This window comes from Ambystoma mexicanum, chromosome 12, assembly GCF_040938575.1.
Source record: "Ambystoma mexicanum isolate Mex_15411 chromosome 12, UKY_AmexF1_1, whole genome shotgun sequence".
In the NCBI taxonomy this organism is placed as follows: domain Eukaryota; kingdom Metazoa; phylum Chordata; class Amphibia; order Caudata; family Ambystomatidae; genus Ambystoma; species Ambystoma mexicanum.
In genome coordinates this window covers 993,811,004-993,883,092 of record NC_090936.1, presented here as the reverse complement: position 1 = coordinate 993,883,092, position 72,089 = coordinate 993,811,004, and positions in this window count along the sequence as shown.

Genomic DNA, 72,089 nt, shown 5'->3' with positions numbered 1-72,089 from the left:
GCCGAAAACGCAAGCAACCCCCAGTCTGTTTGCAGAGGGGAATCTCAGCCATTCTGCCGACCGGCACAAGATATAGATATGGGCCTCGGGTGTCCAAGCCACCGAGGAAAACAGGGAACCCCATGCATTTCCGAAAAGAGGACACCCGTGGGAATCCGCAGAGGTATGATTTGCGCACATCGCCCCAGAATTTTTTACCCAGACAGCCCCGCAAAGTCCGAAATGTCAGGAAAAAAACACTTTTTCCGCACATTTCGCTTGACGCACCCATCGAAACACGCCCCCAACAACACATGGCCTACCGTCCCGCGTTCCCACAGGTGTCCCGATGAAAACTGTACCTCACATGTGTGGGTGCACCTACCTGCCTGGCAAGGGGCAAGCCGAAAACGCAAGCAACCCCCAGTCTGTTTGCAGAGGGGAATCTCAGCCATTCTGCCGACCAGCACAACGTACAGATATGGGCCTCGGGTGTCCAAGCCACCGAGGAAAACAGGGAACCACATGCATTTCCGAAAAGAGGACACCTGTGGGAATCCGCAGAGGTATGATTTGCGCACATCGCCCCAGAATTTTTTACCCAGACAGCCCCGCAAAGTCCGAAATGTCAGGAAAAAAACACTTTTTCCGCACAATTTGCTCAACGCACCCATCGAAACACGTCCCCAACAACACATAGCCTACCGTCGCGCGTTCCCACAGGTGTCCCGATGAAAATGGTACCTCACATGTGTGGGTGCACCTACCTGGCCGCCAAGGGGAAAGCCGAAAACGCAAGCAACCACCAGTCTGTTTGCGGAGGGAAATCTCAGCCATTCTGCCGACCGGCACAACGTACAGATATGGGCCTCGGGTGTCCAAGCCACCAAGGAAAACAGGGAACCCCATGCATTTCCGAAAAGAGGACACCCGTGGGAATCTGCAGAGGTATGATTTGCGCACATCGCCCCAGATTTTATTACCCAGACAGCCCCCCAAAGTCCGAAAAGCCGGGAAAAAAATGCTTTTTCCGCACATTTTGCTCGACGCACCCATTGAAACACGCCCCCAACAACACATGGCCTACCGTCACACAGTCCCACAGGTGTCCCGATGAAAACGGTACCTCACATGTGTGGGTGCACCTACTTGGCGCCAAGGGGCAAGCCGAAAACGCAAGCAACCCCCAGTCTGTTTACAGAGGGGAATCTCAGCCATTCTGCCGACCGGCACAACGTACAGATATGGGCCTCGGGTGTCCAAGCCACCGAGGAAAACAGGGAACCCCATGCATTTCCGAAAAGAGGACACCCGTGGGAATCCGCAGAGGTATGATTTGCGCACCTCGCCCCAGAATTTATTACCCAGACAGCCCTGCAAAGTCCGAAATGTGGGGAAAAAAACGCTTTTTCCGCACATTTCGCTCGACGCACCCATCGAAACAAGCCCCCAACAACACATGGCCTACCGTCATGCGTTCCCACAGGTGTCCCGATGAAAACGGTACCCCACATGTGTGGGTGCACCTACCTGGCCGCCAAGGGGAAAGCCTAAAACTCCAGTAACCCCAAGTCTGTTTTCAGAGCGAAATCTCAGACATTCTGCTGACCGGCACAACGTACAGTTATGGGCCTCGGGTGTCCAAGCCACCAAGGAAAACGGGGAACCCCATGCATTTCTGAAAAGAGGACACCCGTGGGAATCCGCAGAGGTATGATTTGCGCACATCGCCTCAGAATTTATTACCCAGACAGCCCCGCAAAGTCCGAAATGTCAGGAAAAAAACACTTTTTCCGCACATTTCGCTCGACGCACCCATCGAAACACGCCCCCAACAACACATGGCCTACCGTCCAACGTTCCCACAGGTGTCCCGATGAAAACGGTACCTCACATGCGTGGGTGCACCTACCTGGCTGGCAAGGGGCAAGCCGAAAACGCAAGCAACCCCCAGTCTGTTTGCAGAGGGGAATCTCAGCCATTCTGACGACCAGCACAACATACAGATATGGGCCTCGAGTGTCCAAGCCACCGAGGAAAACAGGGAACCCCATGCATTTCCAAAAAGAGGACACCCGTGCGAATCCGCAGAGGTATGATTTGCGCACATCGCCCCAGAATTTTTAACCCAGACAGCCCCGCAAAATCTGAAATGTTGGGAAAAAAAACACTTTTTCCGCACATTTCACTCGACGCACCCATCAAAACATGCCCCCAACAACACATGGCCAACCGTGACGCGTTCCCACAGGTGTCCCGATGAAAACGGTACCTCAAATGTGTGGGTGCACCTACCTGGCCGCCAAGGGGAAAGCCTAAAACACAAGTAACCCCAAGTCTGTTTTCAGAGCGAAATCTCAGACATTCTGCCGACCGGCACAACGTACAGATATGGGCCTCGGGTGTCCAAGCCACCGAGGAAAACAGGGAACCCCATGCATTTCCGAAAAGACGACACCCGTGGGAATCCGCAGAGGTATGATTTGTGCACATCGCCCCAGATTTTTTTACCCACACAGCCCCGCAAAATCTGAAAAGTCGGGAAAAAAACACTTTTTCCGCACATTTCGCTCGACGCACCCATCGAAACACGCCCCCAACAACACATGGCCTACCGTCCCGCGTTCCCACAGGCGTCCCGATGAAAACGGTACCTCACATGTGTGGGTGAACCTACCTGGCTGGCAAGGGGCAAGCCGAAAACGCAAGCAACCCCCAGTCTGTTTGCAGAGGGGAATCTCAGCCATTCTGCCGACCAGCACAACGTACAGATATGGGCCTCGGGTGTCCAAGCCACCAAGGAAAACAGGGAACCCCATGCATTTCCGAAAAGAGGACACCCGTGGGAATCCGCAGAGGTATGATTTGCGCACATCGCCCCAGAATTTTTTACCCAGACAGCCCCGCAAAGTCCAAAATGTCGGGAAAAAAACACTTTTTCCGCACATTTCGCTCGACGCACCATCGAAACACGCCCCAACAACACATGGCCTACCGTCCCGCGTTCCCACAGGTGTCCCGATGAAAACAGTACCTCACATGCGTGGGTGCACCTACCTGGCCGCCAAGGGGAAAGCCTAAAACACAAGTAACCCCAAGTCTGTTTTCAGAGCGAAATCTCAGACATTCTGCCGACCGGCACAACGTACAGATATGGGCCTCGGGTGTCCAAGCCACCGAGGAAAACAGGGAACCCCATGCATTTCCGAAAAGACGACACCCGTGGGAATCCGCAGAGGTATGATTTGTGCACATCGCCCCAGATTTTTTTACCCACACAGCCCCGCAAAATCTGAAAAGTCGGGAAAAAAACACTTTTTCCGCACATTTCGCTCGACGCACCATCGAAACACGCCCCAACAACACATGGCCTACCGTCCCGCGTTCCCACAGGTGTCCCGATGAAAACAGTACCTCACATGCGTGGGTGCACCTACCTGGCCGCCAAGGGGAAAGCCTAAAACACAAGTAACCCCAAGTCTGTTTTCAGAGCGAAATCTCAGACATTCTGCCGACCGGCACAACGTACAGATATGGGCCTCGGGTGTCCAAGCCACCAAGGAAAACAGGGAACCCCATGCATTTCCGAAAAGAGGACACCCGTGGGAATCCGCAGAGGTATGATTTGCGCACATCGCCCCAGAATTTTTTACCCAGACAGCCCCGCAAAGTCCGAAATGTCGGGAAAAAAACACTTTTTCTGCACAATTTGCTCGACGCACCCATCGAAACACGCCCCGAACAACACATGGCCTACCGTCCCGCGTTCCCACAGGTGTCCCGATGAAAACTGTACCTCACATGTGTGGGTGCACCTACCTGCCTGGCAAGGGGCAAGCCGAAAACGCAAGCAACCCCCAGTCTGTTTGCAGAGGGGAATCTCAGCCATTCTGCCGACCAGCACAACGTACAGATATGGGCCTCGGGTGTCCAAGCCACCGAGGAAAACAGGGAACCACATGCATTTCCGAAAAGAGGACACCCGTGGGAATCCGCAGAGGTATGATTTGCGCACATCGCCCCAGAATTTTTTACCCAGACAGCCCCGCAAAGTCCAAAATGTCGGGAAAAAAACACTTTTTCCGCACATTTCGCTCGACGCACCCATCGAAACACGCCCCCAACAACACATGGCCTACCGTCCCGCGTTCCCACAAGTGTCCCGATGAAAATGGTACCTCACATGCGTGGGTGCACCTACCTGGCTGGCAACGGGCAAGCCGAAAACGCAAGCAACCCCCAGTCTGTTTGCAGAGGGGAATCTCAGCCATTCTGCCGACCGGCACAAGATATAGATATGGGCCTCGGGTGTCCAAGCCACCGAGGAAAACAGGGAACCCCATGCATTTCCGAAAAGAGGACACCCGTGGGAATCCGCAGAGGTATGATTTGCGCACATCGCCCCAGAATTTTTTACCCAGACAGCCCCGCAAATTCCGAAATGTCAGGAAAAAAACACTTTTTCCGCACATTTCGCTTGACGCACCCATCGAAACACGCCCCCAACAACACATGGCCTACCGTCCCGCGTTCCCACAGGTGTCCCGATGAAAACTGTACCTCACATGTGTGGGTGCACCTACCTGCCTGGCAAGGGGCAAGCCGAAAACGCAACCAACCCCCAGTCTGTTTGCAGAGGGGAATCTCAGCCATTCTGCCGACCAGCACAACGTACAGATATGGGCCTCGGGTGTCCAAGCCACCGAGGAAAACAGGGAACCACATGCATTTCCGAAAAGAGGACACCCGTGGGAATCCGCAGAGGTATGATTTGCGCACATCGCCCCAGAATTTTTTACCCAGACAGCCCCGCAAAGTCCGAAATGTCAGGAAAAAAACACTTTTTCCGCACAATTTGCTCAACGCACCCATCGAAACACGTCCCCAACAACACATGGCCTACCGTCGCGCGTTCCCACAGGTGTCCCGATGAAAACGGTACCTCACATGTGTGGGTGCACCTACCTGGCCGCCAAGGGGAAAGCCGAAAACGCAAGCAACCACCAGTCTGTTTGCGGAGGGAAATCTCAGCCATTCTGCCGACCGGCACAACGTACAGATATGGGCCTCGGGTGTCCAAGCCACCAAGGAAAACAGGGAACCCCATGCATTTCCGAAAAGAGGACACCCGTGGGAATCTGCAGAGGTATGATTTGCGCACATCGCCCCAGATTTTATTACCCAGACAGCCCCCCAAAGTCCGAAAAGCCGGGAAAAAAATGCTTTTTCCGCACATTTTGCTCGACGCACCCATTGAAACACGCCCCCAACAACACATGGCCTACCGTCACACAGTCCCACAGGTGTCCCGATGAAAACGGTACCTCACATGTGTGGGTGCACCTACTTGGCGCCAAGGGGCAAGCCGAAAACGCAAGCAACCCCCAGTCTGTTTACAGAGGGGAATCTCAGCCATTCTGCCGACCGGCACAACGTACAGATATGGGCCTCGGGTGTCCAAGCCACCGAGGAAAACAGGGAACCCCATGCATTTCCGAAAAGAGGACACCCGTGGGAATCCGCAGAGGTATGATTTGCGCACCTCGCCCCAGAATTTATTACCCAGACAGCCCTGCAAAGTCCGAAATGTGGGGAAAAAAATGCTTTTTCCGCACATTTCGCTCGACGCACCCATCGAAACAAGCCCCCAACAACACATGGCCTACCGTCATGCGTTCCCACAGGTGTCCCGATGCAAACGGTACCTCACATGCGTGGGTGCACCTACCTGGCTGGCAAGGGGAAAGCCGAAAACGCAAGGAACCCCCAGTCTGTTTTCAGAGCGAAATCTCAGACATTATGCCGACCGGCACAACGTACAGATATGGCCCTCGGGTATCCAAGCCACCGAGCAAAACAGGGAACCCCATGCATTTCCGAAAAGAGGACACCCGTGGGAATACGCAGAGGTATGATTTGCGCACATCGCCTCAGAATTTATTACCCAGACAGCCCTGCAAAGTCCGAAATGTGGGGAAAAAAACGCTTTTTCCGCACATTTCGCTCGACGCACCCACTAAAACACGCCCCCAACAACACATGGCCTACCGCCACGCGTTCCCACAGGTGTCCCGATGAAAACGGTACCTCACATGTGTGGGTGCACCTACCTGGCTGTCAAGGGGAAAGCCTGAAACACAAGTAACCCCAAGTCTGTTTTCAGAGCGAAATCTCAGACATTCTGCCGACCGGCACAACGTACAGATATGGGCCTCGGGTGTCCAAGCCACTGAGGAAAACAGGGAACCCCATGCATTTCCGAAAAGAGGACACCCGTGGGAATCCGCAGAGGTATGATTTGCGCACATCGCCCCAGAATTTTTTACCCAGACAGCCCTGCAAAGTCCGAAATGTCAGGAAAAAAACAACTTTTCCGCACATTTCGCTCGACGCACCCATCGAAACACGCCCCCAACAACACATGGCCTACCGTCCCGCGTTCCCACAGGTGTCCCGATGAAAACGGTACCTCACATGCGTGGGTGCACCTACCTGGCTGGCAAGGGGCAAGCCGAAAACGCAAGCAACCCCCAGTCTATTTGCAGAGGGGAATCTCAGCCATTCTGACGACCGGCACAACATACAGATATGGGCCTCGGGTGTCCAAGCCACCGAGGAAAACAGGGAACCCCATGCATTTCCAAAAAGAGGACACCCGTGGGAATCCGCAGAGGTATGATTTGCGCACATCGCCCCAGAAATTTTAACCCAGACAGCCCCGCAAAATCTGAAATGTTGGGAAAAAAACACTTTTCCCGCACATTTCACTCGACGTACCCATCAAAACATGCCCCCAAAAACACATGGCCAACCGTGACGCGTTCCCACAGGTGTCCCGATGAAAATGGTACCTCACATGTGTGGGTGCACCTACCTGGCCGCCAAGGGGAAAGCCTAAAACACAAGTAACCCCAAGTCTGTTTTCAGAGCGAAATCTCAGACATTCTGCCGACCGGCACAACGTACAGATATGGGCCTCGGGTGTCCAAGCCACCGAGGAAAACAGGGAACCCCATGCATTTCCGAAAAGACGACACCCGTGGGAATCCGCAGAGGTATGATTTGCGCACATCGCCCCAGAATTTTTCACCCAGACAGCCCCGCAAAGTCCGAAATGTTGGGAAAAAAACACTTTTTCCACCAATTTGCTCGACGCACCCATCGAAACACGCCCCCAACAACACATGGCCTACCGTTCCGCGTTCCCACAGGTGTCCCGATGAAAACGGTACCTCACATGCGTGGGTGCACCTACCTGGCTGGCAAGGGGCAAGCCGAAAATGCAAGCAACCCCCAGTCTGTTTGCAGAGGGGAATCTCAGCCATTCTGCCGACTGGCACAACATACAGATATGGGCCTCGGGCGTCCAAGCCACCAAGGAAAACGGAGAACCCCATGCATTTCCAAAAAGAGGACACCCGTGGGAATCCGCAGAGGTATGATTTGCGCACATCGCCCCAGATTTTATTACCCAGACAGCCCCGCAAAATCCGAAAAGTCGGGAAAAAAACACTTTTTCAGCACATTTCGCTCGACGCACCCATCGAAACACGCCCCCAACAACACATGGCCTACCGTCCCGCGTTCCCACAGGCGTCCTGATGAAAACGGTACCTCACATGTGTGGGTGCACCTACCTGGCTGGCAAGGGGCAAGCCGAAAACGCAAGCAACCCCCAGTCTGTTTGCAGAGGGGAATCTCAGCCATTCTGCCGACCAGCACAACGTACAGATATGGGCCTCGGGTGTCCAAGCCACCAAGGAAAATAGGGAACCCCATGCATTTCCGAAAAGAGGACACCCGTGGGAATCCGCAGAGGTATGATTTGCGCACATCGCCCCAGAATTTTTTACCCAGACAGCCCCGCAAAGTTCGAAATGTCGGGAAAAAAACACTTTTTCCGCACATTTCGCTCGACGCACCATCGAAACACGCCCCCAACAACACATGGCCTACCGTCCCGCGTTCCCACAGGTGTCCCGATGAAAACAGTACCTCACATTCGTGGGTGCACCTACCTGGCCGCCAAGGGGAAAGCCTAAAACACAAGTAACCCCAAGTCTGTTTTCAGAGCGAAATCTCAGACATTCTGCCGACCGGCACAACGTACATATATGGGCCTCGGGTGTCCAAGCCACCAAGGAAAACGGGGAACCCCATGCATTTCTGAAAAGAGGACACCCGTGTGAATCCGCAGAGGTATGATTTGCGCACATCGCCCCAGAATTTTTTCACCCAGACAGCCCCGCAAAGTCCGAAATGTAAGGAAAAAAACACTTTTTCCGCACATTTCGCTCGACGCACCCATCGAAACACGCCCCCAACAACACATGGCCTACCGTCCCACGTTCCCACAGGTGTCCCGATGAAAACGGTACCTCACATGCGTGGGTGCACCTACCTGGCTGGCAAGGGGCAAGCCGAAAACGCACGCAACCCCCAGTCTGTTTGCAGAGGGGAATCTCAGCCATTCTGACGACCGGCACAACATACAGATATGGGCCTCGGGTGTCCAAGCCACCGAGGAAAACAGGGAAACCCATGCATTTCCGAAAAGAGGACACCCGTGGGAATCCGCAGAGGTATGATTTGCGCACATCGCCACAGAATTTATTACCCAGACAGCCCTGCAAAGTCCGAAATGTGGGGAAAAAAACGCTTTTTCCGCACATTTCGCTCGACGCACCCATCGAAACACGCCCCCAACAACACATGGCCTACCGTCACACAGTCCCACAGGTGTCCCGATGAAAACGGTACCTCACATGTGTGGGTGCACCTACTTGGCCGCCAAGGGGCAAGCCGAAAACGCAAGCAACCCCCAGTCTGTTTACAGAGGGGAATCTCAGCCATTCTGCCGACCGGCACAACGTACAGATATGGGCCTCGGGTGTCCAAGCCACCGAGGAAAAGAGTGAACCCCATGCATTTCCGAAAAGAGGACACCCGTGGGAATCCGCAGAGGTATGATTTGCGCACATCGCCCCAGAATTTATTACCCAGACAGCCCTGCAAAGTCCGAAATGTGGGGAAAAAAACGCTTTTTCCGCACATTTCGCTCGACGCACCCATCGAAACAAGCCCCCAACAACACATGGCCTACCGTCATGCGTTCCCACAGGTGTCCCGATGAAAATGGTACCTCACATGTGTGGGTGCACCTACCTGGCCGCCAAGGGGAAAGCCGAAAACGCAAGCAACCCCCAGTCTGTTTGCAGAGGGGAATCTCAGCCATTCTGCCGACCGGCACAACATACAGATATGGGCCTCGGGTGTCCAAGCCACCAAGGAAAACGGGGAACCCCATGCATTTCCGAAAAGAGGACACCCGTGGGAATATGCAGAGGTATGATTTGCGCACATCGCCCCAGATTTTATTACCCAGATAGCCCCGCAAAGTTCGAAATGTCAGGAAAAAAACACTTTTTCCGCACAATTTGCTCAACGCACCCATCGAAACACGCCCCCAACAACACATGGCCTACCGTCCCGCGTTCCCACAGGTGTCCCGATGAAAACGGTACCTCACATGTGTGGGTGCACCTACCTGGCCGCCAAGGGGAAAGCCGAAAACGCAAGCAACCCCCAGTCTGTTTGCAGAGGGGAATCTCAGCCATTCTGCCGACCGGCACAACATACAGATATGGGCCTCGGGTGTCCAAGCCACCAAGGAAAACGGGGAACCCCATGCATTTCCAAAAAGAGGACACCCGTGGGAATCCGCAGAGGTATGATTTGCGCACATCGCCCCAGATTTTATTACCCAGACAGCCCCGCAAAATCCGAAAAGTCGGGAAAAAAACACTTTTTCCGCACATTTTGCTAGACGCACCCATCGAAACACGCCCCCAACAACACATGGCCTACCGTCCCACGTTCCCACAGGTGTCCCGATGAAAACAGTACCTCACATGTGTGGGTGCACCTACCTGGCTGGCAAGGGGCAAGCCTAAAACACAAGTAACCCCAAGTCTGTTTTCATGGCGAAATCTCAGACATTCTGCCGACCGGCACAACGTACAGATATGGGCCTCGGGTGTCCAAGCCACCAAGGAAAACACGGAACCCCATGCATTTCCGAAAAGAGGACACCCGTGGGAATCTGCAGAGGTATGATTTGCGCACATCGCCCCAGATTTTATTACCCAGACAGCCCCGCAAAGTCCGAAAAGCCGGGAAAAAAACGCTTTTTCCGCACATTTTGCTCGACGCACCCATTGAAACACGCCCCCAACAACACATGGCCTACCGTCACACAGTCCCACAGGTGTCCAGATGAAAACGGTACCTCACATGTGTGGGTGCACCTACTTGGCCGCCAAGGGGCAAGCCGAAAACGCAAGCAACCCCCAGTCTGTTTACAGAGGGGAATCTCAGCCATTCTGCCGAACGGCACAACGTACAGATATGGGCCTCGGGTGTCCAAGCCACCGAGGAAAACAGGGAACCCCATGCATTTTCGAAAAGAGGACACCTGTGGGAATCCGCAGAGGTATGATTTGCGCACATCGCCCCAGAATTTATTACCCAGACAGCCCTGCAAAGTCCGAAATGTGGGGAAAAAAACGCTTTTTCCGCACATTTCGCTCGACGCACCCATCGAAACAAGCCCCCAACAACACATGGCCTACCGTCATGCGTTCCCACAGGTGTCCCGATGAAAACGGTACCCCACATGTGTGGGTGCACCTACCTGGCCGCCAAGGGGAAAGCCTAAAACTCAAGTAACCCCAAGTCTGTTTTCAGAGCGAAATCTCAGACATTCTGCTGACCGGCACAACTTACAGATATGGGCCTCGGGTGTCCAAGCCACCAAGGAAAACAGGGAACCCCATGCATTTCTGAAAAGAGGACACCCGTGGGAATCCGCAGAGGTATGATTTGCGCACATCGCCTCAGAATTTATTACCCAGACAGCCCTGCAAAGTCCGAAATGTGGGGAAAAAAACGCTTTTTCCGCACATTTCGCTCGACGCACCCATTAAAACACGCCCCCAACAACACATGGCCGACCGCCACGCGTTCCCAGAGGTGCCCCGATGAAAACGGTTTCTCACATGTGTGGGTGCACCTACCTGGCTGTCAAGGGGAAAGCCTGAAACACAAGTAACCCCAAGTCTGTTTTCAGAGCGAAATCTCAGACATTCTGCCGACCGGCACAACGTACAGATATGGGCCTCGGGTGTCCAAGCCACTGAGGAAAACAGGGAACCCCATGCATTTCTGAAAAGAGGACACCCGTGGGAATCCGCAGAGGTATGATTTGCGCACATCGCCCCAGAATTTTTTACCCAGACAGCCCCGCAAAGTCCGAAATGTCAGGAAAAAAACACTTTTTCCGCACATTTCACTCGACGCACCCATCGAAACACGCCCCCAACAACACATGGCCTACCGTCCCACGTTCCCACAGGTGTCCCGATGAAAACGGTACCTCACATGCGTGGGTGCACCTACCTGGCTGGCAAGGGGCAAGCCGAAAACGCAAGCAACCCCCAGTCTGTTTGCAGAGGGGAATCTCAGCCATTCTGACGACCGGCACAACATACAGATATGGGCCTCGAGTGTCCAAGCCACCGAGGAAAACAGGGAACCCCATGCATTTCCAAAAAGAGGACACCGGTGCGAATCCGCAGAGGTATGATTTGCGCACATCGCCCCAGAATTTTTAACCCAGACAGCCCCGCAAAATCTGAAATGTTGGGAAAAAAACACTTTTTCCGCACATTTCACTCGACGCACCCATCAAAACATGCCCCCAACAACACATGGCCAACCGTGACGCGTTCCCACAGGTGTCCCGATGAAAACGGTACCTCACATGTGTGGGTGCACCTACCTGGCCGCCAAGGGGAAAGCCTAAAACACAAGTAACCCCAAGTCTGTTTTCAGAGCGAAATCTCAGACATTCTGCCGACCGGCACAACGTACAGATATGGGCCTCGGGTGTCCAAGCCACCGAGGAAAACAGGGAACCTCATGCATTTCCGAAAAGCCGACACCCGTGGGAATCCGCAGAGGTATGATTTGCGCACATCGCCCCAGATTTTATTACCCAGACAGCCCCGCAAAATCCGAAAAGTCGGGAAAAAAACACTTTTTCCGCACATTTCGCTCGACGCACCCATCGAAACACGCCCCCAACAACACATGGCCTACCGTCCCGCGTTCCCACAGGCGTCCCGATGAAAACGGTACCTCACATGTGTGGGTGAACCTACCTGGCTGGCAAGGGGCAAGCCGAAAACGCAAGCGACCCCCAGTCTGTTTGCAGAGGGGAATCTCAGCCATTCTGCCGACCAGCACAACGTACAGATATGGGCCTCGGGTGTCCAAGCCACCAAGGAAAACAGGGAACCCCATGCATTTCCGAAAAGAGGACACCCGTGGGAATCCGAAGAGGTATGATTTGCGCACATCGCCCCAGAATTTTTTACCCAGACAGCCCCGCGAAGTCCGAAATGTCGGGAAAAAAACACTTTTTCCGCACATTTCGCTCGACGCACCATCGAAACACGCCCCAACAACACATGGCCTACCGTCCCGCGTTCCCACAGGTGTCCCGATGAAAACAGTACCTCACATGCGTGGGTGCACCTACCTGGCCGCCAAGGGGAAAGCCTAAAACACAAGTAACCCCAAGTCTGTTTTCAGAGCGAAATCTCAGACATTCTGCCGACCGGCACAACGTACAGATATGGGCTTCGGGTGTCCAAGCCACCGAGGAAAACAGGGAACCCCATGCATTTTCGAAAAGAGGACACCCGTGGGAATCCGCAGAGGTATGATTTGCGCACATCGCCCCAGAATTTTTTACCCAGACAGCACCGCAAAGTCCGAAATGTCGGGAAAAAAATACTTTTTCCGCACAATTTGCTCGACGCACCCATCGAAACACGCCCCCAACAACACATGGCCTACCGTCCCACGTTCCCACAGGTGTCCCGATGAAAACTGTACCTCACATGTGTGGGTGCACCTACCTGCCTGGCAAGGGGCAAGCCGAAAACGCAAGCAACCCCCAGTCTGTTTGCAGAGGAGAATCTCAGCCATTCTGCCGACCAGCACAACGTACAGATATGGGCCTCGGGTGTCCAAGCCACCGAGGAAAACAGGGAACCCCATGCATTTCCGAAAAGAGGACACCCGTGGGAATCCGCAGAGGTATGATTTGCGCACATCGCCCCAGAATTTTTTACCCAGACAGCACCGCAAAGTCCGAAATGTCAGGAAAAAAACACTTTTTCCGCACATTTCGCTTGACGCACCCATCGAAACACGCCCCCAACAACACATGGCCTACCGTCCCGCGTTCCCACAAGTGTCCCGATGAAAATGGTACCTCACATGCGTGGGTGCACCTACCTGGCTGGCAACGGGCAAGCCGAAAACGAAAGCAACCCCCAGTCTGTTTGCAGAGGGGAATCTCAGCCATTCTGCCGACCGGCACAAGATATAGATATGGGCCTCGGGTGTCCAAGCCACCGAGGAAAACAGGGAACCCCATGCATTTCCGAAAAGAGGACACCCGTGGGAATCCGCAGAGGTATGATTTGCGCACATCGCCCCAGAATTTTTTACCCAGACAGCCCCGCAAAGTCCGAAATGTCAGGAAAAAAACACTTTTTCCACACATTTCGCTTGACGCACCCATCGAAACACGCCCCCAACAACACATGGCCTACCGTCCCGCGTTCCCACAGGTGTCCCGATGAAAACTGTACCTCACATGTGTGGGTGCACCTACCTGCCTGGCAAGGGGCAAGCCGAAAACGCAAGCAACCCCCAGTCTGTTTGCAGAGGGGAATCTCAGCCATTCTGCCGACCAGCACAACGTACAGATATGGGCCTCGGGTGTCCAAGCCACCGAGGAAAACAGGGAACCACATGCATTTCCGAAAAGAGGACACCCGTGGGAATCCGCAGAGGTATGATTTGCGCACATCGCCCCAGAATTTTTTACCCAGACAGCCCCGCAAAGTCCGAAATGTCGGGAAAAAAACACTTTTTCCGCACATTTCGCTCGACGCACCCATCGAAACACGCCCCCAACAACACATGGCCTACCGTCCCGCGTTCCCACAAGTGTCCCGATGAAAACGGTACCTCACATGCGTGGGTGCACCTACCTGGCTGGCAACGGGCAAGCCGAAAACGCAAGCAACCCCCAGTCTGTTTGCAGAGGGGAATCTCAGCCATTCTGCCGACCGGCACAAGATACAGATATGGGCCTCGGGTGTCCAAGCCACCGAGGAAAACAGGGAACCCCATGCATTTCCGAAAAGAGGACACCCGTGGGAATCCGCAGAGGTATGATTTGCGCACATCGCCCCAGAATTTTTTACCCAGACAGCCCCGCAAAGTCCGAAATGTCAGGAAAAAAACACTGTTTCCGCACATTTCGCTCGACGCACCCATCGAAACACGGCCCCAACAACACATGGCCTACCGTCCCGCGTTCCCACAGGTGTCCCGATGAAAACGGTACCTCACATGCGTGGGTGCACCTACCTGGCTGGCAACGGGCAAGCCGAAAACGCAAGCAACCCCCAGTCTGTTTGCAGAGGGGAATCTCAGCCATTCTGCCGACCGGCACAAGATACAGATATGGGCCTCGGGTGTCCAAGCCACCGAGGAAAACAGGGAACCCCATGCATTTCCGAAAAGAGGACACCCGTGGGAATCCGCAGAGGTATGATTTGCGCACATCGCCCCAGAATTTTTTACCCAGACAGCCCCGCAAAGTCCGAAATGTCAGGAAAAAAACACTGTTTCCGCACATTTCGCTCGACGCACCCATCGAAACACGGCCCCAACAACACATGGCCTACCGTCCCGCGTTCCCACAGGTGTCCCGATGAAAACGGTACCTCACATGTGTGGGTGCACCTACCTGGCTGGCAACGGGCAAGCCGAAAACGCAAGCAACCCCCAGTCTGTTTGCAGAGGGGAATCTCAGCCATTCTGCCGACCGGCACAAGATACAGATATGGGCCTCGGGTGTCCAAGCCACCGAGGAAAACAGGGAACCCCATGCATTTCCGAAAAGAGGACACCCGTGGGAATCTGCAGAGGTATGATTTGCGCACATCGCCCCAGAATTTTTTACCCAGACAGCCCGGCAAAGTCCGAAATGTCAGGAAAAAAACACTTTTTCCGCACATTTCGCTCGACGCACCCATCGAAACAGGGCCCCAACAACACATGGCCTACTGTCCCGCGTTCCCACAGGTGTCCCGATGAAAACGGTACCTTACATGTGTGGGTGCACCTACCTGGCTGGCAAGGGGCAAGCCGAAAACGCAAGCAACCCCCAGTCTGTTTGCAGAGGGGAATCTCAGCCATTCTGCCGACCGGCACAACATACAGATATGGGCCTCGGGTGTCCAAGCCACCGAGGAAAACAGGGAACCCCATGCATTTCCGAAAAGAGGACACCCGTGGGAATCCGCAGAGGTAAGATTTGCGCACATCGCCCCAGATTTTATTACCCAGACAGCCACGCAAAGTCCGAAAAGCCGGGAAAAAAACGCTTTTTCTGCACATTTTGCTCGACGCACCCATCGAAACACGCCCCCAACAACACATGGCCTACCGTCACACAGTCCCACAGGTGTCCCGATGAAAACGGTACCTCACATGTGTGGGTGCACCTACTTGGCCGCCAAGGGGAAAGCCTAAAACACAAGTAACCCCAAGTCTGTTTTCAGAGGGAAATCTCAGACATTCTGCCGACCGGCACAACGTACAGATATGGGCCTCGGGTGTCCAAGCCACTGAGGAAAACAGGGAACCCCATTCATTTCTGAAAAGAGGACACCCGTGGGAATCCGCAGAGGTATGATTTGCGCACATCGCCCCAGAAATTATTACCCAGACAGCCCTGCAAAGTCCGAAATGTGGGGAAAAAAACGATTTTTCCGCACATTTCGCTCGACGCACCCATCGAAACACGCCCCCAACAACACATGGCCTACCGTCACACAGTCCCACAGGTGTCCCGATGAAAACGGTACCTCACATGTGTGGGTGCACCTACTTGGCCGCCAAGGGGAAAGCCTAAAACAAAAGTAACCCCAAGTCTGTTTTCAGAGGGAAATCTCAGACATTCTGCCGACCGGCACAACGTACAGATATGGCCCTCGGGTGTCCAAGCCACCGAGGAAAACAGGGAACCCCATGCATTTCCGAAAAGAGGACACCCGTGGGAATACGCAGAGGTATGATTTGTGCACATCGCCCCAGATTTTACTACCCAGATAGCCCAGCAAATTCCGAAATGTCGGGAAAAAAACGCCTTTTCCGCACATTTCGCTCGACGCACCCATCGAAACACGCCCCAAACAACACATGGCCTACCGTCACGCGTTCCCACAGGTGTCCCGATGAAAACGGTACCTCACATGTGTGGGTGCACTTACCTGGCCGCCAAGGGGAAAGCCTAAAACACAAGTAACCCCAAGTCTGTTTTCAGAGGGAAATCTCAGACATTCTGCCGACCGGCACAACGTACAGATCTGTGCCTCGGGTGTCCAAGCCACCGAGGAAAACAGGGAACCCCATGCATTTCCGAAAAGAGGACACCCGTGGGAATCCACAGAGGTATGATTTGTGCACATCGCCCCAGAATATATTACCCAGACAGACCTGCAAAGTCCGAAATGTGGGGAAAAAACGCTTTTTCTGCACATTTCCCTCGACGCACCCATCGAAACACGCCCCCAACAACACATGGCCTACCGTCCCGCGTTCCCACAGGTGTCCCGATGAAAACGGTACCCCATATGTGTGGACGCACCTACCTGGCCGCCAAGGGGAAAGCCTAAAACACAAGTAACCCCAAGTCTGTTTTCAGAGCGAAATCTCAGACATTCTGCCGACCGGCACAACGTACAGATATGGGCTTCGGGTGTCCAAGCCACCGAGGAAAACAGGGAACCCCATGCATTTTCGAAAAGAGGACACCCGTGGGAATCCGCAGAGGTATGATTTGCGCACATCGCCCCAGAATTTTTTACCCAGACAGCACCGCAAAGTCCGAAATGTCGGGAAAAAAACACTTTTTCCGCACAATTTGCTCGACGCACCCATCGAAACACGCCCCCAACAACACATGGCCTACCGTCCCACGTTCCCACAGGTGTCCCGATGAAAACTGTACCTCACATGTGTGGGTGCACCTACCTGCCTGGCAAGGGGCAAGCCGAAAACGCAAGCAACCCCGAGTCTGTTTGCAGAGGGGAATCTCAGCCATTCTGCCGACCAGCACAACGTACAGATATGGGCCTCGGGTGTCCAAGCCACCGAGGAAAACAGGGAACCACATGCATTTCCGAAAAGAGGACACCCGTGGGAATCCGCAGAGGTATGATTTGCGCACATCGCCCCAGAATTTTTTACCCAGACAGCCCCGCAAAGTCCGAAATGTCAGGAAAAAAACACTTTTTCCGCACATTTCGCTCGACGCACCCATCGAAACACGCTCCCAACAACACATGGCCTACCGTCCCGCGTTCCCACAAGTGTCCCGATGAAAATGGTACCTCACATGCGTGGGTGCACCTACCTGGCTGGCAACGGGCAAGCCGAAAACGCAAGCAACCCCCAGTCTGTTTGCAGAGGGGAATCTCAGCCATTCTGCCGACCGGCACAAGATATAGATATGGGCCTAGGGGGTCCAAGCCACCGAGGAAAACAGGGAACCCCATGCATTTCCGAAAAGAGGACACCCGTGGGAATCCGCAGAGGTATGATTTGCGCACATCGCCCCAGAATTTTTTACCCAGACAGCCCCGCAAAGTCCGAAATGTCAGGAAAAAAACACTTTTTCCACACATTTCGCTTGACGCACCCATCGAAACACGCCCCCAACAACACATGGCCTACCGTCCCGCATTCCCATAAGTGTCCCGATGAAAACGGTACCTCACATGCGTGGGTGCACCTACCTGGCTGGCAACGGGCAAGCCGAAAACGCAAGCAACCCCCAGTCTGTTTGCAGAGGGGAATCTCAGCCATTCTGCCGACCGGCACAAGATACAGATATGGGCCTCGGGTGTCCAAGCCACCGAGGAAAACAGGGAACCCCATGCATTTCCGAAAAGAGGACACCCGTGGGAATCCGCAGAGGTATGATTTGCGCACATCGCCCCAGAATTTTTTACCCAGACAGCCCCGCAAAGTCCGAAATGTCAGGAAAAAAACACTGTTTCCGCACATTTCGCTCGACGCACCCATCGAAACACGGCCCCAACAACACATGGCCTACCGTCCCGCGTTCCCACAGGTGTCCCGATGAAAACGGTACCTCACATGTGTGGGTGCACCTACCTGGCTGGCAAGGGGCAAGCCGAAAACGCAAGCAACCCCCAGTCTGTTTGCAGAGGGGAATCTCAGCCATTCTGCCGACCGGCACAACATACAGATATGGGCCTCGGGTGTCCAAGCCACCGAGGAAAACAGGGAACCCCATGCATTTCCGAAAAGAGGACACCCGTGGGAATCCGCAGAGGTATGATTTGCGCACATCGCCCCAGATTTTATTACCCAGACAGCCCCGCAAAGTCCGAAAAGCCGGGAAAAAAACGCTTTTTCTGCACATTTTGCTCGACGCACCCATCGAAACACGCCCCCAACAACACATGGCCTACCGTCACACAGTCCCACAGGTGTCCCGATGAAAACGGTACCTCACATGTGTGGGTGCACCTACTTGGCCGCCAAGGGGAAAGCCTAAAACATAAGTAACCCCAAGTCTGTTTTCAGAGGGAAATCTCAGACATTCTGCCGACCGGCACAACGTACAGATATGGGCCTCGGGTGTCCAAGCCACTAAGGAAAACAGGGAACCCCATTCATTTCTGAAAAGAGGACACCCGTGGGAATCCGCAGAGGTATGATTTGCGCACATCGCCCCAGAAATTATTACCCAGACAGCCCTGCAAAGTCCGAAATGTGGGGAAAAAAACGATTTTTCCGCACATTTCGCTCAACGCACCCATCGAAACACGCCCCCAACAACACATGGCCTACCGTCACACAGTCCCACAGGTGTCCCGATGAAAACGGTACCTCACATGTGTGGGTGCACCTACTTGGCCGCCAAGGGGAAAGCCTAAAACAAAAGTAACCCCAAGTCTGTTTTCAGAGGGAAATCTCAGACATTCTGCCGACCGGCACAACGTACAGATATGGCCCTCGGGTGTCCAAGCCACCGAGGAAAACAGGGAACCCCATGCATTTCCGAAAAGAGGACACCCGTCGGAATACGCAGAGGTATGATTTGTGCACATCGCCCCAGATTTTACTACCCAGATAGCCCAGCAAATTCCGAAATGTCGGGAAAAAAACGCCTTTTCCGCACATTTCGCTCGACGCACCCATCGAAACACGCCCCAAACAACACATGGCCTACCGTCACGCGTTCCCACAGATGTCCCAATGAAAACGGTACCCCATATGTGTGAACGCACCTACCTGGCCGCCAAGGGGAAATCCTAAAACACAAGTAACCCCAAGTCTGTTTTCAGTGCGAAATCTCAGACATTCTGCCGACCGGCACAACGTACAGATATGGGCCTCGGGTGTCCAAGCCACCAAGGAAAATGGGGAACCCCATGCATTTCCGAAAAGAGGACACCCGTGGGAATCCGCAGAGGTATGATTTGCGCACATCGCCCCAGAATATATTACCCAGACAGACCTGCAAAGTCCGAAATGTGGGGAAAAAACGCTTTTTCTGCACATTTCCCTCGACGCACCCATCGAAACACGCCCCCAACAACACATGGCCTACCGTCCCGCGTTCCCACAGGTGTCCCGATGAAAACGGTACCCCATATGTGCGGACGCACCTACCTGGCCGCCAAGGGGAAAGCCTAAAACACAAGTAACCCCAAGTCTGTTTTCAGAGCGAAATCTCAGACATTCTGCCGACCGGCACAACCTACAGATATGGGCCTCGGGTGTCCAAGCCACCAAGGAAAACGGGGAACCCCATGCATTTCCGAAAAGAGGACACCCGTGGGAATCCGCAGAGGTATGATTTGCGCACATCGCCTCAGAATTTATTACCCAGACAGCCCTGCAAAGTCCAAAATGTGGGGGAAAAAATGCTTTTTCCGCACATTTCGCTCGATGCACCCATTAAAACACGCCCCCAACAACACATGGCCTACCGTCACGCGTTCCCACAGGTGTCCCGATGAAAATGGTACCTCACATGTGTGGGTGCACCTACCTGGCCCTCAAAGGGAAAGCCTAAAACACAAGTAACCCCAAGTCTGTTTTCAAAGCGAAATCTCAGCCATTCTGCCGACCGGCACAACATACAGATATGGGCCTCGGGTGTCCAAGCCACCGAGTAAAACAGGGAACCCCATGCATTTCCGAAAAGAGGACACCCGTGGGAATCCGCAGAGGTAAGATTTGTGCACATCGCCCCAGATTTTATTACCCAGACAGCCACGCAAAGTCCGAAAAGCCGGGAGAAAAACGCTTTTTCTGCACATTTTGCTCGACGCACCCATCGAAACACGCCCCCAACAACACATGGCCTACCGTCACACAGTCCCACAGGTGTCCTGATGAAAACGGTACCTCACATGTGTGGGTGCACCTACTTGGCCGCCAAGGGGAAAGCCTAAAACACAAGTAACCCCAAGTCTGTTTTCAGAGGGAAATCTCAGACATTCTGCCGACCGGCACAACGTACAGATATGGGCCTCGGGTGTCCAAGCCACTGAGGAAAACAGGGAACCCCATTCATTTCTGAAAAGAGGACACCCGTGGGAATACGCAGAGGTATGATTTGTGCACATCGCCCCAGATTTTACTACCCAGATAGCCCAGCAAATTCCGAAATGTCGGGAAAAAAACGCCTTTTCCGCACATTTCGCTCGACGCACCCATCGAAACACGCCCCAAACAACACATGGCCTACCGTCACGCGTTCCCACAGGTGTCCCGATGAAAACGGTACCTCACATGTGTGGGTGCACTTACCTGGCCGCCAAGGGGAAAGCCTAAAACACAAGTAACCCCAAGTCTGTTTTCAGAGGGAAATCTCAGACATTCTGCCGACCGGCACAACGTACAGATCTGTGCCTCGGGTGTCCAAGCCACCGAGGAAAACAGGGAACCCCATGCATTTCCGAAAAGAGGACACCCGTGGGAATCCACAGAGGTATGATTTGCGCACATCGCCCCAGAATATATTACCCAGACAGACCTGCAAAGTCCGAAATGTGGGGAAAAAAACGCTTTTTCTGCACATTTCCCTCGACGCACCCATCGAAACACGCCCCCAACAACACATGGCCTACCGTCCCGCGTTCCCACAGGTGTCCCGATGAAAACGGTACCCCATATGTGCGGACGCACCTACCTGGCCGCCAAGGGGAAAGCCTAAAACACATGTAACCCCAAGTCTGTTTTCAGAGCGAAATCTCAGACATTCTGCCGACCGGCACAACGTACAGATATGGGCCTCGGGTGTCCAAGCCACTGAGGAAAACAGGGAACCCCATGCATTTCCGAAAAGAGGACACCCGTGGGAATCCGCAGAGGTATGATTTGCGCACATCGCCCCAGAAATTTTTACCCAGACAGCCCTGCAAAGTCCGAAATGTCAGGAAAAAAACACTTTTTCCGCACATTTCACTCGACGCACCCATCGAAACACGCCCCCCAACAACACATGGCCTACCGTCCCGCGTTCCCACAGGTGTCCCGATGAAAACGGTACCTCACATGCGTGGGTGCACCTACCTGGCTGGCAAGGAGCAAGCCGAAAACGCAAGCAATCCCCAGTCTGTTTGCAGAGGGGAATCTCAGCCATTCTGCCGACCGGCACAACATACAGATATGGGCCTCGGGTGTCCAAGCCACCGAGGAAAACAGGGAACCCCATGCATTTCCAAAAAGAGGACACCCGTGGGAATCCGCAGAGGTATGATTTGCGCACATCGCCCCAGAATTTTTTACCCAGACAGCCCCGCAAAGTCCGAAATATCAGGAAAAAAACACTTTTTCCGCACATTTCGCTCGACGCACCCATCAAAACACGGCCCCAACAACACATGGCCTACCGTCCCGCATTCCCACAGGTGTCCCGATGAAAACGGTACCTCACATGCGGGGGTGCACCTACCTGGCTGGCAAGGGGCAAGCCGAAAACGCAAGCAACCCCCAGTCTGTTTGCAGAGGGGAATCTCAGCCATTCTGCGGACCGGCACCACATACAGATATGGGCCTCGGGTGTCCAAGCCACCGAGGAAAACAGGGAACCCCATGCATTTCCGAAAAGAGGACACCCGTGGGAATCCGCAGAGGTATGTTTTGCGCACATCGCCCCAGAATTTTTTACCCAGACAGCCCCGCAAAGTCCGAAATGTCAGGAAAAAAACACTTTTTCCGCACATTTCACTCGACGCACCCATAAAAACACGGCCCCAACAACACATGGCCTACCGTCCCGCATTCCCACAGGTGTCCCGATGAAAACAGTACCTCACATGCGTGGGTGCACCTACCTGGCTGGCAAGGGGCAAGCCGAAAACGCAAGCAACCCCCAGTCTGTTTGCAGATTGGAATCTCAGCCATTCTGCGGACCGGCACAACTTACAGATATGGGCCTCGGGTGTCCAAGCCACCAAGGAAAACAGGGAACCCCATGGATTTCTAAAAAGAGGACACCCGTGGGAATCCGCAGAGGTATGATTTGCGCACATCGCCCCAGATTTTATTACCCAGACAGCCCCGCAAAGTGCGAAAAGTCGGGAAAAAAATGCTTTCTCCGCACATTTCGCTCGACGCACCCATCGAAACACGCCCCCAACAACACATGGCCTACCATCCCGCATTCCCACAGGTGTCCCGATGAAAACAGTACCTCACATGCGTGGGTGCACCTACCTGGCTGGCAAGGGGCAAGCCGAAAACGCAAGCAACCCCCAGTCTGTTTGCAGAGGGGAATCTCAGCCATTCTGCCGACCGGCACAACATACAGATATGGGCCTCGGGTGTCCAAGCCACCGAGGAAAACAGGGAACCCCATGCATTTCCGAAAAGAGGACACCCGTGGGAATCCGCCGAGGTATGATTTGCGCACATCGCCCCAGAATTTTTTACCCAGACAGCCCCGCAAAGTCTGAAATGTCGGGAAAAAGACACTTTTTCCGCACATTTCACTCGACGCACCCATCAAAACACGCCCCCAACAACACATGGCCTACCGTCACTTGTTCCCACAGGTGTCCCGATGAAAACGGTACCTCACATGTGTGGGTGCACCTACCTGGCCGCCAAGGGGAAAGCCTAAAACACAAGTAACCCCAAGTCTGTTTTCAGAGCGAAATCTCAGACATTCTGCCGACCGGCACAACGTACAGATATGGGCCTCGGCTGTCCAAGCCACCGAGGAAAACAGGGAACCCCATGCATTTCTGAAATGAGGACACCCGTGGGAATCCGCAAAGGTATGATTTGCGCACATTGCCCCAGAATTTTTTACCCAGACAGCCCCGCAAAGTCCGAAATGTCGGGAAAAAAACACTTTTTCCGCACAATTTGCTCAGCGCACCCATCGAAACACGCCCCCAACAACACATGGCCTACCGTTCCGCGTTCCCACAGGTGTCCCGATGAAAACGGTACCTCATATGCGTGGGTGCACCTACCTGGCTGGCAAGGGGCAAGACGAAAACGCAAGCAACCCCCAGTCTGTTTTCAGAGCGAAATCTCAGCCATTCTGCCGACCGGCACAACATACAGATATGGGCCTCGGGTGTCTAAGCCACCAAGGAAAATGGGGAACCCCATGCATTTCCAAAAAGAGGACACCCGTGGGAATCCGCAGAGGTATGATTTGCGCACATCGCCCCAGATTTTATTACCCAGACAGCCCCGCAAAATCCAAAAAGTCGGGAAAAAAACACTTTTTCCGCACATTTCGCTCGACGCACCCATTGAAACACGCCCCCAACAACACATGGCCTACCGTTCCGCGTTCCCACAGGTGTCCCGATGAAAACAGTACCTCACATGTGTGGGTGCACCTACCTGGCTGGCAAGGGGCAAGCCGAAAACGCAGGCAACCCCCAGTCTGTTTGCAGAGGGGAATCTCAGCCATTCTGCCGACCGGCACAACATACAGATATGGGCCTCGGGTGTCCAAGCCACCGAGGAAAACAAGGAACCCCATGCATTTCCGAAAAGAGGACACCCGTGGGAATCCGCAGAGGTATGATTTGCGCACATCGCCCCAGAATTTTTTACCCAGACAGCCCTGCAAAGTCCGAAATGTGGGGAAAAAAACACTTTTTCCGCACATTTCGCTCGACGCACCCATTAAAACACGACCCCAACAACACATGGCCTACCGTCACGCGTTCCCACAGGTGTCCCGATGAAAACGGTACCTCACATGTGTGGGTGCACCTACCTGGCCGCCAAGGGGAAAGCCTAAAACACAAGTATCCCCAAGTCTGTTTTCAGAGCGAAATCTCAGACATTCTGCCGACCGGCACAACGTACAGATATGGGCCTCGGGTGTCCAAGCCACCGAGGAAAACAGGGAACCCCATGCATTTCTGAAAAGAGGACACCCGTGGGAATCCGCAGAGGTATGATTTGCGCACATCGCCCCAGAATTTTTTACCCAGACAGCCCCGCAAAGTCCCAAATTTCGGGAAAAAAACACTTTTTCCGCACAATTTGCTCAACGCACCCATCGAAACACGCCCCCAACAACACATGGCCTACCGTTCCGCGTTCCCACAGGTGTCCCGATGAAAACGGTACCTCATATGCGTGGGTGCACCTACCTGGCTGGCAAGGGGCAAGCCAAAAACGCAAGCAACCCCCAGTCTGTTTTCAGAGCGAAATCTCAGCCATTCTGCCGACCGGCACAACATACAGATATGGGCCTCGGGTGTCTAAGCCACCAAGGAAAACGGGGAACCCCATGCATTTCCAAAAAGAGGACACCCGTGGGAATCCGCAGAGGTATGATTTGCGCACATCGCCCCAGATTTTATTACCCAGACAGCCCCGCAAAATCCGAAAAGTCGGGAAAAAAACACTTTTTCCGCACATTTCGCTCGACGCACCCATTGAAACACGCCCCCAACAACACATGGCCTACCGTCCCGCGTTCCCACAGGTGTCCCGATGAAAACGGTACCTCACATGTGTGGGTGCACCTACCTGGCTGGCAAGGGGCAAGCCGAAAACGCAAGCAACCCCCAGTCTGTTTGCAGAGGGGAATCTCAGCCATTCTGCCGCCCGGCACAACATACAGATATGGGCCTCGGTGTCCAAGCCACCGAGGAAAACAAGGAACCCCATTCATTTCCGAAAAGAGGACACCCGTGGGAATCCGCAGAGGTATGATTTGCGCACATCGCCCCAGAATTTTTTACCCAGACAGCCCCGCAAAGTCTGAAATGTCGGGAAAAAAACACTTTTTCCGCACATTTCGCTCGACGCACCCATTAAAACACGACCCCAACAACACATGGCCTACCGTCACGCGTTCCCGCAGGTGTCCCGATGAAAACGGTACCTCACATGTGTGGGTGCACCTACCTGGCCGCCAAGGGGAAAGCCTAAAACACAAGTAACCCCAAGTCTGTTTTCAGAGCGAAATCTCAGACATTCTGCCGACCGGCACGACGTACAGATATGGGCCTCGGGTGTCCAAGCCACTGAGGAAAACAGGGAACCCCATGCATTTCCGAAAAGAGGACACCCGTGGGAATCCGCAGAGGTATGATTTGCGCACATCGCCCCAGAATTTTTTACCCAGACAGCCCCGCAACGTCCGAAATGTCAGGAAAAAAACACTTTTTCCGCACATTTCGCTCGACGCACCCATCAAAACACAGCCCCAACAACACATGGCCTACCTTCCCGCGTTCCCACAGGTGTCCCGATGAAAACGGTACCTCACATGCGTGGGTGCACTGTTAGGGAGAATTCTCTGTTTAGGCTGAATTTCCCTACCTAGTGAGTCCCCCAGCAGCTTTGCTGGATTTCTGGGGTTTCTTTTTTTCTCCTGCCAAGAGTGAGACTCTTTTACCCTCACTCTTGGACATGTTGAAGTGTGTTTTCTGTGTCCCGATGAAAACGGTACCTCACATGCGTGGGTGCACCTACCTGGCTGGCAAGGGGCAAGCCGAAAACGCAAGCAACCCCCAGTCTGTTTGCAGAGGGGAATCTCAGCCATTCTGCGGACCGGCACAACATACAGATATGGGCCTCGGGTGTCCAAGCCATCGAGGAAAACAGGGAACCCCATTCATTTCTGAAAAGAGGACACCCGTGGGAATCCGCAGAGGTATGATTTGCGCACATCGCCCCAGAATTTATTACCCAGACAGCCCCGCAAAATCCGAAAAGTCGGGAAAAAAACGCTTTTTCCGCACATTTCGCTCGACGCACCAATTAAAACACGCCCCCAACAACACATGGCCTACCGTCACGCGTTCCCACAGGTGTCCCGATGAAAATTGTACCTCACATGTGTGGGTGCACCTACCTGGCCCTCAAGGGGAAAGCCTAAAACACAAGTAACCCCAAGTCTGTTTTCAAAGCGAAATCTCAGCCATTCTGCCGACCGGCACAACATACAGATATGGGCCTCGGGTGTCCAAGCCACCGAGGAAAACAGGGAACCCCATGCATTTCCGAAAAGAGGACACCCGTGGGAATCCGCAGAGGTAAGATTTGCGCACATCGCCCCAGATTTTATTACCCAGACAGCCACGCAAAGTCCGAAAAGCCGGGAGAAAAACGCTTTTTCTGCACATTTTGCTCGACGCACCCATCGAAACACGCCCCCAACAACACATGGCCTACCGTCACACAGTCCCACAGGTGTCCTGATGAAAACGGTACCTCACATGTGTGGGTGCACCTACTTGGCCGCCAAGGGGAAAGCCTAAAACACAAGTAACCCCAAGTCTGTTTTCAGAGGGAAATCTCAGACATTCTGCCGACCGGCACAACGTACAGATATGGGCCTCGGGTGTCCAAGCCACTGAGGAAAACAGGGAACCCCATTCATTTCTGAAAAGAGGACACCCGTGGGAATCCGCAGAGGTATGATTTGCGCACATCGCCCCAGAAATTATTACTCAGACAGCCCTGCAAAGTCCGAAATGTTGGGAAAAAAACGATTTTTCCGCACATTTCGCTCAACGCACCCATCGAAACACGACCCCAACAACACATGGCCTACCGTCACACAGTCCCACAGGTGTCCCGATGAAAACGGTACCTCACATGTGTGGGTGCACCTACTTGGCCGCCAAGGGGAAAGCCTAAAACAAAAGTAACCCCAAGTCTGTTTTCAGAGGGAAATCTCAGACATTCTGCCGACCGGCACAACGTACAGATATGGCCCTCGGGTGTCCAAGCCACCGAGGAAAACAGGGAACCCCATGCATTTCCGAAAAGAGGACACCCGTGGGAATACGCAGAGGTATGATTTGTGCACATCGCCCCAGATTTTACTACCCAGATAGCCCAGCAAATTCCGAAATGTCGGGAAAAAAACGCCTTTTCCGCACATTTCGCTCGACGCACCCATCGAAACACGCCCCAAACAACACATGGCCTACCGTCACGCGTTCCCACAGGTGTCCCGATGAAAACAGTACCTCACATGTGTGGGTGCACTTACCTGGCCGCCAAGGGGAAAGCCTAAAACACAAGTAACCCCAAGTCTGTTTTCAGAGGGAAATCTCAGACATTCTGCCGACCGGCACAACGTACAGATCTGTGCCTCGGGTGTCCAAGCCACCGAGGAAAACAGGGAACCCCATGCATTTCCGAAAAGAGGACACCCGTGGGAATCCACAGAGGTATGATTTGCGCACATCGCCCCAGAATATATTACCCAGACAGACCTGCAAAGTCCGAAATGTGGGGAAAAAAACGCTTTTTCTGCACATTTCCCTCGACGCACCCATCGAAACACGCCCCCAACAACACATGGCCTACCGTCCCGCGTTCCCACAGGTGTCCCGATGAAAACGGTACCCCATATGTGCGGACGCACCTACCTGGCCGCCAAGGGGAAAGCCTAAAACACAAGTAACCCCAAGTCTGTTTTCAGAGCGAAATCTCAGACATTCTGCCGACCGGCACAACGTACAGATATCGGCCTCGGGTGTCCAAGCCACTGAGGAAAACAGGGAACCCCATGCATTTCCGAAAAGAGGACACCCGTGGGAATCCGCAGAGGTATGATTTGCGCACATCGCCCCAGAAATTTTTACCCAGACAGCCCTGCAAAGTCCGAAATGTCAGGAAAAAAACACTTTTTCCGCACATTTCACTCGACGCACCCATCGAAACACGACCCCAACAACACATGGCCTACCGTCCCGCGTTCCCACAGGTGTCCCGATGAAAACGGTACCTCACATGCGTGGGTGCACCTACCTGGCTGGCAAGGGGCAAGCCGAAAACGCAAGCAATCCCCAGTCTGTTTGCAGAGGGGAATCTCAGCCATTCTGCCGACCGGCACAACATACAGATATGGGCCTCGGGTGTCCAAGCCACCGAGGAAAACAGGGAACCCCATGCATTTCCGAAAAGAGGACACCCGTGGGAATCCGCAGAGGTATGATTTGCGCACATCGCCCCAGAATTTTTTACCCAGACAGCCCCGCAAAGTCCGAAATGTCAGGAAAAAAACACTTTTTCCGCACATTTCGCTCGACGCACCCATCAAAACACGGCCCCAACAACACATGGCCTACCGTCCCGCATTCCCACAGGTGTCCCGATGAAAACGGTACCTCACATGCGGGGGTGCACCTACCTGGCTGGCAAGGGGCAAGCCGAAAACGCAAGCAACCCCCAGTCTGTTTGCAGAGGGGAATCTCAGCCATTCTGCGGACCGGCACAACATACAGATATGGGCCTCGGGTGTCCAAGCCACCGAGGAAAACAGGGAACCCCATGCATTTCCGAAAAGAGGACACCCGTGGGAATCCGCAGAGGTATGTTTTGCGCACATCGCCCCAGAATTTTTTACCCAGACAGCCCCGCAAAGTCCGAAATGTCAGGAAAAAAACACTTTTTCCGCACATTTCGCTCGACGCACCCATAAAAACACGGCCCCAACAACACATGGCCTACCGTCCCGCATTCCCACAGGTGTCCCGATGAAAACAGTACCTCACATGCGTGGGTGCACCTACCTGGCTGGCAAGGGGCAAGCCGAAAACGCAAGCAACCCCCAGTCTGTTTGCAGAGGGGAATCTCAGCCATTCTGCGGACCGGCACAACATACAGATATGGGCCTCGGGTGTCCAAGCCACCAAGGAAAACAGGGAACCCCATGGATTTCTAAAAAGAGGACACCCGTGGGAATCCGCAGAGGTATGATTTGCGCACATCGCCCCAGATTTTATTACCCAGACAGCCCCGCGAAGTGCGAAAAGTCGGGAAAAAAATGCTTTCTCCGCACATTTCGCTCGACGCACCCATCGAAACACGCCCCCAACAACACATGGCCTACCATCCCGCGTTCCCACAGGTGTCCCGATGAAAACGGTACCTCACATGCGTGGGTGCACCTACCTGGCTGGCAAGGGGCAAGCCGAAAACGCAAGCAACCCCCAGTCTGTTTGCAGAGGGGAATCTCAGCCATTCTGCCGACCGGCACAACATACAGATATGGGCCTCGGGTGTCCAAGCCACCGAGGAAAACAGGGAACCCCATGCATTTCCGAAAAGAGGACACCCGTGGGAATCCGCCGAGGTATGATTTGCGCACATCGCCCCAGAATTTTTTACCCAGACAGCCCCGCAAAGTCTGAAATGTCGGGAAAAAGACACTTTTTCCGCACATTTCACTCGACGCACCCATCAAAACACGCCCCCAACAACACATGGCCTACCGTCACTTGTTCCCACAGGTGTCCCGATGAAAACGGTACCTCACATGTGTGGGTGCACCTACCTGGCCGCCAAGGGGAAAGCCTAAAACACAAGTAACCCCAAGTCTGTTTTCAGAGCGAAATCTCAGACATTCTGCCGACCGGCACAACGTACAGATATGGGCCTCGGCTGTCCAAGCCACCGAGGAAAACAGGGAACCCCATGCATTTCTGAAATGAGGACACCCGTGGGAATCCGCAAAGGTATGATTTGCGCACATCGCCCCAGAATTTTTTACCCAGACAGCCCCGCAAAGTCCGAAATGTCGGGAAAAAAACACTTTTTCCGCACAATTTGCTCAGCGCACCCATCGAAACACGCCCCCAACAACACATGGCCTACCGTTCCGCGTTCCCACAGGTGTCCCGATGAAAACGGTACCTCATATGCGTGGGTGCACCTACCTGGCTGGCAAGGGGCAAGCCGAAAACGCAAGCAACCCCCAGTCTGTTTTCAGAGCGAAATCTCAGCCATTCTGCCGACCGGCACAACATACAGATATGGGCCTCGGGTGTCCAAGCCACCGAGGAAAACAAGGAACCCCATGCATTTCCGAAAAGAGGACACCCGTGGGAATCCGCAGAGGTATGATTTGCGCACATCGCCCCAGAATTTTTTACCCAGACAGCCCTGCAAAGTCCGTAATGTGGGGAAAAAAACACTTTTTCCGCACATTTCGCTCGACGCACCCATTAAAACACGACCCCAACAACACATGGCCTACCGTCACGCGTTCCCACAGGTGTCCCGATGAAAACGGTACCTCACATGTGTGGGTGCACCTACCTGGCCGCCAAGGGGAAAGCCTAAAACACAAGTATCCCCAAGTCTGTTTTCAGAGCGAAATCTCAGACATTCTGCCGAACGGCACAACGTACAGATATGGGCCTCGGGTGTCCAAGCCACTGAGGAAAACAGGGAACCCCATGCATTTCTGAAAAGAGGACACCCGTGGGAATCCGCAGAGGTATGATTTGCGCACATCGCCCCAGAATTTTTTACCCAGACAGCCCCGCAAAGTCCGAAATGTCGGGAAAAAAACACTTTTTCCGCACAATTTGCTCAACGCACCCATCGAAACACGCCCCCAACAACACATGGCCTACCGTTCCGCGTTCCCACAGGTGTCCCAATGAAAACGGTACCTCATATGCGTGGGTGCACCTACCTGGCTGGCAAGGGGCAAGCCAAAAACGCAAGCAACCCCCAGTCTGTTTTCAGAGCGAAATCTCAGCCATTCTGCCGACCGGCAAAACATACAGATATGGGCCTCGGGTGTCTAAGCCACCAAGGAAAACGGGGAACCCCATGCATTTCCAAAAAGAGGACACCCGTGGGAATCCGCAGAGGTATGATTTGCGCACATCGCCCCAGATTTTATTACCCAGACAGCCCCGCAAAATCCGAAAAGTCGGGAAAAAAACACTTTTTCCGCACATTTCGCTCGACGCACCCATTGAAACACGCCCCCAACAACACATGGCCTACCGTCCCGCGTTCCCACAGGTGTCCCGATGAAAACGGTACCTCACATGTATGGGTGCACCTACCTGGCTGGCAAGGGGCAAGCCGAAAACGCAAGCAACCCCCAGTCTGTTTGCAGAGGGGAATCTCAGCCATTCTGCCGACCGGCACAACATACAGATATGGGCCTCGGTGTCCAAGCCACCGAGGAAAACAAGGAACCCCATGCATTTCCGAAAAGAGGACACCCGTGGGAATCCGCAGAGGTATGATTTGCGCACATCGCCCCAGAATTTTTTACCCAGACAGCCCCGCAAAGCCTGAAATGTCGGGAAAAAAACACTTTTTCCGCACATTTTGCTCGACGCACCCATTAAAACACGACCCCAACAACACATGGCCTACCGTCACGCGTTCCCACAGGTGTCCCGATGAAAACGGTACCTCACATGTGTGGGTGCACCTACCTGGCCGCCAAGGGGAAAGCCTAAAACACAAGTAACCCCAAGTCTGTTTTCAGAGCGAAATCTCAGACATTCTGCCGACCGGCACGACGTACAGATATGGGCCTCGGGTGTCCAAGCCACTGAGGAAAACAGGGAACCCCATGCATTTCCAAAAAGAGGACACCCGTGGGAATCCGCAGAGGTATGATTTGCGCACATCGCCCCAGAATTTTTTACCCAGACAGCCCCGCAACGTCCGAAATGTCAGGAAAAAAACACTTTTTCCGCACATTTCGCTCGACGCACCCATCAAAACACAGCCCCAACAACACATGGCCTACCTTCCCGCATTCCCACAGGTGTCCCGATGAAAATGATACCTCACATGCGTGGGTGCACCTACCTGGCTGGCAAGGGGCAAGCCGAAAACGCAAGTAACCCCCAGTCTGTTTGCAGAGGGGAATCTCAGCCATTCTGCGGACCGGCACAACATACAGATATGGGCCTCGGGTGTCCAAGCCACCGAGGAAAACAGGGAACCCCATTCATTTCTGAAAAGAGGACACCCGTGGGAATCCGCAGAGGTATGATTTGCGCACATCGCCCCAGAATTTATTACCCAGACAGCCCCGCAAAATCCGAAAAGTCGGGAAAAAAACACTTTTTCCGCACATTTCGCTCGACGCACCCATTGAAACACGGCCCCAACAACACATGGCCTACCGTCCCGCGTTCCCACAGGTGTCCCGATGAAAACGGTACCTCACATGTGTGGGTGCACCTACCTGGCTGGCAAGGGGCAAGCCGAAAACGCAAGCAACCCCCAGTCTGTTTGCAGAGGGGAATCTCAGCCATTCTGCCGACCGGCACAACATACAGATATGGGCCTCGGGTGTCCAAGCCACCGAGGAAAACAGGGAACCCCATGCATTTTCGAAAAGAGGACACCCGTGGGAATCCGCAGAGGTATGATTTGCGCACATCGCCCCAGAATTTTTTACCCAGACAGCCCCGCAAAGTCCGAAATGTCGGGAAAAAAACACTTTTTCCCGCACAATTTGCTTGACGCACCCATCGAAACACGCCCCCAACAACACATGGCCTACTGTTCCCCGTTCCCACAGGTGTCCCGATGAAAATGGTACCTCACATGCGTGGTTGCACCTACCTGGCTGGCAAGGGGCAAGCCGAAAACGCAAGCAACCCCCAGTCTGTTTGCAGAGGGGAATCTCAGCCATTCTGCCGACCGGCACAACATACAGATATGGGCCTCGGGTGTCTTACCCACCAAGGAAAACGGGGAACCCCATGCATTTCCAAAAAGAGGACACCTGTGGGAATCCGCAGAGGTATGATTTGCGCACATCGCCCCAGATTTTATTACCCAGACAGCCCCGCAAAATCCGAAAAGTCGGGAAAAAAACACTTTTTCCGCACATTTCGCTCGACGCACCCATTGAAACACGCCCCCAACAACACATGGCCTACCGTCCCGCATTCCCACAGGTGTCCCGATGAAAACGGTACCTCACATGTGTGGGTGCACCTACCTGGCTGGCAAGGGGCAAGCCGAAAACGCAAGCAACCCCCAGTCTGTTTGCAGAGGGGAATCTCAGCCATTCTGCCGACCGGCACAACGTACAGATATGGGCCTCGGGTGTCCAAGCCACTGAGGAAAATAGGGAACCCCATGCATTTCCGAAAAGAGGACACCCGTGGGAATTCGCAGAGGTATTATTTGCGCACATCCCCCCAGAATTTTTTACCCAGACAGCCTCGCAAAGTCCGAAATGTCGGGAAAAAAACACTTTTTCCGCACATTTCGCTCGACGCACCCATCAAAACACGCTCCCAACAACACATGGCCTATCATCACGCGTTCCCACAGGTGTCCCGATGAAAACGGTACCTCACATGTGTGGGTGCACCTACCTGGCTGGCAAGGGGCAAGCCTAAAACACAAGTAACCCCAAGTCTGTTTTCATGGCGAAATCTCAGACATTCTGCCGACCGGCACAACGTACAGATATGGGCCTCGGGTGTCCAAGCCACCAAGGAAAACAGGGAACCCCATGCATTTCCGAAAAGAGGACACCCGTGGGAATCCGCAGAGTTATGATTTGCGCACATCGCCCAGATTTTATTACCCAGACAGCCTCGCAAAGTCCGAAATGTCGGGAAAAAGACACTTTTTCCGCACATTTCGCTCGACGCACCCATCAAAACACGCCCCCAACAACACATGGCCTACCGTCACACAGTCCCACAGGTGTCCCGATGAAAACGGTACCTCACATGTGTGGGTGCACCTACTTGGCCGCCAAGGGGAAAGCCTAAAACACAAGTAACCCCAAGTCTGTTTTCAGAGGGAAATCTCAGACATTCTGCCGACCGGCACAACGTACAGATATGGGCCTCGGGTGTCCAAGCCACCAAGGAAAACGGGGAACCCCATGCATTTCCGAAAAGAGGACACCCGTGGGAATCCGCAGAGGTATGATTTTTCGCCTCAGAATTTATTACCCAGACAGCCCTGCAAAGTCCGAAATGTGGGGAAAAAAACGCTTTTTCCGCACATTTCGCTCGACGCACCCATTAAAACACGCCCCCAACAACACATGGCCTACCGTCACGCGTTCCCACAGGTGTCCCGATGAAAACGGTACCTCACATGTGTGGGTGCACCTACCTGGCTGGCAAGGGGCAAGCCGAAAACGCAAGCAACCCCCAGTCTGTTTGCAGAGGGGAATCTCAGCCATTCTGACGACCGGCACAACATACAGATATGGGCCTCGTGTGTCCAAGCCACCAAGGAAAACGGGGAACCCCATGGATTTCCAAAAAGAGGACACCCGTGGGAATCCGCAGAGGTATGATTTGCGCACATCGCCCCAGATTTTATTACCCAGACAGCCCCGCAAAGTCCGAAAAGTCGGGAAAAAAACGCTTTTTCCGCACATTTCGCTCGACGCACCCATCGAAACACGCCCCCAACAACACATGGCCTACCGTCCCACGTTCCCACAGGTATCCCGACGAAAACGCTACCTCACATGCGTGGGTGCACCTACTTGTGTGGCAAGGGGCAAGCCGAAAACGCAAGCAATCCCCAGTCTGTTTGCAGAGGGGAATCTCAGACATTCTGCCGACCGGCACAACATACAGATATGGGCCTCGGGTGTCCAAGCCACCGAGGAAAACAGGGAACCCCATGCATTTCCGAAAAGAGGACACCCGTGGGAATCCGCAGAGGTATGATTTGCGCACATCGCCCCAGTATTTTTTACCCAGACAGCCCCGCAAAGTCCGAAATGTCAGGAAAAAAACACTTTTTCCGCACATTTCGCTCGACGCACCCATAAAAACACGGCCCCAACAACACATGGTCTACCGTCCCGCATTCCCACAGGTGTCCCGATGAAAACAGTACCTCACATGCGTGGGTGCACCTACCTGGCTGGCAAGGGGCAAGCAGAAAACGCAAGCAACCCCCAGTCTGTTTGCAGAGGGGAATCTCAGCCATTCTGCGGACCGGCACAACATACAGATATGGGCCTCGGGTGTCCAAGCCACCAAGGAAAACAGGGAACCCCATGGATTTCCAAAAAGAGGACACCCGTGGGAATCCGCAGAGGTATGATTTGCGCACATCGCCCCAGATTTTATTACTGTCAGGACGAGGTGGGGGGGTCTGTACTTCCGCTCTCTATATGGCAGAGGAAAGGCACAGAGGACCCCAGCCGAGATTCTCTGATATGGTAACGCTGGTCGAGCAATCAAGGCCTAGCTTCTCAGGAGGTGATGCGGGCTGGTTCTTAAGTACAGTGTATCCCCAAGCCCCCACAAAGGAATGTCCACACACTGTATTACTGAAAACACAGTCTTTATATAATTAATATTCAAAGGTTATGTACACTTATCACAATAACGCACTTTGTGCTCCGGAAAATCAACAATGGTAAATATCTACAATTCTAAAGTGGTACCACTAATATTCGATTAGAGTGCATTCAACAAGGCTGTGAAAATGCCACACGGATCAATAGCAATGAAACCAGCAGTAGAGAGAAGAGAGGAAGCAGACGGATGAAACAATAGGCAGACGACTGGTCCTTGCTACGGGACACAGCTCTGAGTGGAGATCCCCCCACCTGGGCAACCTGTAAAATAACGATATATAAAACAAGCCCAGTCCATATATTGTTCAAGAGTCTCGTTCTCTCCTACAATGTTTTACCCCCCCAATGTACCTGGTGGAGTAGAGTTCGTCGGCGAGGCGTCGACCGATCCTTCTGGAGTGACTCCCTTTAAGGCAGGAGCCACGGATCGTCGAGAGGCGTCGCGGACTCGGGGTTCGGTGTCGGGGAATCGGCGGCCCTTCTTGAATGTCGCCCCTTTCAAGCGGGAGACACGGGGCGCCGAACGTCCGACCGTGAACCGGGTAGAACGACGTCGATGAGGCAGCAGGCTTTGATCCGAGCGGTGCTCGTCGACGACAGAGCGTTGGCGTCCTGCAAGGAAGAGGCGTGCGGGGCACCTCGGTGACGATAGTTCTGGACCGCAAAGAGATGAGGAAGAACTGTGGCCCAGCAAGGGCGTCGAGTCGTCGGCGTCTCTGCGGTCTTTGGGTGGCGGGAAACCCACCGGTGGATACTCCTCGGCGCGTCGACGGTCAGGCCTTCTCCCACAGGAGACGGCACGGCGATGCAGACGAGAGCGTCCGTTGATCAAGTTAAAGTTCTTAGGCAAACGGGAGCACGGCGGCTCCGGTCGGTGACGGCGGTCGTCGACAGTGGCGGACAACAGTCCGGGTGCTTCGCTTTGGGATTCCTCAGCAGTCCCCGTATCGGGTCGGCAGCCTGTCGTAGGTCTGTCTACCAGGGAGCGTTGGCAAAGGTCAGCTGTGCACGATGGTCCCTCGTAGCTCGGGAAGAGGGCGCCTTACCAGGTCCTCTCTGGGTCAGTCCTTGGAGACACAGCAGCCTTTAGATCGTGAAGGAGAGCCACGGCAATCCTTCTCCTCCAGCAGGGCCTCAAGGTCAAGCGTCAGTTACTCCAGTTACTCGTCGTAGTGGACTTCAGCTTCTGAACAATTTCCAGTGGTGAGAGGTCCCCAGATATACTATTTGGTCTCTCATCCACACTGCTGGCACACACTCAGCAGCCAATCGTACAGAAGGGCATTCATGCAGTCGGTCAGCCAATCAGGCACGCAGGGCATTCAGGCCACTCTTCTCCCGCTCAGACACTCACAACAAGGAATGTGGATTGAGACAAGTACTCAGCCATTCAACTCTACATACTGCATTCAGTCCAGTTTCGGGCAGGGCTGTCTCAGTCTTTGTCTCTCATGGCAGAAACCAGACAGCCACAACACGGAGTGCATATTGGTCACACTCCCCATTCACCCAGGTCCCACCCACAGGCGGTACCCACAACATACAGTCAGCGGGAAGGCTCCAGTAAGTCTAGCTGGGCCTTCACAACAACACCATATACGGAACTTCCACCCAACAGCCAGTCAGGGGGAAGGGACAGAGTCAGGGCTTCCCAGGACTTTGGGAAAACAAGGTATCAGGCGATAGAAAGCAAGAGGCCACCGGGGCCATCTTGTTTCCTATCAGGAATCAACTGATTCCAATGGCAGGGCCGGGGTACCCTAAAATGGCGGATACCCAGCGCACCTGTCAAATTCAGCATGTAGCTGCCACCAGCCCATACCCGGCTCTGTGGGCCACCCACGGGTGCCCAAAAACATACACTAGGGGCACAGGGTTGCACCCCTACCCATGGGTGCCATAAGGGTATCCCATGGGTCTGTTCACCAAACCAAAAGAGAGAGCTGCACCGCCAGGAGTCCCGCATGGACTTCTGCGCGGAAAACACGACAGAACACACGATAAGCACAGAAAAAGGACAAGGATACGGAGGCCCTGTCCCTCCGATGCATTTCCAGCATCACAGTCGCCCCCCCCAGACGGAGGTTAGGGTGCCTAATCTCCCACGGGATAGACACCCTCATCCAGACGGTCAACATACCTTCTGGAAAGGCCATCTGCATTATCGTGACTCTTCCCTGGTCTGTGCTCTATGGTGAAGTCTAGCCCTTGCAGGCTAATGGACCACCTGAGCAGTTTCGGATTTTCACCCTTCATCTGCATAAGCCATTTCAGGGGCTTATGATCTGTTTGGACCTTGAAGGTGGACCCCGTAAGGTAGGGCCTAAAACGCCTAAGGCTCCAAACTATACTAAAACATTCCTTTTCAACAGTAGCCCACCTAAGTTCTCTACCCTTGAGTTGTCTACTGATGAATATGATAGGATGTTCTCTCCCTTTGTCATCTAACTGGGACAAGACAGCTCCAATTCCGGTGTCGCAGGCATCCGTCTGGACGATAAAGGGTCGGCTGTAATCAGGTGCACACAACACGGGTGCCCTGCACAGACTTTCTTTCAAGCCATCAAAGGCCCTCTGACAGTCTTCAGTCCAATTAACCTTCCTAGGCTGTTTGGGTGAAGTCAGAGCTGTCAGTGGTGCGGCTATGGTCCCATAGTCCGCCATGAAATTGCGATAATACCCAGTGAGGCCCAAAAAGGCTCTCACCTGGGTTTGAGTAGTGGGAGTCTCCCAGCTCTGTACGTCCTGTACCTTACTGGAAAGAGGCTGGATTTGACCCCCTCCTACCTCATGACCAAGATAGGTAACTTTCCCCTGAGCTATCTGGCACTTGGTAGCCTTGATAGTGAGGTTAGCCCTTTTCAAGGCCTGCAACACTTTATCCAGGTGTGTCAAATGCGCTTCCCAGGTGGAACTGTAGACGGCAATGTCGTCTAGATAGGCCACACAAAAGGCCTCCAGCCCACTGAGCGCATGATTGACCAACCTCTGGAAAGTGGCAGGGGCATTCTTCAATCCAAAAGGCATGACCCTAAACTGGTAGAGTCCCTCTGGTGTGGAGAATGCCGTCTTTTCCTTGGCATGGTCCGTCAGAGCTATTTGCCAATAGCCTGAGGTGAGGTCAAAGGTGCTCACAAATTTGGCAGCACCTATGGTGTCCACGAGCTCATCAGCCCTGGGCAATGGGTGCGCGTCAGTTTTGGTGACGGCATTGACTCCTCGGTAGTCCACACAGAACCTCCAATCTTTGGTACCCGCCTGGGAACTTGCCTTGGGGACAAGGACCACTGGACTGGACCAGGGACTGGTTGAGGGTTCAATTACACCCAGATCCAACTTCTTGGCGACCTCAGCCTGGATGTGGTTCTTAACGGTATCTGACATACGGTAGCACCTGCTCTTGACAGGCACGCTGTCACCAGTGTCAATTTCATGCCTACACCAAGGTGTAAGGCCCGGTGTCAGCGAAAACAGAGAGGCATACTGCTGGAGCAAAGCCCGGCAGGCCCTCTGCTGCTCTGTTGTCAAATCGGGAGAGAGCTGTACTCCCTCCACTGAGCCGTCCTGAGGGTTGCTATGCAGCAAATCAGGAAGGGGCTCACTCTCATCCTCTTCTTGCCCTGAAGCTAGCAAGAGACATGAGACTTCTGCTCGCCGGTGGAAAGGCTTGAGCCTGTTGACATGGAATACCTGAGGGGCTACCCCGGAGGCACCCAGGTCAACCAGATAATTGACTTCGCCCATCTTGGAGATTATCCTGAAGGGTCCAGTCCACTTGTCTGCCAAAGCCCTAGGCTTGGTAGGCTCCATCACGAGGACTTCCTGTCCCGGAGTCCAATCGACCTGCGAAGCTTTAAGGTCATGCCAATACTTATTCAGTTCTTGGCTGGCCTTGAGATTTGCTGTTGCCTGACCCATCATCTGTGTCATCCTCCGTCTGAGGCCTAACACATAGTCCCCCACTTGCTTGGCGGGACCTGGAGGGGTGGCCTCCAAGCCTTCTCGGATCAAGGCGAGGGGCCCCCTCACGGGATGTCCAAAGAGTAACTCAAAGGGGCTGAAACCAACACCCTCTTGAGGTACCTCTCTGTAAGCAAACAGCAGGCATGGCAGGAGGAGATCCCATTTCCTCCGTAGGGGCTCTTCCAAAGCACCTAGCATGCCCTTGAGAGTTTTGTTAAATCTCTCAACCAGACCATTGGTCTGGGGGTGGTAAGAGGTGGAGAACTTGTAGGTTACCCCGCACTCTTTCCACATGGTCTTCATGTAACTCGACATGAAGTTGGATCCTCGGTCGGAGACAACTTCCTTGGGGAATCCAACACGGGTAAAAATGCCCAGGAGAGCCCGGGCAACCACCTTGGCCGTAATAGTCCGAAGGGGTATAGCCTCAGGGTACCTGGTGGCATGATCAACCAAGACCAGGATGAACCGATGTCCACCTGAAGTGGGAGGGTCAAGGGGACCGACGATGTCGATGCCCACCCTCTCAAATGGTGTGCCAACCACTGGCAATGGCTGCAGTGGGGCAATGACCCTGCCTCCAGTCTTGCCAGACAACTGACAAATGGGGCAGGTCCTGCAGTGGGACTCCACCTCTACTCCCATCCGAGGCCAGTAGAAATGGGCAGAGAGCCTCTGCTTAGTCTTCTTGGTACCAAGATGACCAGCCAAGGGCACCTCATGCGCCAACTGCAGTAGGAAGGGCCTGTAAACCTGGGGTACCACCAACCTCTTGAGGGCACCAGGTTCAGGCTTAGTGGGCTCACTAACAAGGAGCTCACCCTCCCAATAAATCTTGAATGTCCTAGGCACTTCACCCTGTGCCTGGGACAGGGCCTGCGTCCGCAGACCCTCGAGAGAGGGACACTCTCTCTGCCCTTTACAGAAGTCCGCCCGGGAGGGTCCCCCTTCAGCTAACAAGCATTGAAGGTCGGGATGATCCTCCGGGTTGAGAACCTCTCCCACAGGAGAGTCTTCTGTCTCTTCTCCCACAGGAGTTGAGTCCGGGTTTTCCACTGGACCCAGCCCGTCCGGAGCCTGGATCCCAATGGGTGCTGTCGGAACAGCAGGAAGAGAAGGTGTTCCTCCCACAGAGGTGGCCTTCTTGGTCTTCCTTCTTCGTGCCTTAGGCCTCGCCTTTGGCTCGGGTACCTGACTCACAGCCAGACCCGGTGTCACCTGTGACCTAGTGACCGCAGCAGCAGTCATGGGAAGACCATCCGAGATCAACCCCAACTCTACTAGATCATTACCTAACAGAATGTTAGCAGGGACATTGTCCTGAACCAGGACAGGAAGCTTTGCTGTCTTGTCTCCAATCATGAGTGTGACTAAGGCTACAGGCGATAATTTGGGAGGCCCACCAGCTAACCTGGTGGTTCTCAGAGGAGCACTTACATAGTCCTCTGGCTTGAGCAGGGTCCTGTCCACCACTGTCATGCTTGCCCCAGTGTCTCTCAAACCAGTAGAAGGCTGGCCATTCACGAGGACACTTCTCAAAAACCTACGGGTGTTCCGCGGGATAGTCGCCAGTACTTCTGCGTACTGGTCCCAGGCCCCAAGGGACACTAAGGAAATCTCTACTGGAGCACCAAATGTGATTCCGGTAGAGGAGGGGAGGACGGTGGCCTCCACCTCAGACACGGGGTAAGGGTAGGTCAGGCTGACAGCCTGTACTCCAAGTGCCTTACCTTTACACTTGGAGTCACCCCTTCGGTGATCCAGAGCCCCACAATCCCAACAAGTGCTAGGAGTGCGAGGTACGGTACTGGAACCACTGGGTGCCTGCTTTGCAGCAGGTGGACCACTACTCTTATTCCCACCCACAGAGGACTTATCCCCACTAGATTTTTGGTTCTTAGGAGAGGAAGGTTTTGTTTTATTCGACTGTGACTGCTTGGGGGACTCCTCAGCTTTCTGAGAGGCCCCCTTCTCTTTATCCTTGTCCTTCCCACTGGAGTCCTTAGGGGACACCCGGTGGGAGACCCACTTGTCAGCCAACCTAGCCAGCTTAAAGGGGTCCAAAATGTTCTGGTCAGCAACATACTGACGCAGCTCTGGCGAACAGGCTTCAGAAAAATGCTCAAAAAACAACAGGTGGGATAGTTCAGCAAAAGTTTTCACCTTGTACCCATCAATCCACCCCATCATGTTCATGTGCGCAGCACTCACCCAGTCAACCCAAGACACATTCTCTCGTTTCTTAAAATCCCTGAACCTTTTAAGATATTGGGTAGGTGTCTTGCCAAACTTGGCAATTAAAGCAGACTTCATACACTCATACTGACCCCTTTCTTCCACACTCAGTTTCAGAATACAGTCATATCCAGTTTGAGGCACTCTGCTTAACAAACACTTAGCCCAATCTCTTTTATCAACATCATGAATCGCACAAGCCATTTCAAACGCTTCAATCCATTGGAGGATATCTGAACCCTCCAAAAACACACCAACCAAATCTTTCATAAACTTGGTGGCTGGGGACCTGCCACTCTCAATTGGTTTAGCTGAAGTCTCCACTCGAGCTTTCTCTAACTGGATTCTCTGACATTCAGTGTCCTTATCTTTGAGCGCAAGATCCTTATTTTTGAGTTCAAGATCTCTATTCTTGAGCTCCACTTGTTGTGCCAACTCCTCTTTCTTAAGTTCAGCATCTATTTCCAACTTGCGATATCCAAAGGCCAACTTCATCCTTAATAACTCAAGTTCCATGGAATTGCTGGGGTTCGGAACAGAGGCAGCAGGAATGGCGGCATTCCCAGAAACAGATTCAGCGACAACCCCAGGGGCAGAGTCCTCACTGGTTGCATCCCCCCCTTCATCAAGAGTTTCACCATCAGTCTGGTAGTCCACCAGGGCAGCTATCAGCTCAGCCCTAGACTTATCCACAAAGTCTAACTCCCTGGCTTCACAAGCACTCTGGAGAGCCTCTAAGCTCATCCGAGTCAATTTACCATTCGCAATGGCCTCCATTGCTTGTAATGCAGTTATTTGGAACACACCTAAACCTTAATTCAATAAAGTGCAGATATTTTGTAAGTGGCACGGTTATACACTGGTTCTTAAAACCATAAGCATCCCACCGCTGCCACCAAGCTTGTCAGGACGAGGTGGGGGGGTCTGTACTTCCGCTCTCTATATGGCAGAGGAAAGGCACAGAGGACCCCAGCCGAGATTCTCTGATATGGTAACGCTGGTCGAGCAATCAAGGCCTAGCTTCTCAGGAGGTGATGCGGGCTGGTTCTTAAGTACAGTGTATCCCCAAGCCCCCACAAAGGAATGTCCACACACTGTATTACTGAAAACACAGTCTTTATATAATTAATGTTCAAAGGTCAGGTACACTTATCACAATAACGCACTTTGTGCTCCGGAAAATCAACAATGGTAAATATCTACAATTCTAAAGTGGTACCACTAATATTCGATTAGAGTGCATTCAACAAGGCTGTGAAAATGCCACACGGATCAATAGCAATGAAACCAGCAGTAGAGAGAAGAGAGGAAGCAGACGGATGAAACAATAGGCAGACGACTGGTCCTTGCTACGGGACACAGCTCTGAGTGGAGATCCCCCCACCTGGGCAACCTGTAAAATAACGATATATAAAACAAGCCCAGTCCATATATTGTTCAAGAGTCTCGTTCTCTCCTACAATGTTTTACCCCCCCAATGTACCTGGTGGAGTAGAGTTCGTCGGCGAGGCGTCGACCGATCCTTCTGGAGTGACTCCCTTTAAGGCAAGAGCCACGGATCGTCGAGAGGCGTCGCGAACTCGGGGTTCGGTGTCGGGGAATCGGCGGCCCTTCTTGAATGTCGCCCCTTTCAAGCGGGAGACACGGGGCGCCGAACGTCCGACCGTGAACCGGGTAGAACGACGTCGATGAGGCAGCAGGCTTTGATCCGAGCGGTGCTCGTCGACGACAGAGCGTTGGCGTCCTGCAAGGAAGAGGCGTGCGGGGCACCTCGGTGACGATAGTTCTGGACCGCAAAGAGATGAGGAAGAACTGTGGCCCAGCAAGGGCGTCGAGTCGTCGGCGTCTCTGCGGTCTTTGGGTGGCGGGAAACCCACCGGTGGATACTCCTCGGCGCGTCGACGGTCAGGCCTTCTCCCACAGGAGACGGCACGGCGATGCAGACGAGAGCGTCCGTTGATCAAGTTAAAGTTCTTAGGCAAACGGGAGCACGGCGGCTCCGGTCGGCGACGGCGGTCGTCGACAGTGGCGGACAACAGTCCGGGTGCTTCGCTTTGGGATTCCTCAGCAGTCCCCGTATCGGGTCGGCAGCCTGTCGTAGGTCTGTCTACCAGGGAGCGTTGGCAAAGGTCAGCTGTGCACGATGGTCCCTCGTAGCTCGGGAAGAGGGCGCCTTACCAGGTCCTCTCTGGGTCAGTCCTTGGAGACACAGCAGCCTTTAGATCGTGAAGGAGAGCCACGGCAATCCTTCTCCTCCAGCAGGGCCTCAAGGTCAAGCATCAGTTACTCCAGTTACTCGTCGTAGTGGACTTCAGCTTCTGAACAATTTCCAGTGGTGAGAGGTCCCCAGATATACTATTTGGTCTCTCATCCACACTGCTGGCACACACTCAGCAGCCAATCGTACAGAAGGGCATTCATGCAGTCGGTCAGCCAATCAGGCACGCAGGGCATTCAGGCCACTCTTCTCCCGCTCAGACACTCACAACAAGGAATGTGGATTGAGACAAGTACTCAGCCATTCAACTCTACATACTGCATTCAGTCCAGTTTCGGGCAGGGCTGTCTCAGTCTTTGTCTCTCATGGCAGAAACCAGACAGCCACAACACGGAGTGCATATTGGTCACACTCCCCATTCACCCAGGTCCCACCAACAGGCGGTACCCACAACATACATTCAGCGGGAAGGCTCCAGTAAGTCTAGCTGGGCCTTCACAACAACACCATATACGGAACTTCCACCCAACAGCCAGTCAGGGGGAAGGGACAGAGTCAGGGCTTCCCAGGACTTTGGGAAAACAAGGTATCAGGCGATAGAAAGCAAGAGGCCACCGGGGCCATCTTGTTTCCTATCAGGAATCAACTGATTCCAATGGCAGGGCCGGGGTACCCTAAAATGGCGGATACCCAGCGCACCTGTCAAATTCAGCATGTAGCTGCCACCAGCCCATACCCGGCTCTGTGGGCCACCCACGGGTGCCCAAAAACATACACTAGGGGCACAGGGTTGCACCCCTACCCATGGGTGCCATAAGGGTATCCCATGGGTCTGTTCACCAAACCAAAAGAGAGAGCTGCACCGCCAGGAGTCCCGCATGGACTTCTGCGCGGAAAACACGACAGAACACACGATAAGCACAGAAAAAGGACAAGGATACAGAGGCCCTGTCCCTCCGATGCATTTCCAGCATCACAATTACCCAGACAGCCCCGCAAAGTCCGAAAAGTCGGGAAAAAAACGCTTTTTCCGCACATTTCGCTCGACGCACCCATCAAAACACGCCCCCAACAACACATGGCCTACCGTCCCGCGTTCCCACAGGTGTCCCGATGAAAACGGTACCTCACATGCGTGGGTGCACCTACCTGGCTGGCAAGGGGCAAGCCGAAAACGCAAGCAACCCCCAGTCTGTTTGCAGAGGGGAATCTCAGCCATTCTGCGGACCGGCACAACATACAGATATGGGCCTCGGGTGTCCAAGTCACCGAGGAAAACAGGGAACCCCATGCATTTCTGAAAAGAGGACACCCGTGGGAATCTGCAGAGGTATGATTTGAGCACATCGCCCCAGATTTTATTACCCAGACAGCCCCGCAAAGTCCGAAATGTCGGGAAAAAAACACTTTTTCTGCACAATTTGCTCAACGCACCCATCGAAACACGCCCCCAACAACACATGGCCTACCGTCACACAGTCCCACAGGTGTTCCGATGAAAACGGTACCTCACATGTGTGGGTGCACCTACTTGGCCGCCAAGGGGAAAGCCTAAAACACAAGTAACCCCAAGTCTGTTTTCAGAGGGAAATCTCAGACATTCTGCCGACCGGCACAACGTACAGATATGGGCCTCGGGTGTCCAAGCCACTGAGGAAAACAGGGAACCCCATTCATTTCTGAAAAGAGGACACCCGTGGGAATCCGCAGAGGTATGATTTGCGCACATCGCCCCAGAATTTATTACCCAGACAGCCCCGCAAAATCCGAAAAGTCGGGAAAAAAACACTTTTTCCGCACATTTCGCTCGACGCACCCATTGAAACACGGCCCCAACAACACATGGCCTACCGTCCCGCGTTCCCACAGGTGTCCCGATGAAAACGGTACCTCACATGTGTGGGTGCACCTACCTGGCTGGCAAGGGGCAAGCCGAAAACGCAAGCAACCCCCAGTCTGTTTGCAGAGGGGAATCTCAGCCATTCTGCCGACCGGCACAACATACAGATATGGGCCTCGGGTGTCCAAGCCACCGAGGAAAACAGGGAACCCCATGCATTTCCGAAAAGAGGACACCCGTGGGAATCCGCAGAGGTATGATTTGCGCACATCGCCCCAGATTTTATTACCCAGACAGCCCAGCAAAGTCTGAAAAGCCGGGAAAAAAACGCTTTTTCTGCACATTTTGCTCGACGCACCCATCGAAACACGCCCCCAACAACACATGGCCTACCGTCACACAGTCCCACAGGTGTCCCGATGAAAATGGTACCTCACATGTGTGGGTGCACCTACTTGGCCGCCAAGGGGAAACCCTAAAACACAAGTAACCCCAAGTCTGTTTTCAGAGGGAAATCTCAGACATTCTGCCGACCGGCACAACGTACAGATATGGGCCTCGGGTGTCCAAGCCACTGAGGAAAACAGGCAACCCCATTCATTTCTGAAAAGAGGACACCCGTGGGAATCCGCAGAGGTATGATTTGCGCACATCGCCCCAGAATTTATTACCCAGACAGCCCTGCAAAGTCCGAAATGTGGGGAAAAAAACGATTTTTCCCCACATTTCGCTCGACGCACCCATCGAAACACGCCCCCAACAACACATGGCCTACCGTCACACAGTCCCACAGGTGTCCCGATGAAAACGGTACCTCACATGTGTGGGTGCACCTACTTGGCCGCCAAGGGGAAAGCCTAAAACAAAAGTAACCCCAAGTCTGTTTTCAGAGGGAAATCTCAGACATTCTGCCGACCGGCACAACGTACAGATATGGCCCTCGGGTGTCCAAGCCACCGAGGAAAACAGGGAACCCCATGCATTTCCGAAAAGAGGACACCCGTGGGAATACGCAGAGGTATGATTTGTGCACATCGCCCCAGATTTTACTACCCAGATAGCCCAGCAAATTCCGAAATGTCGGGAAAAAAACACCTTTTCCGCACTTTTCGCTCGACGCACCCATCGAAACACGCCCCAAACAACACATGGCCTACTGTCACGCGTTCCCACAGGTGTCCCGATGAAAACGGTACCTCACATGTGTGGGTGCACTTACCTGGCCGCCAAGGGGAAAACCTAAAACACAAGTAACCCCAAGTCTGTTTTCAGAGGGAAATCTCAGACATTCTGCCGACCGGCACAACGTACAGATCTGTGCCTCGGGTGTCCAAGCCACCGAGGAAAACAGGGAACCCCATGCATTTCCGAAAAGAGGACACCCGTGGGAATCCGCAGAGGTATGATTTGCGCACATCGCCCCAGAATATATTACCCAGACAGACCTGCAAAGTCCGAAATGTGGGGAAAAAAACGCTTTTTCTGCACATTTCCCTCGACGCACCCATCGAAACACGCCCCCAACAACACATGGCCTACCGTCCCGTGTTCCCACAGATGTCCCGATGAAAACGGTACCCCATATGTGTGAACGCACCTACCTGGCCGCCAAGGGGAAAGCCTAAAACACAAGTAACCCCAAGTCTGTTTTCAGTGCGAAATCTCAGACATTCTGCCGACCGGCACAACGTACAGATATGGGCCTCGGGTGTCCAAGCCACCAAGGAAAACGGGGAACCCCATGCATTTCCGAAAAGAGGACACCCGTGGCAATCCGCAGAGGTATGATTTGCGCACATCGCCCCAGAATATATTACCCAGACAGACCTGCAAAGTCCGAAATGTGGGGAAAAAAACGCTTTTTCTGCACATTTCCCTCGACGCAACCATCGAAACACGCCCCCAACAACACATGGCCTACCGTCCCGCGTTCCCATAGGTGTCCCGATGAAAACGGTACCCCATATGTGCGGACGCACCTACCTGACCGTCAAGGGGAAAGCCTAAAACACAAGTAACCCCAAGTCTGTTTTCAGAGCGAAATCTCAGACATTCTGCCGACCGGCACAACGTACAGATATGGGCCTCGGGTGTCCAAGCCACCAAGGAAAACGGGGAACCCCATGCATTTCCGAAAAGAGGACACCCGTTGGAATCCGCAGAGGTATGATTTGCGCACATCGCCTCAGAATTTATTACCCAGACAGCCCTGCAAAGTCCGAAATGTGGGGGGAAAAACGCTTTTTCCGCACATTTCGCTCGACGCACCCATTAAAACACACCCCCAACAACACATGGCCTACCGTCACGCGTTCCCACAGGTGTCCCGATGAAAACGGTACCTCACATGTGTGGGTGCACCTACCTGGCCGCCAAGGGGAAAGCCTAAAACACAAGTAACCCCAAGTCTGTTTTCAGAGCGAAATCTCAGACATTCTGCCGACCGGCACAACGTACAGATATGGACCTCGGGTGTCCAAGCCACTGAGGAAAACAGGGAACCCCATGCATTTCCGAAAAGAGGACACCCGTGGGAATCTGCAGAGGTATGATTTGCGCACATCGCCCCAGAATTTTTTACCCAGACAGCCCCGCAAAGTCCGAAATGTCAGGAAAAAAACACTTTTTCCGCACATTTCACTCGACGCACCCATCGAAACACGCCCCCAACAACACATGGCCTACCGTCCCGCGTTCCCACAGGTGTCCCGATGAAAACGGTACCTCACATGCGTGGGTGCACCTACCTGGCTGGCAAGGGGCAAGCTGAAAACGCAAGCAACCCCCAGTCTGTTTGCAGAGGGGAATCTCAGCCATTCTGCGGACCGGCACAACATACAGATATGGGCCTCGGGTGTCCAAGCCACCGAGGAAAACAGGGAACCCCATGCATTTCCGAAAAGAGGACACCCGTGGGAATCCGCAGAGGTATGATTTGCGCACATCGCCCCAGAATTTTTTACCCAGACAGCCCCGCAAAGTCCGAAATGTCAGGAAAAAAACACTTTTTCTGCACATTTCGCTCGACGCACCCATAAAAACACGGCCCCAACAACACATGGCCTACCGTCTCGCATTCCCACAGGTGTCCCGATGAAAACAGTACCTCATATGCGTGGGTGCACCTACCTGGCTGGCAAGGGGCAAGCCGAAAACGCAAGCAACCCCCAGTCTGTTTGCAGAGGGGAATCTCAGCCATTCTGCGGACCGGCACAACATACAGATATGGGCCTCGGGTGTCCAAGCCACCAAGGAAAACAGGGAACCCCATGGATTTCCAAAAAGAGGACACCCGTGGGAATCCGCAGAGGTATGATTTGCGCACATCGCCCCAGATTTTATTACCCAGACAGCCCCGCAAAGTCCGAAAAGTCGGGAAAAAAATGCTTTTTCCGCACATTTCGCTCGACGCACCCATCGAAACACGCCCCCAACAACACATGGCCTACCGTCCCGCATTCCCACAGGTGTCCCGATGAAAACAGTACCTCACATGCGTGGGTGCACCTACCTGGCTGGCAAGGGACAAGCCGAAAACGCAAGCAATCCCCAGTCTGTTTGCAGAGGTGAATCTCAGCCATTCTGCGGACCGGCACAACATACAGATATGGGCCTCGGGTGTCCAAGACACCGAGGAAAACAGGGAACCCCATGCGTTTCTGAAAAGAGGACACCCGTGGGAATCCGCAGAGGTATGATTTGCGCACATTCATCTCAGACATTCTGCCGACCGGCACAACGTACAGATATGGGCCTCGGGTGTCCAAGCCACCGAGGAAAACAGGGAACCCCATGCATTTCTGAAAAGAGGACACCCGTGGGAATCCGCAGAGGTATGATTTGCGCACATCGCCCCAGAAATTTTTACCCAGACAGCCCCGCAAAGTCCGAAATGTCGGGAAAAAAACACTTTTTCCGCACATTTCGCTCAACGCACCCATCGAAACACGCCCCCAACAACACATGGCCTACCGTTCCGCGTTCCCACAGGTGTCCCGATGAAAACGGTACCTCATATGCGTGGGTGCACCTACCTGGCTGGCAAGGGGCAAGCCGAAAACGCAAGCAACCCCCAGTCTGTTTGCAGAGGGGAATCTCAGCCATTCTGCCGACCGGCACAACATACAGATATGGGCCTCGGGTGTCTAAGCCACCAAGGAAAACGGGGAACCCCATGCATTTCCAAAAAGAGGACACCCGTGGGAATCCGCAGAGGTATGATTTGCGCACATCGCCCCAGATTTTATTACCCAGACAGCCCCGCAAAATCCGAAATGTGGGGAAAAAAACGCTTTTTCCGCACATTTCACTCGACGCACCCATTAAAACACGACCCCAACAACACATGGCCTACCGTCACGCGTTCCCACAGGTGTCCCGATGAAAACGGTACCTCACATGTGTGGGTGCACCTACCTGGCCGCCAAGGGGAAAGCCTAAAACACAAGTAACCCCAAGTCTGTTTTCAGAGCGAAATCTCAGACATTCTGCCGACCGGCACAACGTACAGATATGGGCCTCGGGTGTCCAAGCCACTGAGGAAAACAGGGAACCCCATGCATTTCCGAAAAGAGGACACCCGTGGGAATCCGCAGAGGTATGATTTGCGCACATCGCCCCAGAATTTTTTACCCAGACAGCCCCGCAACGTCCGAAATGTCAGGAAAAAAACACTTTTTCCGCACATTTCGCTAGACGCACCCATCAAAACACGGCCCCAACAACACATGGCCTACCGTCCCGCGTTCCCACAGGTGTCCCGATGAAAACGGTACCTCACATGCGTGGGTGCACCTACCTGGCTGGCAAGGGGCAAGCCGAAAACGCAAGCAACCCCCAGTCTGTTTGCAGAGGGGAATCTCAGCCATTCTGCCGACCGGCACAACATACAGATATGGGCCTCGGGTGTCTAAGCCACCAAGGAAAACGGGGAACCCCATGCATTTCCAAAAAGAGGACACCCGTGGGAATCCGCAGAGGTATGATTTGCGCACATCGCCCCAGATTTTATTACCCAGACAGCCCCGCAAAATCCGAAAAGTCGGGAAAAAAACACTTTTTCCGCACATTTCGCTCTACGCACCCATTGAAACACGCCCCCAACAACACATGGCCTACCGTCCCGCGTTCCCACAGGTGTCCCGATGAAAACGGTACCTCACATGTGTGGGTGCACCTACCTGGCTGGCAAGGGGCAAGCCGAAAACGCAAGCAACCCCCAGTCTGTTTGCAGAGGGGAATCTCAGCCATTCTGCCGACCGGCGCAACGTACAGATATGGGCCTCGGGTGTCCAAGCCACCGAGGAAAACAAGGAACCCCATGCATTTCCGAAAAGAGGACACCCGTGGGAATCCGCAGAGGTATGATTTGCGCACATCGCCCCAGAATTTTTTACCCAGACAGCCCTGCAAAGTCCGAAATGTGGGGAAAAAAACGCTTTTTCCGCACATTTCGCTCGACGCACCCATTAAAACACAACCCCAACAACACATGGCCTACCGTCACGCGTTCCCACAGGTGTCCCGATGAAAACGGTACCTCACATGTGTGGGTGCACCTACCTGGCCGCCAAGGGGAAACCCTAAAACACAAGTAACCCCAAGTCTGTTTTCAGAGCGAAATCTCAGACATTCTGCCGACCGGCACAACGTACAGATATGGGCCTCGGGTGTCCAAGCCACTGAGGAAAACAGGGAACCCCATGCATTTCCGAAAAGAGGACACCCATGGGAATCCGCAGAGGTATGATTTGCGCACATCGCCCCAGAATTTTTTACCCAGACAGCCCGCAACGTCCGAAATGTCAGGAAAAAAACACTTTTTCCGCACATTTCGCTCGACGCACCCATCAAAACACGGCCCCAACAACACATGGCCTACCGTCCCGCGTTCCCACAGGTGTCCCGATGAAAACGGTACCTCACATGCGTGGGTGCACCTACCTGGCTGGCAAGGGGCAAGCCGAAAACGCAAGCAACCCCCAGTCTGTTTGCAGAGGGGAATCTCAGCCATTCTGCGGACCGGCACAACATACAGATATGGGCCTCGGGTGTCCAAGCCACCAAGGAAAACAGGGACCCCATGGATTTACAAAAAGAGGACACCCGTGGGAATCCGCAGAGGTATGATTTGCGCACATCGCCCCAGATTTTATTACCCAGACAGCCCCGCAAAGTCCGAAAAGTCGGGAAAAAAACGCTTTTTCCGCACATTTCGCTCGACGCACCCATCGAAACACGCCCCCAACAACACATGGCCTACCGTCCCGCGTTCCCACAGGTGTCCCGATGAAAACGGTACCTCACATGCGTGGGTGCACCTACCTGGCTGGCAAGGGGCAAGCCGAAAACGCAAGCAACCCCCAGTCTGTTTGCAGAGGGAAATCTCAGCCATTCTGCCGACCGGCACAACATACAGATTAGGCCTCGGGTGTCCAAGCTACCGAGGAAAACAGGGAACCCCATGCATTTCCGAAAAGAGGACACCCATGGGAATCCGCTGAGGTATGATTTGCGCACATCGCCCCAGAATTTTTTACCCAGACAGCCCCGCAAAGTCTGAAATGTCGGGAAAAAAACACTTTTTCCGCACATTTCACTCGACGCACCCATTAAAACACGCCCCCAACAACACATGGCCTACCGTCACGCGTTCCCACAGGTGTCCCGATGAAAACGGTACCTCACATGTGTGGGTGCACCTACCTGGCCGCCAAGGGGAAAGCCTAAAACACAAGTAACCCCAAGTCTGTTTTCAGAGCGAAATCTCAGACATTCTGCCGACCGGCACAACGTACAGATATGGGCCTCGGGTGTCCAAGCCACCGAGGAAAACAGGGAACCCCATGCATTTCCGAAAAGAGGACACCCGTGGGAATCCGCAGAGGTATGATTTGCGCACATCGCCCCAGAATTTTTTACCCAGACAGCCCCGCAAAGTCCGAAATGTCGGGAAAAAAACACTTTTTCCCGCACAATTTGCTTGACGCACCCATCGAAACACGCCCCCAACACCACATGGCCTACCGTTCCGCGTTCCCACAGGTGTCCCGATGAAAATGGTACCTCACATGCGTGGGTGCACCTACCTGGCTGGCAAGGGGCAAGCCGAAAACGCAAGCAACCCCCAGTCTGTTTGCAGAGGGGAATCTCAGCCATTCTGCCGACCGGCACAACATACAGATATGGGCCTCGGGTGTCTAAGCCACCAAGGAAAACGGGGAACCCCATGCATTTCCAAAAAGAGGACACCCGTGGGAATCCGCAGAGGTATGATTTGCGCACATCGCCCCAGATTTTATTACCCAGATAGCCCCGCAAAATCCGAAAAGTCGGGAAAAAAACACTTTTTCTGCACATTTCGCTCGACGCACCCATTGAAACACGCCCCCAACAACACATGGCCTACCGTCCCGCATTCCCACAGGTGTCCCGATGAAAACGGTACCTCACATGTGTGGGTGCACCTACCTGGCTGGCAAGGGGCAAGCCGAAAACGCAAGCAACCCCCAGTCTGTTTGCAGAGGGGAATCTCAGCCATTCTGCCGACCGGAACAACGTACAGATATGGGCCTCGGGTGTCCAAGCCACTGAGGAAAATAGGGAACCCCATGCATTTCCGAAAAGAGGACACCCGTGGGAATTCGCAGAGGTATGATTTGCGCACATCCCCCCAGAATTTTTTACCCAGACAGCCTCGCAAAGTCCGAAATGTCGGGAAAAAAACACTTTTTCCGCACATTTTGCTCAACGCACCCATCAAAACACGCTCCCAACAACACATGGCCTATCATCACGCGTTCCCACAGGTGTCCCGATGAAAACTGTACCTCACATGTGTGGGTGCACCTACCTGGCTGGCAAGGGGCAAGCCTAAAACACAAGTAACCCCAAGTCTGTTTTCATGGCGAAATCTCAGACATTCTGCCGACCGGCACAACGTACAGATATGGGCCTCGGGTGTCCAAGCCACCAAGGAAAACAGGGAACCCCATGCATTTCCGAAAAGAGGACACCCGTGGGAATCCGCAGAGTTATGATTTGCGCACATCGCCCAGATTTTATTACCCAGACAGCCTCGCAAAGTCCGAAATGTCGGGAAAAAAACACTTTTTCCGCACATTTCGCTCGACGCACCCATCAAAACACGCCCCCAACAACACATGGCCTACCGTCACACAGTCCCACAGGTGTCCCGATGAAAACGGTACCTCACATGTGTGGGTGCACCTACTTGGCCGCCAAGGGGAAAGCCTAAAACACAAGTAACCCCAAGTCTGTTTTTAGAGGGAAATCTCAGACATTCTGCCGACCGGCACAACGTACAGATATGGGCCTCGGGTGTCCAAGCCACCAAGGAAAACGGGGAACCCCATGCATTTCCGAAAAGAGGACACCCGTGGGAATCCGCAGAGGTATGATTTTTCGCCTCAGAATTTATTACCCAGACAGCCCTGCAAAGTCCGAAATGTGGGGAAAAAAACGCTTTTTCCGCACATTTCGCTCAACGCACCCATTAAAACACGCCCCCAACAACACATGGCCTACCGTCACGCGTTCCCACAGGTGTCCCGATGAAAACGGTACCTCACATGTGTGGGTGCACCTACCTGGCTGGCAAGGGGCAAGCCGAAAACGCAAGCAACCCCCAGTCTGTTTGCAGAGGGGAATCTCAGCCATTCTGACGACCGGCACAACATACAGATATGGGCCTCGTGTGTCCAAGCCACCAAGGAAAACGGGGAACCCCATGGATTTCCAAAAAGAGGACACCCGTGGGAATGCGCAGAGGTATGATTTGCGCACATCGCCCCAGATTTTATTACCCAGACAGAGCCGCAAAGTCCGAAAAGTCGGGAAAAAAACGCTTTTTCCGCACATTTCGCTCGACGCACCCATCGAAACACGCCCCCAACAACACATGGCCTACCGTCCCACGTTCCCACAGGTATCCCGACGAAAACGCTACCTCACATGCGTGGGTGCACCTACTTGTGTGGCAAGGGGCAAGCCGAAAACGCAAGCAATCCCCAGTCTGTTTGCAGAGGGGAATCTCAGACATTCTGCCGACCGGCACAACATACAGATATGGGCCTCGGGTGTCCAAGCCACCGAGGAAAACAGGGAACCCCATGCATTTCCGAAAAGAGGACACCCGTGGGAATCCGCAGAGGTATGATTTGCGCACATCGCCCCAGAATTTTTTACCCAGACAGCCCCGCAAAGTCCGAAATGTCAGGAAAAAAACACTTTTTCCGCACATTTTGCTCGACGCACCCATCAAAACACGGCCCCAACAACACATGGCCTACCGTCGCGCATTCCCACAGGTGTCCCGATGAAAACGGTACCTCACATGCGGGGGTGCACCTACCTGGCTGGCAAGGGGCAAGCCGAAAACGCAAGCAACCCCCAGTCTGTTTGCAGAGGGGAATCTCAGCCATTCTGCGGACCGGCACAACATACAGATATGGGCCTCGGGTGTCCAAGCCACCGAGGAAAACAGGGAACCCCATGCATTTCCAAAAAGAGGACACCCGTGGGAATCCGCAGAGGTATGATTTGCGCACATCGCCCCAGTATTTTTTACCCAGACAGCCCCGCAAAGTCCGAAATGTCAGGAAAAAAACACTTTTTCCGCACATTTCGCTCGACGCACCCATAAAAACACGGCCCCAACAACACATGGCCTACCGTCCCGCATTCCCACAGGTGTCCCAATGAAAACAGTACCTCACATGCGTGGGTGCACCTACCTGGCTGGCAAGGGGCAAGCAGAAAACGCAAGCAACCCCCAGTCTGTTTGCAGAGGGGAATCTCAGCCATTCTGCGGACCGGCACAACATACAGATATGGGCCTCGGGTGTCCAAGCCACCAAGGAAAACAGGGAACCCCATGGATTTCCAAAAAGAGGACACCCGTGGGAATCCGCAGAGGTATGATTTGCGCACATCGCCCCAGATTTTATTACCCAGACAGCCCCGCAAAGTCCGAAAAGTCGGGAAAAAAACGCTTTTTCCGCACATTTCGCTCGACGCACCCATCAAAACACGCCCCCAACAACACATGGCCTACCGTCCCGCGTTCCCACAGGTGTCCCGATGAAAACGGTACCTCACATGCGTGGGTGCACCTACCTGGCTGGCAAGGGGCAAGCCGAAAACGCAAGCAACCCCAAGTCTGTTTTCAGAGGGAAATCTCAGACATTCTGCCGACCGGCACAACGTACAGATATGGGCCTCGGGTGTCCAAGCCACTGAGGAAAACAGGGAACCCCATTCATTTCTGAAAAGAGGACACCCGTGGGAATCCGCAGAGGTATGATTTGCGCACATCGCCCCAGAATTTATTACCCAGACAGCCCCGCAAAATCCGAAAAGTCGGGAAAAAAACACTTTTTCCGCACATTTCGCTCGACGCACCCATTGAAACACGGCCCCAACAACACATGGCCTACCGTCCCGCGTTCCCACAGGTGTCCCGATGAAAACGGTACCTCACATGCGTGGGTGCACCTACCTGGCTGGCAAGGGGCAAGCGGAAAACGCAAGCAACCCCCAGTCTGTTTGCAGAGGGGAATCTCAGCCATTCTGCCGACCGGCACAACATACAGATATGGGCCTCGGGTGTCCAAGCCACCGAGGAAAACAGGGAACCCCATGCATTTCCGAAAAGAGGACACCCGTGGGAATCCGCAGAGGTATGATTTGCGCACATCGCCCCAGATTTTATTACCCAGACAGCCCTGCAACGTCCGAAAAGCCGGGAAAAAAACGCTTTTTCTGCACATTTTGCTCGACGCACCCATCGAAACACGCCCCCAACAACACATGGCCTACCGTCACACAGTCCCACAGGTGTCTCGATGAAAACGGTACCTCACATGTGTGGGTGCACCTACTTGGCCGCCAAGGGGAAAGCCTAAAATACAAGTAACCCCAAGTCTGTTTTCAGAGGGAAATCTCAGACATTCTGCCGACCGGCACAACGTACAGATATGGGCCTCGGGTGTCCAAGCCACTGAGGAAAACAGGGAACCCCATTCATTTCTGAAAAGAGGACACCCGTGGGAATCTGCAGAGGTATGATTTGCGCACATCGCCCCAGAATTTTTTACCCAGACAGCCCCGCAAAGTCCAAAATGTCAGGAAAAAAACACTTTTTCCGCACATTTTGCTCGACGCACCCATCAAAACACGGCCCCAACAACACATGGCCTACCGTCGCGCATTCCCACAGGTGTCCCGATGAAAACGGTACCTCACATGCGGGGGTGCACCTACCTGGATGGCAAGGGGCAAGCCGAAAACGCAAGCAACCCCCAGTCTGTTTGCAGAGGGGAATCTCAGCCATTCTGCGGACCGGCACAACATACAGATATGGGCCTCGGGTGTCCAAGCCACCGAGGAAAACAGGGAACCCCATGCATTTCCAAAAAGAGGACACCCGTGGGAATCCGCAGAGGTATGATTTGCGCACATCGCCCCAGTATTTTTTACCCAGACAGCCCCGCAAAGTCCGAAATGTCAGGAAAAAAACACTTTTTCCGCACATTTCGCTCGACGCACCCATAAAAACACGGACCCAACAACACATGGTCTACCGTCCCGCATTCCCACAGGTGTCCCAATGAAAACAGTACCTCACATGCGTGGGTGCACCTACCTGGCTGGCAAGGGGCAAGCAGAAAACGCAAGCAACCCCCAGTCTGTTTGCAGAGGGGAATCTCAGCCATTCTGCGGACCGGCACAACATACAGATATGGGCCTCGGGTGTCCAAGTCACCGAGGAAAACAGGGAACCCCATGCATTTCTGAAAAGAGGACACCTGTGGGAATCTGCAGAGGTATGATTTGCGCACATCGCCCCAGATTTTATTACCCAGACAGCCCCGCAAAGTCCGAAATGTCAGGAAAAAAACACTTTTTCTGCACAATTTGCTCAACGCACCCATCGAAACATGCCCCCAACAACACATGGCCTACCGTCACACAGTCCCACAGGTGTCCCGATGAAAACGGTACCTCACATGTGTGGGTGCACCTACTTGGCCGCCAAGGGGAAAGCCTAAAACACAAGTAACCCCAAGTCTGTTTTCAGAGGGAAATCTCAGACATTCTGCCGACCGGCACAACGTACAGATATGGGCCTCGGGTGTCCAAGCCACTGAGGAAAACAGGGAACCCCATTCATTTCTGAAAAGAGGACACCCGTGGGAATCCGCAGAGGTATGATTTGCGCACATCGCCCCAGAATTTATTACCCAGACAGCCCCGCAAAATCCGAAAAGTCGGGAAAAAAACACTTTTTCCGCACATTTCGCTCGACGCACCCATTGAAACACGGCCCCAACAACACATGGCCTACCGTCCCGCGTTCCCACAGGTGTCCCGATGAAAACGGTACCTCACATGTGTGGGTGCACCTACCTGGCTGGCAAGGGGCAAGCCGAAAACGCAAGCAACCCCCAGTCTGTTTGCAGAGGGGAATCTCAGCCATTCTGCCGACCGGCACAACATACAGATATGGGCCTCGGGTGTCCAAGCCACCGAGGAAAACAGGGAACCCCGTGCATTTCCGAAAAGAGGACACCCGTGGGAATCCGCAGAGGTATGATTTGCGCACATCGCCCCAGATTTTATTACCCAGACAGCCCCGCAAAGTCCGAAAAGCCGGGAAAAAAACGCTTTTTCTGCACATTTTGCTCGACGCACCCATCGAAACACGCCCCCAACAACACATGGCCTACCGTCACACAGTCCCACAGGTGTCCCGATGAAAACGGTACCTCACATGTGTGGGTGCACCTACTTGGCCGCCAAGGGGAAAGCCTAAAACACAAGTAACCCCAAGTCTGTTTTCAGAGGGAAATCTCAGACATTCTGCCGACCGGCACAACGTACAGATATGGGCCTCGGGTGTCCAAGCCACTGAGGAAAACAGGGAACCCCATTCATTTCTGAAAAGAGGACACCCGTGGGAATCTGCAGAGGTATGATTTGCGCACATCGCCCCAGAATTTATTACCCAGACAGCCCTGCAAAGTCGGAAATGTGGGGAAAAAAACGATTTTTCCCCACATTTCGCTCGACGCACCCATCGAAACACGCCCCCAACAACACATGGCCTACCGTCACAAAGTCCCACAAGTGTCCCGATGAAAACGGTACCTCACATGTGTGGGTGCACCTACTTGGCCGCCAAGGGGAAAGCCTAAAACAAAAGTAACCCCAAGTCTGTTTTCAGAGGGAAATCTCAGACATTCTGCCGACCGGCACAACGTACAGATATGGCCCTCGGGTGTCCAAGCCACCGAGGAAAACAGGGAACCCCATGCATTTCCGAAAAGAGGACACCCGTGGGAATACGCAGAGGTATGATTTGTGCACATCGCCCCAGATTTTACTACCCAGATAGCCCAGCAAATTCCGAAATGTCGGGAAAAAAACACCTTTTCCGCACATTTTGCTCGACGCACCCATCGAAACACGCCCCAAACAACACATGGCCTACCGTCACGCGTTCCCACAGGTTTCCCGATGAAAACGGTACCTCACATGTGTGGGTGCACTTACCTTGCCGCCAAGGGGAAAGCCTAAAACACAAGTAACCCCAAGTCTGTTTTCAGAGGGAAATCTCAGACATTCTGCCGACCGGCACAACGTACAGATCTGTGCCTCGGGTGTCCAAGCCACCGAGGAAAACAGGGAACCCCATGCATTTCCGAAAAGAGGACACCCGTGGGAATCCGCAGAGGTATGATTTGCGCACATCGCCCCAGAATATATTACCCAGACAGACCTGCAAAGTCCGAAATGTGGGGAAAAAAACGCTTTTTCTGCACATTTCCCTCGACGCAACCATCGAAACACGCCCCCAACAACACATGGCCTACCGTCCCGCGTTCCCACAGGTGTCCCGATGAAAACGGTACCCCATATGTGCGGACGCACCTACCTGGCCGTCAAGGGGAAAGCCTAAAACACAAGTAACCACAAGTCTGTTTTCAGAGCGAAATCTCAGACATTCTGCCTACCGGCACAACGTACAGATATGGGCCTCGGGTGTCCAAGCCACCAAGGAAAACGGGGAACCCCATGCATTTCCGAAAAGAGGACACCCGTGGGAATCCGCAGAGGTATGATTTGCGCACATCGCCCCAGAATATATTACCCAGACAGACCTGCAAAGTCCGAAATGTGGGGAAAAAAACGCTTTTTCTGCACATTTCCCTCGACGCAACCATCGAAACACGCCCCCAACAACACATGGCCTACCGTCCCGCGTTCCCACAGGTGTCCCGATGAAAACGGTACCCCATATGTGCGGACGCACCTACCTGGCCGTCAAGGGGAAAGCCTAAAACACAAGTAACCACAAGTCTGTTTTCAGAGCGAAATCTCAGACATTCTGCCTACCGGCACAACGTACAGATATGGGCCTCGGGTGTCCAAGCCACCAAGGAAAACGGGGAACCCCATGCATTTCCGAAAAGAGGACACCCGTGGGAATCCGCAGAGGTATGATTTGCGCACATCGCCTCAGAATTTATTACCCAGACAGCCCCGCAAAGTCCGAAATGTGGGGGAAAAAACGCTTTTTCCGCACATTTCGCTCGACGCACCCATTAAAACACACCCCCAACAACACATGGCCTACCGTCACGCGTTCCCACAGGTGTCCCGATGAAAACGGTACCTCACATGTGTGGGTGCACCTACCTGGCCGCCAAGGGGAAAGCCTAAAACACAAGTAACCCCAAGTCTGTTTTCAGAGCGAAATCTCAGACATTCTGCCGACCGGCACAACGTACAGATATGGGCCTCGGGTGTCCAAGCCACTGAGGAAAACAGGGAACCCCATGCATTTCTGAAAAGAGGACATCCGTGGGAATCCGCAGAGGTATGATTTGCGCACATCGCCCCAGATTTTATTACCCAGACAGCCCCGCAAAGTCCGAAATGTCGGGAAAAAAACACTTTTTCTGCACAATTTGCTCAACGCACCCATCGAAACACGCCCCCAACAACACATGGCCTACCGTCACACAGTCCCACAGGTGTCCCGATGAAAACGGTACCTCACATGTGTGGGTGCACCTACCTGGCCGCCAAGGGGAAAGCCTAAAACACAAGTAACCCCAAGTCTGTTTTCAGAGCGAAATCTCAGACATTCTGCCGACCGGCACAACGTACAGATATGGGCCTCGGGTGTCCAAGCCACTGAGGAAAACAGGGAACCCCATGCATTTCCGAAAAGAGGACACCCGTGGGAATCTGCAGAGGTATGATTTGCGCACATCGCCCCAGAATTTTTTACCCAGACAGCCCCGCAAAGTCCGAAATGTCAGGAAAAAAACACTTTTTCCGCACATTTCACTCGACGCACCCATCGAAACACACCCCCAACAACACATGGCCTACCGTCCCGCGTTCCCACAGGTGTCCCGATGAAAACGGTACCTCACATGCGTGGGTGCACCTACCTGGCTGGCAAGGGGCAAGCTGAAAACGCAAGCAACCCCCCGTCTGTTTGCAGAGGGGAATCTCAGCCATTCTGACGACCGGCACAACATACAGATATGGGCCTCGTGTGTCCAAGCCACCAAGGAAAACGGGGAACCCCATGGATTTCCAAAAAGAGGACACCCGTGGGAATCCGCAGAGGTATGATTTGCGCACATCGCCCCAGATTTTATTACCCAGACAGCCCCGCAAAGTCCGAAAAGTCGGGAAAAAAACGCTTTTTCCGCACATTTCGCTCGACGCACCCATCGAAACACGCCCCCAACAACACATGGCCTACCGTCCCGCGTTCCCACAGGTATCCCGATGAAAACGGTACCTCACATGCGTGGGTGCACCTACCTGGCTGGCAAGGGGCAAGCCGAAAACGCAAGCAATCCCCAGTCTGTTTGCAGAGGGGAATCTCAGCCATTCTGTGGACCGGCACAACATACAGATATGGGCCTCGGGTGTCCAAGCCACCGAGGAAAACAGGGAACCCCATGCATTTCCGAAAAGAGGACACCCGTGGGAATCCGCAGAGGTATGATATGCGCACATCGCCCCAGAACTTTTTACCCAGACAGCCCCGCAAAGTCCGAAATGTCAGGAAAAAAACACTTTTTCCGCACATTTCGCTCGACGCACCCATCAAAACACGGCCCCAACAACACATGGCCTACCGTCCCGCATTCCCACAGGTGTCCCGATGAAAACGGTACCTCACATGCGGGGGTGCACCTACCTGGCTGGCAAGGGGCAAGCCGAAAACGCAAGCAACCCCCAGTCTGTTTGCAGAGGGGAATCTCAGCCATTCTGCGGACCGGCACAACAAACAGATATGGGCCTCGGGTGTCCAAGCCACCGAGGAAAACAGGGAACTCCATGCATTTCCGAAAAGAGGACACCCGTGGGAATCCGCAGAGGTATGATTTGCGCACATCGCCCCAGAATTTTTTACCCAGACAGCCCCGCAAAGTCCGAAATGTCAGGAAAAAAACACTTTTTCCGCACATTTCGCTCGACGCACCCATAAAAACACGGCCCCAACAACACATGGCCTACCGTCCCGCATTCCCACAGGTGTCCCGATGAAAACAGTACCTCACATGCGTGGGTGCACCTACCTGGCTGGCAAGGGGCAAGCCGAAAACGCAAGCAACCCCCAGTCTGTTTGCAGAGGGGAATCTCAGCCATTCTGCCGACCGGCACAACATACAGATATGGGCCTCGGGTGTCCAAGCCACCAAGGAAAACAGGGAACCCCATGGATTTCCAAAAAGAGGACACCCGTGGGAATCCGCAGAGGTATGATTTGCGCACATCGCCCCAGATTTTATTACCCAGACAGCCCCGCAAAGTCCGAAATGTCGGGAAAAAAACACTTTTTCTGCACAATTTGCTCAACGCACCCATCGAAACACGCCCCCAACAACACATGGCCTACCGTCACACAGTCCCACAGGTGTCCCGATGAAAACGGTACCTCACATGTGTGGGTGCACCTACTTGGCCGCCAAGGGGAAAGCCTAAAACACAAGTAACCCCAAGTCTGTTTTCAGAGGGAAATCTCAAACATTCTGCTGACCGGCACAACGTACAGATATGGGCCTCGGGTGTCCAAGCCACTGAGGAAAACAGGGAACCCCATTCATTTCTGAAAAGAGGACACCCGTGGGAATCCGCAGAGGTATGATTTGCGCACATCGCCCCAGAATTTATTACCCAGACAGCCCCGCAAAATCCGAAAAGTCGGGAAAAAAACACTTTTTCCGCACATTTCGCTCGACGCACCCATTGAAACACGGCCCCAACAACACATGGCCTACCGTCCCGCGTTCCCACAGGTGTCCCGATGAAAACGGTACCTCACATGTGTGGGTGCACCTACCTGGCTGGCAAGGGGCAAGCCGAAAACGCAAGCAACCCCCAGTCTGTTTGCAGAGGGGAATCTCAGCCATTCTGCCGACCGGCACAACATACAGATATGGGCCTCGGGTGTCCAAGCCACCGAGGAAAACAGGGAACCCCATGCATTTCCGAAAAGAGGACACCCGTGGGAATCCGCAGAGGTATGATTTGCGCACATCGCCCCAGAATTTATTACCCAGACAGCCCTGCAAAGTCCGAAATGTGGGGAAAAAAACGATTTTTCCCCACATTTCGCTCGACGCACCCATCGAAACACGCCCCCAACAACACATGGCCTACCGTCACACAGTCCCACAGGTGTCCCGATGAAAACGGTACCTCACATGTGTGGGTGCACCTGCTTGGCCGCCAAGGGGAAAGCCTAAAACAAAAGTAACCCCAAGTCTGTTTTCAGAGGGAAATCTCAGACATTCTGCCGACCGGCACAACTTACAGATATGGCCCTCGGGTGTCCAAGCCACCGAGGAAAACAGGGAACCCCATGCATTTCCGAAAAGAGGACACCCGTGGGAATACGCAGAGGTATGATTTGTGCACATCGCCCCAGATTTTACTACCCAGATAGCCCAGCAAATTCCGAAATGTCGGGAAAAAAACACCTTTTCCGCACATTTCGCTCGACGCACCCATCGAAACACGCCCCAAACAACACATGGCCTACCGTCATGCGTTCCCACAGGTGTCCCGATGAAAACGGTACCTCACATGTGTGGGTGCACTTACCTGGCCGCCAAGGGGAAAGCCTAAAACACAAGTAACCCCAAGTCTGTTTTCAGAGCGAAATCTCAGACATTCTGCCGACCGGCACAACGTACAGATATGGGCCTCGGGTGTCCAAGCCACCAAGGAAAACGGGGAACCCCATGCATTTCCGAAAAGAGAACACCCGTGGGAATCCGCAGAGGTATGATTTGCGCACATCGCCTCAGAATTTATTACCCAGACAGCCCTGCAAAGTCCGAAATGTGGGGGAAAAAATGCTTTTTCCGCACATTTCGCTCGACGCACCCATTAAAACACACCCCCAACAACACATGGCCTACCGTCACGCGTTCCCACAGGTGTCCCGATGAAAACGGTACCTCACATGTGTGGGTGCACCTACCTGGCCGCCAAGGGGAAAGCCTAAAACACAAGTAACCCCAAGTCTGTTTTCAGAGCGAAATCTCAGACATTCTGCCGACCGGCACAACGTACAGATATGGGCCTCGGGTGTCCAAGCCACTGAGGAAAACAGGGAACCCCATGCATTTCCGAAAAGAGGACACCCGTGGGAATCTGCAGAGGTATGATTTGCGCACATCGCCCCAGAATTTTTTACCCAGACAGCCCCGCAAAGTCCGAAATGTCAGGAAAAAAACACTTTTTCCGCACATTTCACTCGACGCACCCATCGAAACACACCCCCAACAACACATGGCCTACCGTCCCGCGTTCCCACAGGTGTCCCGATGAAAACGGTACCTCACATGCGTGGGTGCACCTACCTGGCTGGCAAGGGGCAAGCTGAAAACGCAAGCAACCCCCCGTCTGTTTGCAGAGGGGAATCTCAGCCATTCTGACGACCGGCACAACATACAGATATGGGCCTCGTGTGTCCAAGCCACCAAGGAAAACGGGGAACCCCATGGATTTCCAAAAAGAGGACACCCGTGGGAATCCGCAGAGGTATGATTTGCGCACATCGCCCCAGATTTTATTACCCAGACAGCCCCGCAAAGTCCGAAAAGTCGGGAAAAAAACGCTTTTTCCGCACATTTCGCTCGACGCACCCATCGAAACACGCCCCCAACAACACATGGCCTACCGTCCCGCGTTCCCACAGGTATCCCGATGAAAACGGTACCTCACATGCGTGGGTGCACCTACCTGGCTGGCAAGGGGCAAGCCGAAAACGCAAGCAATCCCCAGTCTGTTTGCAGAGGGGAATCTCAGCCATTCTGCCGACCGGCACAACATACAGATATGGGCCTCGGGTGTCCAAGCCACCGAGGAAAACAGGGAACCCCATGCATTTCCGAAAAGAGGACACCCGTGGGAATCCGCAGAGGTATGATATGCGCACATCGCCCCAGAACTTTTTACCCAGACAGCCCCGCAAAGTCCGAAATGTCAGGAAAAAAACACTTTTTCCGCACATTTCGCTCGACGCACCCATCAAAACACGGCCCCAACAACACATGGCCTACCGTCCCGCATTCCCACAGGTGTCCCAATGAAAACGGTACCTCACATGCGGGGGTGCACCTACCTGGCTGGCAAGGGGCAAGCCGAAAACGCAAGCAACCCCCAGTCTGTTTGCAGAGGGGAATCTCAGCCATTCTGCGGACCGGCACAACATACAGATATGGGCCTCGGGTGTCCAAGCCACCGAGGAAAACAGGGAACTCCATGCATTTCCGAAAAGAGGACACCCGTGGGAATCCGCAGAGGTATGATTTGCGCACATCGCCCCAGAATTTTTTACCCAGACAGCCCCGCAAAGTCCGAAATGTCAGGAAAAAAACACTTTTTCCGCACATTTCGCTCGACGCACCCATAAAAACACGCCCCAACAACACATGGCCTACCGTCCCGCATTCCCACAGGTGTCCCGATGAAAACAGTACCTCACATGCGTGGGTGCACCTACCTGGCTGGCAAGGGGCAAGCCGAAAACACAAGCAACCCCCAGTCTGTTTGCAGAGGGGAATCTCAGCCATTCTGCCGACCGGCACAACATACAGATATGGGCCTCGGGTGTCCAAGCCACCAAGGAAAACAGGGAACCCCATGGATTTCCAAAAAGAGGACACCCGTGGGAATCCGCAGAGGTATGATTTGCGCACATCGCCCCAGATTTTATTACCCAGACAGCCCCGCAAAGTCCGAAAAGTCGGGAAAAAAACGCTTTTTCCGCACATTTCGCTCGACGCACCCATCGAAACACGCCCCCAACAACACATGGCCTACCGTCCCGCGTTCCCACAGGTGTCCCAATGAAAACGGTACCTCACATGCGTGGGTGCACCTACCTGGCTGGCAAGGGGCAAGTCGAAAACGCAAGCAACCCCCAGTCTGTTTGCAGAGGGGAATCTGAGCCATTCTGCCGACCGGCACAACATACAGATATGGGCCTCGGGTGTCCAAGCCACCGAGGAAAACAGGGAACCCCATGCATTTCCGAAAAGAGGACACCCGTGGGAATCGGCCGAGGTATGATTTGCGCACATCCCCCCAGAATTTTTTACCCAGACAGCCCCGCAAAGTCTGAAATGTCGGGAAAAAGACACTTTTTCGGCACATTTCACTCGACGCACCCATCAAAACACGCCCCCAACAACACATGGCCTACTGTCACTTGTTCCCACAGGTGTCCCGATGAAAAAGGTACCTCATATGCGTGGGTGCACCTACCTGGCTGGCAAGGGGCAAACCGAAAACGCAAGCAACCCCCAGTCTGTTTGCAGAGGGGAATCTCAGCCATTCTGCCGACCGGCACAACATACAGATATGGGCCTCGGGTGTCTAAGCCACCAAGGAAAACGGCGAACCCCATGCATTTCCAAAAAGAGGACACCCGTGGGAATCCGCAGAGGTATGATTTGCGCACATCGCCCCAGAATTTTTTACCCAGACAGCCCTGCAAAGTCCGAAATGTGGGGAAAAAAACGCTTTTTCCGCACATTTCGTTCGACGCACCCATTAAAACACGACCCCAACAACACATGGCCTACCGTCACGCGTTCCCACAGGTGTCCCGATGAAAACGGTACCTCACATGTGTGGGTGCACCTACCTGGCCGCCAAGGGGAAAGCCTAAAACACAAGTAACCCCAAGTCTGTTTTCAGAGCGAAATCTCAGCCATTCTGCCGACCGGCACAACGTACAGATATGGGCCTCGGGTGTACAAGCCACTGAGGAAAACAGGGAACCCCATGCATTTCCGAAAAGAGGACACGCGTGGGAATCCGCAGAGGTATGATTTGCGCACATCGCCCCAGAATTTTTTACCCAGACAGCCCCGCAACGTCCGAAATGTCAGGAAAAAAACACTTTTTCCGCACATTTCGCTCGACGCACCCATCAAAACACGGCCCCAACAACACATGGCCTACCGTCCCGCGTTCCCACAGGTGTCCCGATGAAAACGGTACCTCACATGCGTGGGTGCACCAACCTGGCTGGCAAGGGGCAAGCCGAAAACGCAAGCAACCCCCAGTCTGTTTGCAGAGGGGAATCTCAGCCATTCTGCGGACCGGCACAACATACAGATATGGGCCTCGGGTGTCCAAGCCACCGAGGAAAACAGGGAACCCCATGCATTTCTGAAAAGAGGACACCCGTGGGAATCCGCAGAGGTATGATTTGCGCACATCGCCCCAGAATTTTTTACCCAGACAGCCCCGCAAAGTCCGAAATGTCGGGAAAAAAACACTTTTTCCGCACAATTTGCTCAACGCACCCAATGAAACACGCCCCCAACAACACATGGCCTACCGTTCCGCGTTCCCACAGGTGTCCCGATGAAAACGGTACCTCATATGAGTGGGTGCACCTACCTGGCTGGCAAGGGGCAAGCCGAAAACGCAAGCAACCCCCAGTCTGTTTGCAGAGGGCAATCTCAGCCATTCTGCCGACCGGCACAACATACAGATATGGGCCTCGGGTGTCTAAGCCACCAAGGAAAACGGGGAACCCCATGCATTTCCAAAAAGAGGACACCCGTGGGAATCCGCAGAGGTATGATTTGCGCACATCGCCCCAGAATTTTTTACCCAGACAGCCCTGCAAAGTCCGAAATGTGGGGAAAAAAACGCCTTTTCCGCACATTTCGCTCGACGCACCCATTAAAACACGACCCCAACAACACATGGCCTACCGTCACGCGTTCCCACAGGTGTCCCGATGAAAACGGTACCTCACATGTGTGGGTGCACCTACCTGGCCGCCAAGGGGAAAGCCTAAAACACAAGTAACCCCAAGTCTGTTTTCAGAGCGAAATCTCAGACATTCTGCCGACCGGCACAACGTACAGATATGGGCCTCGGGTGTCCAAGCCACTGAGGAAAACAGGGAACCCCATGCATTTCCGAAAAGAGGACACCCGTGGGAATCCGCAGAGGTATGATTTGCGCACATCGCCCCAGAATTTTTTACCCAGACAGCCCCGCAATGTCCGAAATGTCAGGAAAAAAACACTTTTTCCGCACATTTCGCTCGACGCACCCATCAAAACACGGCCCCAACAACACATGGCCTACCGTCCCGCGTTCCCACAGGTGTCCCGATGAAAACGGTACCTCACATGCGTGGGTGCACCTACCTGGCTGGCAAGGGGCAAGCTGAAAACGCAAGCAACCCCCAGTCTGTTTGCAGAGGGGAATCTCAGCCATTCTGCGGACCGGCACAACATACAGATATGGGCCTCGGGTGTCCAAGCCACCAAGGAAAACAGGGACCCCATGTATTTCCAAAAAGAGGACACCCGTGGGAATCCGCAGAGGTATGATTTGTGCACATCGCCCCAGATTTTATTACCCAGACAGCCCCGCAAAGTCCGAAAAGTCGGGAAAAAAACGCTTTTTCCGCACATTTCGCTCGACGCACCCGTCGAAACACGCCCCCAACAACACATGGCCTACCGTCCCGCGTTCCCACAGGTGTCCCGATGAAAACGGTACCTCACATGCGTGGGTGCACCTACCTGGCTGGCAAGGGGCAAGCCGAAAACGCAAGCAACCCCCAGTCTGTTTGCAGAGGGAAATCTCAGCCATTCTGCCGACCGGCACAACATACAGATATGGGCCTCGGGTGTCCAAGCCACCGAGGAAAACAGGGAACCCCATGCATTTCCGAAAAGAGGACACCCATGGGAATCCGCTGAGGTATGATTTGCGCACATCGCCCCACAATTTTTTACCCAGACAGCCCCGCAAAGTCTGAAATGTCGGGAAAAAAATACTTTTTCCGCACATTTCACTCGACGCACCCATCAAAACACGCCCCCAACAACACATGGCCTACCGTTCCGCGTTCCCACAGGTGTCCCGATGAAAATGGTACCTCACATGTGTGGGTGCACCTACCTGGCCGCCAAGGGGAAAGCCTAAAACACAAGTAACCCCAAGTCTGTTTTCAGAGCGAAATCTCAGACATTCTGCTGACCGGCACAACGTACAGATATGGGCCTCGGGTGTCCAAGCCACCGAGGAAAACAGGGAACCCCATGCATTTCCGAAAAGAGGACACCCGTGGGAATCCGCAGAGGTATGATTTGCGCACATCGCCCCAGAATTTTTTACCCAGACAGCCCCGCAAAGTCCGAAATGTCGGGAAAAAAACACTTTTTCCGCACAATTTGCTTGACGCACCCATCGAAACACGCGCCCAACAACACATGGCCTACCGTTCCGCATTCCCACAGGTGTCCCGATGAAAATGGTACCTCACATGCGTGGGTGCACCTACCTGGCTGGCAAGGGGCAAGCCGAAAACGCAAGCAACCCCCAGTCTGTTTGCAGAGGGGAATCTCAGCCATTCTGCCGACCGGCACAACATATAGATATGGGCCTCGGGTGTCTAAGCCACCAAGGAAAACGGGGAACCCCATGCATTACCAAAAAGAGGACACCCGTGGGAATCCGCAGAGGTATGATTTGCGCACATCGCCCCAGATTTTATTACCCAGACAGCCCCGCAAAATCCGAAAAGTCGGGAAAAAAACACTTTTTCCGCACATTTCGCTAGACGCACCCATTGAAACACACCCCCAACAACACATGGCCTACTGTCCCGCGTTCCCACAGGTGTCCCGATGAAAACGGTACCTCACATGTGTGGGTGCACCTACCTGGCTGGCAAGAGGCAAGCCGAAAACGCAAGCAACCCCCAGTCTGTTTGCAGAGGGGAATCTCAGCCATTCTGCCGACCGGCACAACTTACAGATATGGGCCTCGGGTGTCCAAGCCACCGACGAAAATAGGGAACCCCATGCATTTCCGAAAAGAGGACACCCGTGGGAATTCGCAGAGGTATGATTTGCGCACATCCCCCCAGAATTTTTTACCCAGACAGCCCCGCAAAGTCCGAAATGTCGGGAAAAAAACACTTTTTCCGCACATTTCACTCGACGCACCCATCAAAACACGCTCCCAACAACACATGGCCTATCATCACGCGTTCCCACAGGTGTCCCGATGAAAATGGTACCTCACATGTGTGGGTGCACCTACCTGGCTGGCAAGGGGCAAGCCTAAAACACAAGTAACCCCAGGTCTGTTTTCATGGCGAAATCTCAGACATTCTGCCGACCGGCACAAGGTACAGATATGGGCCTCGGGTGTCCAAGCCACCAACGAAAACAGGGAACCCCATGCATTTCCGAAAAGAGGACACCCGTGGGAATCCGCAGAGGTATGATTTGCGCACATCGCCCAGATTTTATTACCCAGACAGCCCCGCAAACTCCGAAAAGTCGGGAAAAAAACGCTTTTTCCGCACATTTCGCTCGACGCACCCATCAAAACACGCCCCCAACAACACATGGCCTACCGTCACACAGTCCCACAGATGTCCCGATGAAAACGGTACCTCACATGTGTGGGTGCACCTACTTGGCCGCCAAGCGGAAAGCCTAAAACACAAGTACCCCCAAGTCTGTTTTCAGACGGAAATCTCAGACATTCTGCCGACCGGCACAACGTACAGATATGGGCCTCGGGTGTCCAAGCCACCAAGGAAAACGAGGAACCCCATGCATTTCCGAAAAGAGGACACCCGTGGGAATCCGCAGAGGTATGATTTGCGCCTCAGAATTTATTACCCAGGCAGCCCTGCAAAGTCCGAAATGTGGGGAAAAAAAAGCTTTTTCCGCACATTTCGCTCGACGCACCCATTAAAACACGCCCCCAACAACACATGGCCTACCGTCACGCGTTCCCACAGGTGTCCCTTTGAAAACGGTACCTCACATGTGTGGGTGCACCTACCTGGCTGGCAAGGGGCAAGCTGAAAACGCAAGCAACCCCCCGTCTGTTTGCAGAGGGGAATCTCAGCCATTCTGACGACCGGCACAACATACAGATATGGGCCTCGTGTGTCCAAGCCACCAAGGAAAACGGGGAACCCCATGGATTTCCAAAAAGAGGACACCCGTGGGAATCCGCAGAGGTATGATTTGCGCACATCGCCCCAGATTTTATTACCCAGACAGCCCCGCAAATTCCGAAAAGTCGGGAAAAAAATGCTTTTTCCGCACATTTCGCTCGACGCACCCATCGAAACACGCCCCCAACAACACATGGCCTACCGTCCCGCGTTCCCACAGGTATCCCGACGAAAACGCTACCTCACATGCGTGGGTGCACCTACTTGTGTGGCAAGGGGCAAGCCGAAAACGCAAGCAATCCCCAGTCTGTTTGCAGAGGGGAATCTCAGACATTCTGCCGACAGGCACAACATACAGATATGGGCCTCGGGTATCCAAGCCACCGAGGAAAACAATGAACCCCATGCATTTCCGAAAAGAGGACACCCGTGGGAATCCGCAGAGGTATGATTTGCGCACATCGCCCCAGAATTTTTTACCCAGTCAGCCCCACAAAGTCTGAAATGTCAGGAAAAAAACACTTTTTCCGCACATTTCGCTCGACGCACCCATCAAAACACGGCC